A 63,551-nucleotide genomic window follows, 5' to 3' on the forward strand; every position below is an offset into this window, starting at 1 on the left:
GACCTAGGAAAGCAATGCTCCATCCCTATAACTGTGACCCAGGGCTTTGTCTCCCACCAATGCTGGCTCCTCATAAAGACTGCGGCTGTGCTGAGGGGGTGTGAAATACTAGTATAATACTTCAACAATAATTATATATGCACTTTGCATAGCTGAAGAGTCATGAGATGAAGTAGAAGGCAGGAGAGGAAAGCATCTGAAGATTTTCATTGCGAGCAAAAGGCAGAAGATACTCCAAGTGCTGCTTCAGCAAAGGCAGAGAGGCTTTGAAATGCCACTTGGCACAAGCCAGGGTCTAGTTCAGTGGTTCCCAATCTTTTTGTAGCTGAGCCTCTCTCAAGAGAACAATCACCACTTCGTACCTCACTGAATCTAACTGCTCACCTGCCTCAGGGCTGCAATCCCTCCCCTTGGCTCGGGGTGCTCCTGCTTGAGAGTCTGCAGCAGCCAAGGCCTCATGTCACACCCCTGTCCGTGTGAAACTGTGTCCTGCCGGGTGTGCTCAGTTCAATTACGCTTCCAGGTACTCTCCTTATTAGCATGCAGTCATCTCAAATGACATAGGTGGCACAAGTTCTGTGCTGTGGAAAGCTGACAGATATATTGGCGAAGAAGTTTTGCATAAGTCTCAGCCATTTCCCTCCCACTAATGTGTTAATAAGTCCCATGAAACTAGTTGTCTAATCTGTTCAGCTCCAAAGAAGCTGAAAGAGCATCAATGCAAAATGAGGGGAAACAGTAAGACAGCCTCAGCAAATGGAAGAGGAAAATGAAGATGCTCATACATTATTGCAAAAGAAGACAGTATTTGGGCTTGAAGAAAAGAGACAGTGAAACAGTAGGGAGTTGTGGCCTTTTCCCTTTTTCCTCCTCTTTAACACATTCCCTAAGCCCTTGTCTTGCAAACACAAATACAATTGCACCCCTGCAAGAGGCACACACCCTCCCTGAATAAATGTGATCATTTGGAAGTCACCTCAGTGAAAATCATGAACACTTAGGAATATATCAATGTCCCCAGCTATGTGTAACTGCAAGAACAGTGCTCCAGCCTGCATGCCCTGCTCAGCAGAATTGCTGCCGCAAGCAGCAGAAATGTGCTCACATAAGGAGCAAGCCCCGGGGTTTCCTCTCCTTTTAACATGGCTTACCTCTCTGCCAGCCAGAGCACTCCGTTTAGAGGTACAGACAAGCTGTTAGCATGTGGGCTGCTATAGCAAGAGATGCCGTGGATTTTCTGGATATGTACAAAAAGAGCAATGGCCACTTCAGGCCAGTTTTCCCCGATATTGAGCTGCCCTGATGTATACCCAGTGACTGTGCCACCAAGGAAGTGGCTGCAAAGTTTTCATTGCTTGCTGATGAGGTCCCTGACTGTTTTTACACCTTCTTCTCTAAATAAGGAAGCTGCCTGTCAGGCCTCCAACTGCCGACCCATTTGACTCCTTTGCTTTCAACAGCCAGTGAAACCTCACTCCTGCCTCTGCTCTTCGCTCTTCGGTGACAGCGTTCATCAGACCTCAGCCAGGCTGGGAGGATGGCAGGTTAGTGTTACAGCCCTGGCAGGCTTGCTTACCTTTGGCAAGCTGTTGATGTCAGAGTGATGATGTGGGGAGGGACAGCCTCTGCACTATAAAGATGGGTCAATCAAATATAACTGAGGCTGCCCACAGAAGAGCAGGTTCTACAAAACATGGTCCCCACCAGTCTGAGTCCTGCTGGCCTGTCTCTGCTTCCAACCCAACTGCTATCAGGCTTTAGTTTCATGTCAGCAATCTCTATTTGCTTTCCAAAAATAAGCCTCTGCCACCATGCTGAAGGGAGAAAAACAAGAAGGGCGGTATTTTTAGGGCCATTAATTCTGACCACGTGCCCAGGGGGTGAACCGGATGGCCACTGCACAAAGACTTCTCATCACTATGTCCTGCGAAGCCAGCATTCACTGGACGTTGCCTGCTTTCGTTCTCCTGGGTTTTCTAGCTGGGCTTGCTTCAACACATCCAGTTGTAAGCAGAACTAATGGCACATTGCTGGAAAGAGGATGGCAATCTCTGTTGTCCAGGTCCATTGCTGGGATGTCAGGGGAGAAGTCAGATGTGAACTGGGAAAGTGACTATTTGCTAGGAATCAAGAGGCAGCGGAGGCTTTACTGCAACGTGGGCATCGGGTTTCACCTTCAAATCCTCCCAGACGGAAGGATAAGCGGAGTTCACAATGAAAACCAATACAGTGAGTTGCATCCAGAAATGAAATAGAATAGATGTCACTTAATTGCTGTGAACTCGAGTAATTACCCTTCATAGAATGCAACTGTTATTACTTGATATTATTAATCTGTGCTACATCTGTTGCCTTTTAAAAGTCTCTGGGATCAATCAACATTGTAACCCTCCAGGCTGAAACATGTCACAAATGCTTAGACAAATTTAGATACAATTTATTTTTACTCTGCTTTACTGCATGGATGAGAAAAGACAAACCAGGTTGAAAACTGTCTCTCTGCTGTATTTGCTCACTCCTCACCTTCTCATTTGCCTTTTGAATGAGGGAGGTGGTCTCTGAGCTCAGAGTGCCAATGTATGATTTTTTAATCCTAGTGGACTAGTACTTTTGGGACACTCAGTCATGGAAGGGCTTGCTGTTCCTGGTTGGCTTGTTGTTATGGTTACTGTTCTGTTACCATAAGATAAAAAAAAAAAAAAAAAAAAAAGAAGTAGCCCTATGGATTCTATGGATTTGCATTTCCTGTAGTGGGCAGTTGCTAAAATCTTTTGCAACTAAGATATTGTGAGGGACTTCAAAATGCAAGCCACACTTCTTCACAGCTCAATAACAAACACTCTGTAACTCTAGCATATTAGATTAAAATACCTAATTAGATAGCCCAAGAGTTTGACAGATCAAAAGAATTTGATAGAGCAAAAGGATTATATAGCATGTGACTATGACTATGACTCCAGAATAATTATTTTGGAATCCTACAGCATGTAAGAAAAACCAAGATCTCTGTGTATTTCAATTTTGCTGGACTAGGGAGATAATTCTAATAAAGAAAACATGACAAGTTCAATAGGTTTTTAAAATAAATAAATTATATCTGAGTTGCCTTTGATTAGCTTTAAATTCTGTGATAACACATCTATTGTGTTTCTCATTTTTTTAGGTCTCTTTGAAATATCCACTGTAGAGAGAGGTGTCGTTAGCCTGTTCGGTGTGAAAAGTGCCCTCTTCATTGCAATGAATAACAAGAGGAAGTTGTATGGAACGGTGAGTACAAGTGTGAATAGTTTTTCAAGGCTTAAACAAAGGCGGCAAAGGTTTTGGGTTGAGGGTTTTCCCCCCCCCCCCTCCTGAAAATCTCTGATTACAAGCAGAGAAAATAGCTTTTCAATTACAGGGAGCCTGCCCAGCCTGGTGTCATCAGTGTTATTTAGTGCAACAAGCAGTGTGGCTGAGGTCTGTTATTTTAAAGCTTTCCAATAAGATTGTACAGGGAGAACCCTAGGCAAATGGATGCATTCTGTGAATACTGTGGGTTAATTAGATGGCTTCTTCTAAGGGCCTGGCACTGCAAACTTGTTTTACTAAGACTGAAACCAGTTGATTGCTTTTTGCATTGCATTGTACATAAAGAAAAAGGCTGTGCTCTGCAAAAAGCCTTAGAAGGTAAAGTGTGTGTGTGTATGTTCACAAGTGTGTGTGTGTGTGTATGTGATTGCATGTGTATGTGTGTGCGTACAGGTGTGTGTCAGAGAGGTGCAATTAGAGCTATTGACACTAGCCACCATTAGTAAAATGACTACATGTCTCTTCCTACCAAAACCAACTACACCATGAAGAATAAATAGGAAGTCTACTCTACAAAGTCAGCATATGCACCTGGGTTATTTTAATGACCAGTTTTGTGAGATCAGTACCAAAGGGTAAGAAAACAATAATAGCTATTAACAGTGGTATGCAAGTCACACTGAAACACCATCAGCATCATCCTTATCTAGAAAGTGCTATCTATGCCATCTAACTGCAATTTAATCTCTGAGGCATGAGCAAGGCATCTCTAGTCTCAACATTCAGCAAAAAAAGCTCTTGTTAGGAAGCGGCTTTGAAAGAGGCTGGCTCTGGGCAACAGGCAAAAGCAGTCCACCTCAAAGTAATTCATGGCACTGATTGCATTCATCTCTTTTGTCAAGAAACAACAAAGTAATTTTTGTGGAAACAGCTGTAATTTCTACAAAGCATTTCAGTTGCTTAATAAAACATCAAATGTTGTGAAGGACCTGTAGCCATTACTAATATGACTGATTTCTTCTCACACAGATAATGACAGTGGGACGTTTTAAAGTTTCACTCTAGATATTCTTTCAATTGCGTCTGATTTCAAGCACCTAAAAAGTGCTACAAGCCCAACTGCTTTGCTTGACGAGGTCTTTCTAAAGAAATGCAGGGTCTGGCTTCAGATGTCCCTTTGATTCTTTCCCTGCAGTTTCAATCCAGTCTTGTTTATTTTCAAAGACATTTTACAAATCTGTAAGAGATGTGCATCTTCCCTTGCACAATGCAATGCCCTAAACTGAACTCTTACAAGCTTTAAATGGCATTATTACAAAGATGTCCAAATAGAACAGCACCGGTGGTGTCTCATATGCCAGACATTTGATGTCAGGAAATTATTCTGCTTTGTCTTCTAATTTCATCGGTGCTCTGTTTGTCTCCTGCATGTCCTTGCACCTCCTCTCCCCGATAACTCCCCCTCCTTGGATTTACATGATGTGACATGAAAAAAACCAAAACTTTCCCTGGCTTAGAACCTGCTTCATCTCTCACTAGCAGTTAAATATAGTATCACTTATGATTTAACAAAAGAAAAGATTTAGTGCTAATATGAGGTCTTATTCAAAAGCCTTATGCAAGCAAATAGTTCTCCCTGGACATGGCTGTTTAACAGCCAGCATATCGTTCTTTTATAAATTACAGGGCTTCTTGCAGAGAGGAGTTGTGAAATAAATCTACGTCATTTGGGGAAAAGGGCATGATGCTGACAGAAATTATTTCTTGCAAATAAAATTAAGAAATCCATGATTTATGAAGAAATAACTTGATCTGTCACAGGAAGTACACAGTCCATTATCTGGACAGGTGGCATCTGAGTTCCTCTGACACCACATTAGCACTGGGGAGGGATATTTATTGTTGGATGCAGTCGCTGCGGCACCACCTGTTGCACTGCAACAAGTTCTTCTGTGAAAACACTAGTAAGAAAAATGACTAGAGCCTTCATGAAATATTTATTGTACATGCTTTGGTCTTCCCCCCTCCCATTTCTATTCTTCAGGCTGTTTTCCAAGATGAGTGCAAATTCAAAGAAACCTTGCTGCCCAATAACTACAATGCCTATGAATCAAATGCTTACTGTGGTGCTTACATAGCACTCAGCAAACATGGGAGAGTGAAGAGAGGAAACAAGGTTTCTCCTGCTATGACAGTGACCCACTTCTTACCAAGAATATGAACGTGAGCAAAGCAGAAGATTAAATCCCAGGAAAAACTATTTCATTTTGCACATGGGAATAATCTCCCAGGTAAAGTATTTATACTGTTCATTGAAAAAAAAATAATAATCTATATATGTATGTGTATATTTGGATAAAAATATTTGTACTAGATTCATCACATAATGTATGTAATGTGATGCTGCTTCTCTTCTACTCTGTACAAATTTTACATGGCTATGTGCCTCCTTTGGTGCTGAACAGAGAAAACTGTAAGCTGGAGTGCAAAGGAAGTATTTGGGAGATATAGAATGGCTGTGGGTAATCATCTAACCAATCATAGATTATTTACTAAATAGTATTAATTACCTCAGATAATAACCTTTCATAGTAAGCTGTTTACATATCATGGGCCAAATCATCAGATGACTTTGCTTCACCGAGCTTCAAGCAGTTAACTCCATCTGAATATCTACCTGCGTCTCTCCTCCTGCACACTGTGTCCTGTCTTGTAAAGTCCTCAATCTATTTTGATCGTTAAGGCGCCAATTCCACAAGCTACTTCTACACAAGCAAACTGTCTACCCCCAGAGACCCTCCATCTCTCAAGGAATTCTCCAGGGTCTCCTCACATGGACTTGTTGGCAAAATGAAGGCCTACAATTTCCCTTAAGAAGGACCTCAGGATAAATCACGGATGTGTCCCAAATGCAAAATATATTTGGAGCTAAGGATTTCCAATGGCATTTTGTGAGTTTAATTTAGACTCACCTCAAATATAGGTGTGTAGATCTTTAATATAAATACATGTATATATCTAGACATGGGATGTGTGAGTGTATATCTATGTGATTACATATTTTAATGAATCAACCATCCCAGTCTCTAGGTGCCCAGGTGCCTTTATATGCATGCACACATAGAAAGACATAAATATTTGAAGGCGTTGTATTTCATTTAGGCTGAAGCTTCTTAATCTCTAAGAACTAGAACAAGTCTGCAGGATACATTTTATAAAATGTATGATATTCATGAAAGCTTCCAGCAAAAGGTTATTTTAGAAAATTTCTGTTTTGAAATTTCTTCTATTTACTGCTTTAAGTATATTTGGTGCTTCTCTATCACACCTCACTGAGGTATGAAGGACAGAGGAAGAAGGAGGCTACATAAGCATGCCTTCCTGCGTTGGGACAGAGGAATTTGTGCCTTAATTCCAATTTCTGTCACTTCCAAAGCATCAGTCTCAAAAACAACAGGGCATGCTGTATGAAATACTCTCCAAAGCTCTCCTAGAAGCCACACAAATGGCGCACAACCTTGCCTGTTTTGACAACCTTTTTCCAGATCACCAATGACGCTACATTCTCCGTGCCTTTGAAAGAGTATTTTGAGAGTCCCTAAGTCAATAGTCACTATAAATGTCAGTTACCAGAAGCCTTGGGATTCCTGCATTGATGGCATGCTCCTAAATTTGACACTAGATTCAATGCAATGTCAGAGCATGAGCATTTTCAGCATAGATGGACCATGCTGCTGCAGAAGCGAACATCTGAGTGCAAGATAATCTCCCACGTCCAGCCAAAATGTGGCTATGTCCAGCCTTGACATGCCATTCTATTTGCAGGGAGTGTCTATTCATGATGAATTTGAGCCTTCTGACATGCATGAAAAACACTGTCAGGGTGAGATCCTCAGTTGGAGTAAACCAGCCTGGTAAGACTATTGGTTTATAGCTGCAGAAGATTTGGCCCAAAGAGCACACCTACAAGGATGTATCTACAGCCACGCTTTCTGAAAAATTGTCAAGACAATTGTTTTGTGAACAAGGTACAGTTTTCCAGCTCCTTTTGTGTGAGTTATACTTGAATTTATTTTGCTCAAATGTAAGTGGTGATCACAGTGTAAATGAAGAGAAAAAAGAATGGAATACTGCTTACAGCATGTGAATGGGACACTTTGGGTATGGCAAAGGAAAGGAGTTACTCTTCATTTTCTGGTCTTGCGGTATGTAGAGAGAAGCCAAGTTGGCACACTTTGTTCATCCACAATGTGTGCAACAGTTTTCTTTGGAAAAATGTGCATTTTAAGAGAGAAAGCAGGATTTTTTGAGTGGGGAGAGTGGGTCAGAGAAAAGTTTGGAGGATATTAGACAGTTACAGTGACCTAGAATCCCTAGAGGTACAGATAAGAAGACTACAGCTGTGCTGAAATACATTAGCTGGCAACCTGTATCCTTGTGTAATATTCCTAATTGTCTTTGAAATTAAGTTTGAAGAAGGATGGAAGAGTACATGGATGTACAAGAAATCATAGTTTGAATGCTGACACACAAGGGTGGGTTTTTTTATTACAGCTTAAACCAGTGTCCTTAGGATAGGATGAAGTCTGTTCCCTCTTAAACCAGTGCAGTCTAGAGTAATGTATTGTTGCCAGTACTGATAAATAATGGGATAGCTGGCATAAAAGGTGAGTATCAGACTCACTGACTCCATTTTGCACATACTGGTCAAGAGCAAGAACAAACAGTCGACTGGGTCACAAGAATTCTGGATGCAGCCTGCTGTTCAGAGTTTATTATTAAGAACTGCAGGCCCTTGCAGATGCAGTTTTGGTGGGCATTTGGAAAGCCTCACCAGTCACTCTGCTGAGTTCCTCTTTACACCATTTTTTTTTCTTATTACATATCAATGCCAGCCAGATCAACATTGAAGTCAACACTGAAATCACGAAAGGTCTTCCAGTGCCAGAATCCTGAGTAATATGAGAGTGAAACATCATTGTCAGGAGTGATAACTGTGGCAGGAAACCCCTCCAGCATAAACAGTGCAGTACTGAAGCATTGTGGGGTTATAGACTAGTTGGATATGATGCTTTGACAGAGGTGCTCCTTAAGCCAATGCGTGGCTGCTTTCAAGAGAGGAGTTAAGGCACGTGTTGACACATTGCTGTGCATGTGCAGTCTAGGGTGGCAGCTCGCAGCAGCAGTGAGCACTGTGGCAGTGTTCAAGGAGTTGTACAACTTGCCTAGGAAATGGCCTGATCCTGTTCTGCCCCATGCTTGAGTAGCTGAATTCCACTTCCTTCCTTACCACCTGCATGGGAGAAGGAGGATTTAGGAAGACCACCACGCATTTTACACAACTCAGGATAAATTTGTTAGGCTAGCATGGAGGGCAAAAAACCCAAACCTTCTGTAAGCTGCATGTTCGTGATACGGAGGCTATGGAGAGAATATGGGCATGTTCTGGCAAACGCTCAAGCAAAACTTTCTTTAGAAGAATAGTTCCGTGGATATGTGACTATGTAAAGAAAACTCATGAAAGTAAAGGAGTTTTGCAAATCAGGGCCGAATTATCAACCTATTATTGACAGTTCTTGCAGTGGTCCCTGTCAAACATGTCTCAACTCAGTGCTCATTAATGCCAAGTCATGGAATGGGCTACAAGCTTTGAAAGCATTGTGAATGCCCCACACCAGCCTGTCTCGCCCATATTTTGCACATGGGATTCTCCTTGAAGTTGATACCTATTTTCAAGGTTCCCTCTTCCATGGGCAAATACCATAATAATTTAAGACCTAATCTACCTCTGTTAGAAACCAGTCTTGACTGGCACTGAATCATGTTCTTAAATGATCTAATTTTCCCCAAACATGCAGAGATGCAGACACACACACAGTGGAAAAGCAGAGTAATTTTTGTATACCTCACTAACTATTTCAATTCCAAGATTTTATTTTGCACAGTAAAATGGTGCCAAAGTTCTCACATTATTTCTTTTTTTTTCACTAAAATATACCTCATATTCTGATGCAATGTGGACTCACAATTGAGAGTGTAAATTTGCAAGAAACACAAAACTGTCCAATAAGTTGTTTGTGAAATTGCTTCTATTTTTATATGTATGTGCTGCGCACAATAGTTTAATGTATTAATAAAATAAACTTTTATACATTTCTGGTAGTGTTTTGACTCCAAATCCCTCTTAACATTTGGTTTTTCCCTTGCTTCAGAGCTGCTCTATTAAATCACCCCCGCCTTCCCCTCACCCCCAGTTTCTAGTCACGACTAGAACCAGAGGATGCATTGGTACACTTAAAATTGTGGTAGACTTCTGTGTTCTTCAGACTTCTTGCCTGGCAAGCCATGAGAGCAGTGCCAGCTATAGAGAACCTGGGAGTTTCACAGAAAAGAAGGAAAATAAAAGTGCAATCTGATTCAAGATGAGCTGTCATAGCCACCTGTCTAAACTCCAGTGCTTTTTATGTGGGGAGGGTCTAGTGCTGCTCTCCTGTTGCTAGTGCTCTTCAGTGTTTAACTACCAGTGCATATCCCTTACTTCATTAAATATGAAAGGCTTTTTTTTTCTTTTCTTTTTTTCTTTCTTTTTTTTTTTTTTTAATGGTGTTTTCTTCTTGTCTGGGACTTGGGAGAGCAGCTTCCTGCAGTCATCTCTGAGGGATTCTGCCTCACTATGTCTCAGAGTTGGGTATTTGGGAAACACTGTTCCATTTCAGTGATTTGGTAAGTTTTGATCTCCCTTTCTCCCCTCCCAAGCTGACAATCAGTCCTTCAGTCAATTAAATGATCTCTCCTAGTTTGAGGACACAGACTAAGGTATTAGAAACAACTAGCTGGGAATATGCCACCTGCTTTTTGTTTAAGTGCGCTGTTTAATCCATACCAGCACGATATCGCAGAGCAGACAATTCTCCAAAGCTCTGATTGCTGGTGGCCCTTCTCAGGAGTGTAAGAACATCAGCCACCACCATGCTGGCTAAAAGCCATTCTCTGCATTTGTGTTTTGGCTGCCTGCATTTCCCTGTAATAACTCCCTTTGCAAGTAGTTATAAATTCTTGCGTGTCATTGCTCTGCATATGTGCCACGTTTCACCTGAGAAAGGACTTCATTTCACTGGTGGATTAAACAATGCTTCTGTCTACTGTAGAAGTGCCTTGTTTACAGCTCTAAAGGCCAGTCACTGTAGGCAGGAGTGGGAACGGGAGAAGAAGATACATAACCCACATGCACGAACCGGAAACAATGGGACAAACTGGCAGCTGATGTAAACCAACCTAGCCCCAGCAAAACAGAAACATAAATGATTTGGTATGAAGTCATCTGCAGAGGCTAGGAGAAGACTATACATGGTCAGATCAGACCTCAGACAACCTCAGACACAGTCTAGTTTCTTCTCCCTGTGCTGCAGCTTGCCCTTTGAAAGGTGATGCTGGCCAGACACACCTAAGCGAGTACCCAGGCGCCCTGGGAGACATAAGCAGTTACCATGCTCCCTTCCTACTCTGTGCTCTCAGCTCAGAGGATTAAAAATCTTCAGGGAATTTGGGGGATGAGATGGTGGCTGAGCTAAGCCCAACACCTCTATGAAGAGCAGGAAAAATTCTGGGTGAACTTTGCTTGGTATACATAATATTCTGCTTCCTTTCAGGTAATTTGAAACTTCATGATGTACCTGTTCCCACAGATACACCTATGACACGGTTACCTTATCCTTCTCACCACTTCAGCTTGGGTTTCTGTCTGAGCAACTCTGCTGCTCACCCTGGACAGGCTGTGGGATGCTTGTCAGGGAAGCTTTGGTATACAAGGGTAAATTCACTTGAAACAAAAAACTTGGTCGAATGGCTTAAAGAGGCACCTCTCCTAGCTCCCTGTACTAATCCTGTTCCTCTAGTCTCTTCTTTCCTCCCAAGTCCTTTTGTCTGACTTGTCACTGAAAATATAAATGCTCCTCTGGAAAGTCTTCCCCTGCACCCACAATGGAGCAGGAGTATCCCAGCATGTCCCTTCTCTCTCCCCTCCCCCAAGTCATGCTGCCCTCTGTGTCCCCTGGCCTGAAGCCATTGGCAGAGACCCATAATCTGTCCACTTACTCAGGCTCTAGCTTCTCTGATGACCCACATCAGCAGGTGCTGTTTTCATTAGCTTGATGAGCCTGAGTTGTCAATAGTTCCTAAAAGACATGCCAGCCCTGAGCTGGCTGGAGGTTACAGTGTGAGGAGCACAGGTGAAAGCAGGCAGCACTACACCTTCCTGCAGCCAGTAAAATCTGCTCAGCAATGGCAGCAAGATGAACTCAAAGATATTTAGATGGGAAAGAGCTGCTGGAGGGCTTGAATCCAAACTCTAGCTCAGTGCAGGACCAACCTCAAAGTTAGAGAAGGTTGTATCAGGAAGAATCCCCTCTATCTAGCCCCTCTAACGGCCCCTGTGATAGCCTCATGATTCATTAAGCTCTGGATGAAACTCTGGATATCATCTCAAAAGGGGTCAGTCACAGACAGATGTCTCAAATGGATCACCAGCACAGCTTGTGCTCTGCTGGAAGGCAGCCTAAAAGCTGATGGCATCTTCCTGTTGACACAAGCCACATCTGTCCTGCACACGGAGCAGAAAATGTCCTTCCTACTAGAATTCACCCACACCAGCACAAATAGCTGCAGAAATAATCTGAAGGATCCAGTCGCCCGAAGGGAAAGGACAAAAAGAAAGAAAGAGGGGGAAAAAAAAAAAAAAAAAAGGCAACTCATGGATACAAGGCTACTTCAGTTGTAGGTGCACAAGATCTGGGAGAAGACACAGGTGCATGAATTGTATGGCTTCAGGTGCAAGTCCAGACCACTTTCAGGGAAAAGGGCGGCAGCAGTGCTATTCGGAAATCTGGATGTCACCTAACGCCAACACCTACGGTGCAAGAGACAGGTAGAAAGAGTCTGACCTCCTGAGGCTGATTACTGCAATTTTTTATTGGCTGTTATTATTATTATTGCCCTCTGGTGGCTGTGTTGCTATTTAGCAGCGAGGTACAAGAGGCCAAGCATGAGTTCTGGGCCATGGGACTGGGCACAAGGGGGAAAGGAGGCTAACACCTCATGGCTGTGATTTGATACAGGCTTCCGGTCCCTCCCCGTGTTAGCATCTGTTGCATCCTTATGCAGGAAAGCCACAAAACACAATATTTGGGGTTTAATTTCTCATAATACTAGGCAGGTAAATTGATTATGAAAACTACTTTGCTTTTACTCTGAATTTTCCAGCCTGAAGATTTGCCAAGGTTTTTGCAAATATAAAACATGAGCCTAAACATCAAAGGCAGTGCCACACAGAACGCCTTAAAGGATGTAGACATGGAGCTGTTGGAGCAGGTCTGAAGGAGGACCACAAAAATGATCAAAGGGCTGGAACACTTCTTCTATGAGGAAAAGCTGAGAGAGCTGGGGTGATTTAGCCTAGAGAAAAGAAGGGTCTGGGAAGACCTTATTATGGCCTTTCAATACTGTGTATTTTGCTGGTTTATAAGAAATTTTTATTTCTTATAAGAAATATAGAAATAAGAAATACAAAAATTTGCGGGCTTATAAGAAAGATGAAGACAGACTTTTTAGTAGGGCCTGTTGCAACAGGACAAGGAATAATGGTTTTAAACTAAAAGAGGGTAGATTCAGACTAGATATAAGAAAGAATTTTTTTATGATGAAGGTGATGAAATACTGAAACAGGTTGCCCAGACAGGTGGTGGTAAATGTTCCATCCCTGGAAACATTCAAGATCAGGCTGGACGGGGCTCTGAGCAAGCTGATTTGGTAGAAGATATCCCTGCTCATTGCAGGGGGGTTGGACTAGATGGCCTTTAAAGGCCCCTTCCAACCTAAACTACTATATAGTTCTATGACATAAGATGACAAGGCTCATTGGATCTCCCTGCTGATGACATCTGTGGCAGGAAATGCGGTTTTGCAGCATGGAGCACCTTGAGTGCAAAAGCAGAAAGCAGCAGCCTTTTCCAAATTATACTGAAGAGAGTAATTTTAAAGCATATGTAAGAAATCCCTTTTTTTCCTGTTACCTCACTGAGTGCACTATTACAAATAGTGTTGTGGGACCATAAGTGATCACAAATGATACAGTCTCCAGTTCATCGACTACCAGAGACGCTCTTTGCAGGACCAGGAGCCTGGGGGAAGATGCTGGTTGTCTGACTGCCAGGGGGCAGTGTGCCACCTGCAGAAACGATAACTCCGGGGAAAAAGAAATACAGAAGGAAAAAAACCACAGAAAGGATCACTGACACTTAGAAACAGGCAGATTGTGAAGAAATCTACTGAACTGAGATTCACCTCACCAGCAAAATCTGGAGCATCATACAAATGCTATAGTCACTTCTTCATCAACTACTGAGCTAGCACAGTTTTTCTAGAAGAGTGGCAGGTACTATACCAGTTTCACGAAAAAATGTAGCCAGAGCTTTCCTCAAAGTGAAAAAATAGGCTTTCTAGTCAGTAAAAAACAAACTTTCAGATAAGTTGTTTACTTTCCTTAGGACATGCAAACAGGCACATCAGAAAAGTGGTAACTGAAAACCTTTTGATTTTCAGTAGTTTTCACCCATTTCTTTTTTGAGTCAAGAAAGCTTATGGCAGAAAACATCAAATTCTGTTTAACAGGTCCTTATTTTCTGTGTTGTAGAAAAATGAAAATATTCTCCTTAGTTTAAATGATAACTGTGTGAGACATTTTAGTGTTAATATATTTTTCTTTCTTTTAAAGGTGTATGTGGTGGGAAGTAACAGGCTGACACAGTCTGAGACCAAAGGGCCAGCCTGTACATTACGCATATCAATGTCACCTGAAATTTATGTTGCTATAAGGTAGGAAGCAGGTTCAGGCTTGCCCAGTGTACTCAGTCTAAGCCTCCAGTCCAGGCTGTATGATTTTCTGTGCAGGATCCCAACGCTGATCCTAGGAGTGGCAAAAGGGGCTGGGATGCAATGTTGAAATACCATGGAGACCTGAGGACCTAATTGCCTCCTGGTCCTTTTCTCCTTAGCGAAACTCGGTGTTGCACGGAGGAGACCGCAGTGTGGACATCACAGGATCTCCAGCAGCTCTGCAAAGCCTGTCTTTGAGGAAACGTGATGAGAAACCACAGCAAAGGTGGGAGCTGGGCCCAGTTTCTCACAGGTCAGGAAAAAGCCACACAAGCAGAGGGACTGCTGGACTCTAAGTCAGCTAAACTCAGCCTTGCAGAAGGCCAGGCCAGCAACCTGACCAAAGGTGCCTCCAGGGCCCAGTCTTATTTAAATCAGCCTGGGTTGGGACAGTGGACATGCTGGACATCATGTGCCATGACCCTCCCCGCTGAGCTGTGGGCCTGCCCGCCCCAGCCCCATGCCGAGGGAGGCTGGCCAGGCCAGGCCTCTGCCCCTGCCTGGCCGCGGCAGGAGGGCTGTGGTGTCCCCGGCCGGCCATGCTGCTCCCCAGGAGTGAGCTCAGCCCTTCCCAAGCACCCAAACAAGTGCCATCGAGCTGCTTGCTGACCACCTGGGGCCTCAGCCCTAGAAGCTCTCCCAAGGGACCGGCCATCTCCTGGGCTCTGGCATCCCCACAGCGCCAAGCCCTCAGCCAAACCTCATCTTCCCCCTTGGGCTCGCCCAGTCCCTGGGGCTGGTCAGGGCCAGCTCAGACCCCACCACCAGCCCTCAGCTCTAAGTCTGCCCTGTCATGTCCTCTTCCACTTTGCTATTTCTGGTCTGGCTCTGCACCCCTTAAAATCCTACTAGTGCCCCCCAGCAATGTAGTCCCTCAACAGCAAGTCCCTTCTGATCCCAGACCAGCACCTGGCTGGGCAGAGAAGCTGCTGCCAGAGCCCTGAGGGCACTAACGGGCCTTAATGGCCCCAACCAGCCTCACCTGGGACCGCCTGGATTGAGATACATTATCATAACTCTGGAGATGCACAACACGTTTGTCTGGAAATCGGCCATTATAGGGAGAGGTTAGCATGACTTTTCACAATTTTGATTCTGGAACCGGAGGAGAAAGACACCTCTGGGAAAAGGTTCACACTGGGGTTCTGTAACTAGGGACACAGCAGGGAAATGCTCACAGGGTGCCAGGCTAGCATGAGGAAGTCCCAGGCTGAGTTCTCAGCTCTCCCACAGGATTCCTACGTGTCTGTGGACAACGCACTGAAGCTCTCTGCACTGTCTCTCACACGCAGCAGACACTGCAAAACCGATGATGTGGAAAACTAAGTTAGCCATATGTGCTGAACTGGGACAATTCTGATAAATGGCGGGTGAACAAATACCTCAGCAATCTATTTTCCTCATCCTAATAAAATCACTTCCATCTTCTGTATATGGCCCTTCAAGTAGAGAACCTACAGCCAGATTTGCCCCCTTATCTTCTCCAGGCTGCACAAACCCTGCTCCAACAGCCTCTCCTTGTATATTATGTGTTCCAGTCTGCACACATCTTAGTGACACTCCTCTGGACTTGCTCCAGCTTGTTAACATCTCTCTTGCAATGTGGAGCTCAAAACCAGACAGTGTCAGATGTGGCCTCACAAAAGGGAAATAAACACTTCCTTCGATCTGTTGGCTATGTTTTTGCTAATACAGCCCAATATGCCATTGTTTTTTTAACAGTTGCGTTGATAGCCTTTCTTACACTAAGGAGTCTCAAAGGGCAAGGAGTGGCAAAGGCAGAGAGTCTATAACCCGGGGATTCCCCCTCCAGCCTCTCAAGGGAACTGCCAGACATTCATTTAAGACAGTTTTGTGTAAGAGCATGACAATGGGGTGAGGCTGTTGTCTGGATTTCATTAAGTGATTTGCAAACAAATTAAAATGTTGTGAAACAATCTGGTCCCTATGGAGCTTAGCAATGCTCAGTCCCATTCCCACTGTTGCTAAGGAAAGCAGAGGGTATTCAGCATCTTTGACAGACATTTGCAGGCCATGATCTAAAGGTGTCTCAGTGACTTCAGTGTGCTGGTCAGCATTGGCAGTGTAACTTAAGATATGCTCATAAAAGGAAAGAAACAGCCCCAAATCTCTTTTACATTCTGTTTCTGTTGGTTTTGCTTTTGGCATTTACTGAAGCCACCCTGCTCTGCATCAGTTTAAACAACGGAACACATAATTACATCCCAGGTATTTAACTACAGAAGACTTTTTGTTCCTTGGAAAAATGACCCAACTGCAAACTCTTGCACCTCACTTTTGGAGTTACAAATGACTCAGCAGAAGCCAAGAGGACATTTGGTTTCCTTGTCAGAACGCAAGAGTAAAGGAGGAAGTAAGAATCTCTTCCAGCTGTTGGGTAACTGAGGGGGAGACTGAGGCTAAGACAAACTGTGGGGAATCTCTAGGTTTAATATATATAATGCAAACTGGAATTACAGTTAACTGCAGTGACCAATCCCGGCTGATGAAATAGCTGTCACTGGAAAAAAATCCTAAAAACAAACAACCAAGTATGCAGCCACAAGCGGAGATTTCTTTTTCCTCTCCAGCCAAGCTCTGCATCCAGCTCAACCCAAAAGCATGTTTGTTTTGGAAGCCATAGTCTGCTGCAAAGTGTTTGGCTAAAATCCAAGGGGCCAATAAGTCCAGATGAGCTGAACAAGCTGTGTCCTTGGATCATGAGATGTGAACATGTTATTCAATCCTGGATTGCATGCATGCATATTATTGTTGGTTACTTTTTGTTACAGGGTGTGGATCAAAATGCCTTGATCGGGACTAAATTTCTACCCCCTAAGTTAACTGTTTACAATTCACAATTTTATTGTGTGCTTGTTATTTCATGGACCAGACCTCACAGCACTAGAATAGCTCCTCAAGGACAATGCGACCATACAGCTTAGGTCAAGTGAGCAATCATTAGCGATAATGTATAAACTCACAGAGTTGTTTGCAATTACATTTTTCAGAGCTGTCTGGAGAAAAGCATCTACTTTTTTCTTAAATATTTATGAGAATTAATCCATTCTGAGCCATTCCAGGTGATCAGAGCCTGGTGGTCTTCCTGGGGATGCTCTGTCTGTGACCTGGGCCCAGGACTCACCAGGCCAACACAAATCTTCCAGTTTATTGAAGAGGCAATAGACTTGCTGCAAAAACATAAGGAAGGTGATTATAACTAGTATAGGTGTCATTCAGTGAGACCATAATTTCTTTTCAATAACACTTTAACCACCTCAGTCATCCAGTGAGGGACAAGCCAGCTTACAGTTCCCACAGGGGCAAAACAGAAGCAATTATTACAAGGTAGTGGACCCATGACAAATCCTTGCCCTACCTTGACTCTTGGCAACACTTCCATGCAGCCAGGACTTCAGATCTCAAGCTAAGCTGATGGGAACAGCAAGTAGCACAAGCGACTTATTTGACTCTAACTTCATGATCTTGCCTGGTTACTGTCCCTTAGTGAAAATATGTTAAGTACTTTTTCACTTTAATATAACCATGTAGCCAACCCTATGCAAAAGCACTAAATCCCAGTGCTAGACTAACAACAATGTTTGGAAATAGGAAACTACATAAAATGAAGTGTTTTCCCGAAATAAAGCAGTCAGTCAGTGTACATTTAGCTGCCTTGCAGTGCACTACAAGAGGAGATGGGTGCATGAACTGATTTTCTTTTTGAGGCTGTGTATGTGTATCCTCAGTATTCATAAGGACCTAGAAGCAAGCACACCAGGAAAAAGAATACATTTTTTTTAGACAAGACACACTACCTGGGTAGACAAGTCAGCAGAAATGGGTATGCCAGTGATGGATAAACTGTAGCACAGGGCAGATTTCAGAATCTAGTCAGAGAAGCTGCAGCCCTTCCGTGCCAGCTCACTAAAACCCCAACATTTTGCAAAGGCAATGATTAGAGCAATAGAAAATGTGGGAAAGGGACATGTATGGGGCATGTATGGGTGCCACATCCTGTAAACCTTGAGCAAATCTGTCGACATTGTGTTGCAGATATTAAAGAGAAACTTGCCAGTTTCAGAAGACCTGGATAATCTCAAACAGAATTTATTTTCTACACCCCTGTAACAATCAACATACAGGTCTACAAGCCACTTGGGTGACTATGAAATTTCTTCTGTCTAAAATATCCTATGTGTGTGTTTTGCACCACCTCAGTTTATGCTAAGCTAGTTGTCAGCTGTCATGAAAATGTTAACTTGAATTCATTTCCATCCTTTCCCCAGAAGTGGGGATCGAGGAATGAATGAACCATGGAGCAATGGGTCTTGAAGTGACACCAGTGTCAGAGACATAGTCATGTTCAGACTAAGCAGGCAGGCTAGCCAGCTCCTGGTATGCAAGAAAGTCCATTAAGACTATGGAAAGCATAATAAAGAAGATTTTTGTTGTTATTATTATTTAGAAACAAAGTGTTAAGTTGCATTTCTAAGTTAAAAAAAAAAAAATCAGCCAAGAAATCTTTGTTTTTGGAAAACTGAGCGGTTTGGTGAGAATCCAAAACTTCAATAAAGATGACAAAAACCACCTGCATGTCTTCTGTGAAAGAGAATGCATTTCCCAGCCAGCCCTGGCATGACACCAGCTTGTGCCAGCTGTGAAAATGGCCAAAGATCAGTAGAGCCAAGGTGCAGGATCAGTGTCCCAGCAGCTGATGAACCTGTGCATCCAGGGTGCAACGTGTCACTCAAGTTCCTCCTTGCCAGCAGTGTGACTGTAACCAGGCAAGATCATGAAGTTAGAGTCAAGTAAGTCGCTTGTGCCACTTGCTGTTCCCATCAGCTTAGCCTGAGATCTGAAGTCCTGACTGCATGGAAGTGTTGCCAAGTGTCTGAGAAAGTAACATGAAGAACTATTGTCTCTGCGGTACACAAAGAAGTGTAGCTGCAAATCTACCTTAAAAGCCATTCTGTCATGGAAAACCTGAATCAGGGGCAGAGTTCAAGACATATCTTTGCCAGATTTCCACTCAACCTAATAAACCTTTGTCTATGTGCTCCAGGTGCCCCCATCACAGAAACACCTCAACAAACAGACGCCAGCTTCTGAGCAAAGCTGAGCTAACACAGTTTTAGGTAAAAAAATAACCTCACTGTTACTTATCTTGCCCTGCCCTTTACAAGGTTTGATCTCCGCGTTGCTTTAAAGGACTCCAGAATCTTGTATTAGTCTTGCAGTAGCTTAGGACTCTTTCTGCATGCTTTGCATTAGAGGTACAGGTACAAGAGCAATGCTTGATTCAGTCATGGACTTCTTCATTTACTCTTTAGGTTTTCATGTTGAAAAATGACTATTAAAACTTATAGAGCAAATTGGTTTTGAATTAAGTTTTAGTTTCAAAGAGATCCCACTAAAAAATAAGTCTCAGAGCTAAAGAGCAACACATGCAATTGTACTAAAGCAATTCTAACCATATCAGTCACATCCTGTTGTTACTGTCCCACAGCAAAAGGGCCCTTGGCTGCTGCTGAGGTTGTCTGCATAGTTTGTCTTTTGACAGTTTCAGTCTATTTCCCCCACCCTCTTTGCATTTTCCATTCTTCATTTCTTTAAGCCTTTTTATCCCTTTGTTCAGGAGACAGAAATGAATGCAAAAGTGAACCCAAGAGCCTGAACTAAGTTTAAAACTAGGTTAGAACAAAGTTTTTATCTATTCTCATCTTCTGTCTAACAAGGGGAAATTATCCTATTAGTTTATTGGAAACTGTCAATGAATGCAGTGTAATAAGTTACCATACCCAGTGTCATAGAATCAAAGAAAGATTTAGGTGGGAAGGGGTCCCTGGGGGTTTCCAGTCTGAGCTGTGATAACGGCAGCACTAACTCCCGAGCTAGCCCAGCTCACTCAGGACTTCGCCCACTCAAGTTCTGAATATGTCCAAGGCTGTGGGCTACAGCCCCTCTGGGCATCTGCTTGATGACTCTCAGGGGAATTTTAAAAATTCTCTTAAACCAAAATTTCCTTTGTTGCACCTGTGACCATAGAGTATTTTAGCCCAAATTACTGATACTTCCTTTCAATCTTAATGAATTTTAATGTACAGCTTTTGCACAGAAAGTGTACATTACAGAAGGCTGTTAGAGCAGACTGAAACAAAACACTACCCATGGAGATGGCTGTGAACCAATTCACTCACTTTTTTTCTTTCTTTTTTTCTGACTAAAGTAAGAAGTATGTTGCATGTTCTGCTCCTACTTTATTAGTTTTAATTCCACCTTTTTTCAGTGCTGTTCATTAACCTAATGTCACTGTTTGGTTTGCAAACACTACTCAGAAATACTTTATAGTTGCATTTCAAATCTGTTTGTCAGAATCTTTTGTAATATCAGTGTATCTTTTCAATCTTGCAAGGCTGTTGTTTGTTTCTTTACATCTGAAAACAAACTGATGCTAGAGAGGTCAATTTTAAAAATGCTATTTCTTCTTCAGAAAGAAACCCCCGAACTCACATAATAACTAAAACACAGGTACAAAGCTGTAGACATAGACTGGTGAGATTAGACTGCCTGGACATTATCTTCATTTCTGAATAGATCAAATAGCATCGCTGTAAAGTTGAAAACTTAAGGGTTGTGGATAGCGTACCAAATTTTTCCTATCCCAAACCAGATCTGGAAACATAAAATAAGGAAACTATCGTTTAAAAGTATTTTAAAACTTTTGCTTCTGCTTGTAAGGCTGCCATCTCCACCCCTCCTAGCCCCCTGTGTAAGGGCATGCATTTCCCAAGACTAAACTTGTATTGCTGCTGAGAAACCAAATGTGTTTCAAGGACTGCAAGTAGTTTGCCATGCTAGCAAACTACATTTTATAGCATCAGATTCCAACCTAAGTTCCACCAAGCCCTATAGGTTTTTACAAGAGACAAAATTTTCACACTTCTAAAAAATTATCTATAAAACTGAGTTCTCTACTTTGTGTGTGTTGATGTGCAGGAATAAAAAAAAATCCTTGACCAGTTTAATAGCAACATTATTCCAGTAGCATTTGGCTATGAGGGTTTAGATTCAATAGAGCAGCCAAAATCAAACATCAAACATGATAAAAGCACCAAGAAATTTAAGTTCCCTTCAACCCTGAGCACCTAAATGCTTCTATTTCAAGTCTGAAAAATGGCACAGGAAAAGGTTTCCCCAAGGGCACATTTCTATTTACACTGACTGTGTTTCCAGTACTAAAAAGAACTGAAGTGAAACACAACAGAGCTGCTGTGGGCAAAATGCTCCATGAACAGCTGAGTGCCAGTCTTTTAAACTGGAGTGTAACCAAGAAGAGTGTTTTAGAGGCTGCTTTTTATCTTTTTGCTCCCTTCCCCTGCAGATGAAAGGGAAGATATTACAGTTATCTTAGAGTTTGGGGGCTTTTTTTTAGAAAAAAAAGAAGGAATATTTTATTGATTCTTTGCATACCCAATGTTACTGCCTACCAAGACACTTCAGCTGCTGTTCAGCCCTGGGGACACCTGGCAGGGCTCTGCCAGCCATGGGTGTCCTCTTCCGCCTCTGCTGCCCTGGAAGCTGTGCTACAACCATGATACCCACCCACCCACCAAGCAAAAGCTGCCTCACACACGTCTATTGTCCTTCTCATCTCAGGTCCAACAGGTTGAAAAGCATTTGGTTATACCACATTAGGCAATATAGGAAACAATGGAGATGTATCCAGGAAAGAAAGAAAGGTCACGCAGTGCAACAAGGGATGGACAAGTGCTGCACATGTTGGGCATGTGGACTTTATTTTATAGAGGGTGGACTGAAGCGTATCAAGGTTTTCAGGCTGGGATCTGAGCAACAAGAGCAACCATCAAAGGATGCTCAGAGAAAGCATGCACAGATCTCCAAGTGGGAGCTCAGATTGAGTTGGGCTGTCTAGTTTTGAGGAGAAAAAACACCTAAGAGTTGATACAAGTATGTGTGTAGGAGCAGAATTAACTTGCAACTCTTTCACTCCTATGGTACCTTAGATGAAATTACGACTTGCACACCAAGAGATGAAATTATATGTTTTTAATATATAGATACGTATTTTAAGCCACAGATTACTAGGAGAACTTGATACCACAAGACACTGAGAAAGGGCATTTGGTTCAACCACTTGCATCGCTCAAGCAGATTACCTCAGAGTTTGGTCATGTACAAAGAGCAGCAGCTACCACAGCTAAATGTGAAGACGTCTGCCTTCATGCCCTCTTCCTTCACTTTCTTGGTCCACCCCCTCATACCTATACGTCCCACCTTGACCACTTGCCCCTCACTTACTCCTATGCTGCAACCGACCCTCAGATCCCCACCAACTTTTCTCATTTGTCTCATTCTGGGACAAGGACATCCTCTCATCTACCTACCACCAAGCATATTAGATGATCTATGGGGTTGGTTGTGTCCAGGTGCTGACCCAAGCTGCAGGAGAAGCAGGTCCCCATATGTGAAAGGGGCTTCCCATGCCCAGAGGAATGGGTGCCACAACCTGGAAGACTCCATTTCAAATAACCAGAAGCGTCTCTTTGGAAATAGAGGGTATCAGCAGCTCTCATTACAGACTGCAACCATTCTCTATTCCACAATACCTAAGAAAATTCAGACCCTTTAAAATGACAGAAACATTCTCTGTTCAGAAAACACAACCTTTTAGGGACTGGTTCTGCTTTGACTGGGAGCTCTGCCAAGGATTTCAGCTGGAGGAGGAATGAGGCCCTTCATTTCAGTTAGAGGAAAACAACACAAACAGCATCACAAATGCCCATCTGGGACATTTACAGGCAGGGAAGTCTGTTTTCTTATCTACCTCCTCAAAATAGTGAAATATTGAGGCAAGAAATATCAGGGGTTTCTCTGTCTGCCTGTCTTTGTTGCATTATATTTGGAAAGCTCAGAGTGTCTAAAGCCACTGGTAACAAGCTGCCCCCTTTTCGGACATGTGAACCAGACCTGAAAGCTTATGACAGACAGTCTTCTGCCTGACTGGAAAGAGAAGTGGCAAGAAGACAAGACAGGCACTTCTCAGGAAGACCATACATCCCCCATCCTGTAGAGACAGGCATCGAGGATTCTAATCTAGCAATATCACTGCCTGAGCTGCTTGTGCAGGTGACTTAGCACTTCTGAAACTGGAAATGGATTTCCAGAATGTCTACTATATGGAGAAAAGGTGAGGGGGAAAAAATAGAAGACTCAAAACAATATATTTGGCAAGCACATTGCAGAAGCTGCTAGTACATGCTGCGGTCCCAGACCCAGTGGGCTGTGCTTACCTCATTTGTTTCACGTAGGTGAACCTAGCCAGGATGTTTTCTTTAGTCGTGGGCAGTGTGACAAGAATGGGACATCCAAATAAGGTCACTCAGGATGTGTTTAACAACATCGGGTAAAGTCTGTGGCAAAGGCTTATGCACACACACACACACAGAGCATCCACTGTACATACCGTTGACTTAGTGCGTCATTATTCCTAGAATAACTTCTGGAGAGGCACTCCACCCTTGTATTTCCAACTCTGAAGATGTGATTGTCCCAGAGCCAGTTATTACAGTGATTTTAAGGATGGGGAGACGGAGGGAAGGGCCCCTGATTTCTCTGACCTCTTTGAAGGGGTGCAATGCAAGGAAAATTGTTAAAAGCAGAGGGTAATTTCAAATCTGTCAAGCCAAACTCCCTTGTGATCTTTGAAACAGCAGAGAGCAAAAGGCTTCCTGAGGCCATCCCGGATACCGAGATAGCACAGAATTCTGCAGAAGGACAAGCCACACACCTGTTTAAATATAAGTCAATGTGCTTTATTAAGCAACAGGTCCACAGGTGCTCCTGCATGATGAAAGGTAGTCCAGCACTGGGAGGGAACGTGCATTTTCACTCATAGGAGAATCCTGGAAAGCAAGCCCATTATACTGAGTAGAAAACTCCTGGGGTTTTTTTAACTTGCAAATTTTTGATGGTGCATAAAGCACTTTCAAGGAGCCTGCAAAAGGTAACTGAGAGCAAATCACTTGGAGTAACTTAAATTAAAAATCTTACCTTTCCCTTGCAAGCCCTCTGCAGCTGAGTGAAGTGATAAGCAATAAAAGAAAGGCATTACTTTGCTAGCAGCTGGGCAAGGGATGACATACAGTTACTGAGCTCAGGGTTTTACAGATCTGAAACAGTTTTGATCAAAAAATGACCTAAGGCTGAAACTCAAAACAGTCAAAATGGGGGAAAGTCAGATCTCAAGCTGCTCCCATGACCTTAACTCAGTTCCTCTTGTGTACAGGTTTGGGTATAATTGGGAGTTAAATGATCGTATTTCAATAAATTACAAAACTTCTCACTGGACATTTGCTTCATTCCACACAGAAAGTTATGATGTTCATTTACAGATGTTCGGTATTGTGTGGCCCATCTGCTGTGTGCCCTGGGCTACACACGGTACCAGTGAGGCACAAGCGTCACAGTTGTTCCAGTCGCGGCACCTGGCCCGCCGCGTGCCCAGCCCCAGTGCCCTAGCCAGACCCGGGCTGCCTCTGAAGCAAGAAGCAAGGAGGCAGCAGGAGCGGGCCTGGGGTGAAGGCACGGCTGAGGGAGGGAGGGGAATGAGACCCACTAAGGGGCAGAGCATCAGTGATTTTCTCAAATAAATTTCAGCCTGCAAGTTGGGGCCTGTCTTATCCATCCTTTTACTTTAAATCTTGCTCTGAAGTGAAAATTTCCTCACTTCACCTCAGTGGTTCCCAACATCCACCATGGGTGGTACCTCCGGGCTGGGTCCCAGCTGCCTTTGCAGGATGCTTCCAAGGAAAGTCCTGTGCCGCTGTGGCACTTGACACTGGCTGTGTAGCATCCCTGCAATGGGAAGTGGAAAATGTGGCAGTGTGGCCTTCCTGACCACACAAAAGTTCACGTTCAGTCCTGAGGTGTAGGTCAGACCTGCCCTTTCCCACCAGCATGTTTCAGGCTCCACACGTGCTCACACTGCTCTTCTCACAGCTCCCACTTTCCTTCCCGTCTCCTTAAAAGTATAAGCTCCTCATAGGAGGGACTAACCTATGTTCATGTTTGAACAAAACTTAGCGCTACCTGAACCATCCATTTGGACTAAGGTAGCAGTTAAAGAAAAGCAGCAGTTCTGAGTTTGCTGAAATGTTTTTGGTCTTCAAATTTAGTTCCATTTCTTTCTTTCCTTTGCAACAAGCAAAATCTATAAGACTCTGTAGCTAATTCTTTACTGAGAACTGAAAAAAGCCATCTCAATTCACCAAACATCTCAGAACAATATAGAGAACAAAAAAAGCAGTATCAACATATGTGGTAAAAGTTGCAGAAATATTGCTATTACTAATGCCACAGCATAAGGATACATGAGAAGGTCGTCATCACTTCTAATAGACTAACAGACACAGCTGAAAAAGTAAGCAAGCTTTCATACACCTGGTTACTTCATCAACAGCTGAATGGTTAGAAGGTAAGAAAGTTACATACCAACAGAAGGAATAAATGGATCAGCCTGAAATAAAAAGAAATGGACTGTTAAAAAAACCCACATGCAGTGGGAATTTGTAGGTTTGAAACAACAACAACAACAAGAGTCTATGGAAAGGCAAAAATTACATTATCATCCTCACAAGCAGAGACTTAAAAAAATTTGCTTTAGTCCAGCAGCCTAAAGAAAACTCAGCAAAGTCTGGAGTTTTGCTGACCCTATGGGAAAGTTTTCAAAATGCCAAACTATTTAAGCATGTGAAAGCAGTTTTTCAGTTTTTCCTTTTCTGACATATAAAACAGCGAAAGAGCTGCTCACAACTAGCATGTGCTAAAATAGAGCTCGAATAAATTTTTCAAACATCTGAGAACTGTTTTTCTGCAACTAAGACACCAGAGACCAGATCAATCCATAATGGCAAGTACAGAAAAATGTCGTGATAAATATGAAATATCAAACCAGAAAAACTGCATTGACAAAAGAATGACAAAAAATTCCAAGAGGACACACTATCCTGTAAGTGCCTTTTGCAGAAACTTTTGCTTCTGAGGTATACATATCCGCATTTCCATGGTAGTCTAATGAAAGGGAGCAAAAGAAAAACCAACCAACCAACAACAACACCCCCCCCCCCCCCCCAGCATTTGTTTTAATATCAAAGTGAAAAATATTAGTGGATAATTTCAACAATAGATACATCACTCTAAAAAAGAGAAATAAAAATAACACCCCTTTCCCTCCAAGCTATTTTTTAAATTAAAGCAAAGCATTTCAGATGTTATAACTGGTAAAATATTTGTAGCCTAGATGCCTCTCAGTGAAGACAGCTTTGTCAGTCTACTCAGTTTAAGATATGACCTTTATACACTTTGGCTAAAACATGCTGTCATTTACACAGGTGTATATACACTGACGCAAGTCTCTAGATTTACACAGGTGTGACAGAAGAATTTGGCAGAGTTTTGCTAATTTTAAACAATAAAAAAAATTTCAGATCAACATCTGCCGTTGGTTACAGTTGTATCAATCCATGATACGGTTGGTGCTGATGGGACTGCCCCACAGCTTGTTAACGAAACTAAGAATTTTTCATACTGTGTCCAACTAGAGACTGTAACTGAACCTAACATTGCTACAATTAAAATCCTTGAGCTTCTTTAAAAAAACTTATGAAATTGCTGTTTGGTACTCTTCAGTTTTGTATAAATTTTTGAAAGAAACCTTAACACAGTCCATTTTTATAACCTGTTATTTCTATTATTGTTTTACCCATACACACAGCATTTTCATATAATAAATGGTACCATATTTTTTTAAATCAGATTTGTTTGTAAAGACAAGGAACATTGGCAGGGCAACTGAAAAGCCAGTATTATATCTTGGAACATTTTTTAGCGTCACTGTCCATTTATTACTTTCCAGCTTGGTCATGTCCCTTTGTAGTTCTTCCAACCTTGTTTGTTGCACCTGAAGTAATAGAAAAGTACCAATAGGAGAGCTTTCAGGTTTGATTCAGATCCTGGATCTGAACGGGCCACACTAACCTCTATGACTCTCTAAAGGACTGCCAGCCCGATGTGCAATGCAGGAAAAACCACACAGGTTTAAAGTGTTCTACAGGTAATTTTCAGCTGTTTTGTCACCTTTATTCAGGTGACACAAAATGAAACGGGAGAAACAAAAGGGGCAGCTTATTTGAAGTGGGTTATGCTCACATCAAGTTTCTTTTGCTTAAATGGAGTGACACAAGTATCAGCCCAAAAGGTTCACTGCTAAACTTATACCATAATGAAGGGAGAATCAGGCACAGGACAACCTAATATCAGCTTTTGATATATTTGCAAAATATTGTAGCAGTATTTGATGTTTCCACTAAATCAGAATGTAGTTTGGAAACTGAGAGGGGAGGTGGGAATCTAAATAAACAGATAAGTCAGGTCTGAAGGGTCATTCCCTTCAGTGAAAGTTAAGTGCAGTGGATTGCTCTTCCTGGATCTAACAGTAGGGGCGTGGGAAGATTTCAGATGTCACAGGGTTGTAGATAACATTTGAACATATGATTAGCTTTCGTGAGCTGTCTTTAGAAACCTTACATTTTTCCCCCCCGCACCTTAGCCAGAGATCCTTCCCTTGAGGTTTCAGGACACTTAAAATGTTGCTTTGACAAAAATCAAGGATGTGGAGAAGTTTTTCCTGTGTGATGTCACTTTGCTGCCCTTTATAAGCCTCTGCAGAAAAGAAGGGAACCTATCTGAGGATTCACACTCCAGACACAGGCGACCAAGGGCAAGCAAGAAGCACAGAGACATATTGAGCTGCAGATACCAACCGAGGGTTAGGAACGGTGAGCCATGCCACAAAGCAGTGCCTGCAGCTGCCTGCGGTACATGCTACTGGTATTGTGTAGCCTGAAGGCTGCCCTCGCCTTTCCCAACTCCTCTCCACTGCTGCATCCCAGCTGGGGGAATGGAGATCACCTGATGCACCTCTACACAGATACAGAGAGGAACAGCTTCCATCTCCAAATCAACGCTGACGGTTACATTGATGGTGTTCCTCACCAAACCATCTACAGTAAGTAGCGTACTATGGACCCTCAGTCTTCATGGGAGCAGGGGAGGGAGAACAAACTTCTGCTTTCTCACTAGCTCTAGAAAATACTCCTCTCATTATGCAGGCAGACAGAGGAGTACAGCGATGGGATGGAAAATATACATAATTACAATCCTCCTTCTGTTTAACAAATAAACAAAATTCCTCCAGAGAAATCTAGTGGATGGGGAATTTTATTCCTTGCCTAAGAGAACTAAAGTTCTATAGTACCTGTAATAATCTGCTAGCAAATGTTACCTGAATTATCCTTCATTTCATGATTTTACCCACAACTTCTTGTGGAAGTTGCAATTAAAGGTTGGTGATGGCATCCCCCAAACAGCTGCTTCCCATTGCACTGAGAGTATTACCAAAGGCACTGCAATGAGGGAACTCATCACAGCAGTAATGGGAAACTGATAGTATCTATAAAATCTCTTTTTCGGGGTAGAGAGCTGACAGCTACTAAAACTAACTCTAATCTGCGTAGAACATGGGTGTGCCAAGGTCGATTAAAAAGGGGTAAACTATGAAAGTCCAGGCTGTCATAAAAGAAGTGTTAAGCCTTCGAGGTTCATGAGAAGTAGATATTCCCTACTGTAACTAAAAGGTTCTCAGATTGTCTCATCATAGTTTATTTTCATGGAAAATGAAGGTATTCTTCTTCCTTTGCTGAATGCCTGACCTAAACATTATAGTTAGCAGAAAAATGGCTTTTTTAAAGAGTTAAGGTTCTTTCATAGCATTTCAAAAGTAATTCTCTCTTAGCAATACTCGAATCACAAGTAGCTAGGCATCATAAAGTCATGTTAATTGCTATTGCTGCACAGCATTTTTATACACTCAATTAAAAATGTAAGCATATGTTATGATGTTTTTATATTAGTATATAAGGAGCAAAGAATGTTTTTAACAGTTAAAATTTAATCAAGGAGAAAAAATGAGCAAGTTCTGCTATTTTTTAAATATTTTTTCAAAGGAATTACTAATGAAAAGCAGGAATTATTGCACTGTCTTATTATTCTTCCTACATATTTAAAGGTTTTATAAAACCAATTTTAGGTTTGTTGGTCAAGAACCAGTGTGAAGTTTCAGAGAACAACAGACAACAGAATGTCGTGTTTTTCCCGTATCTGCCATGAAGCAAATACACCAGTATTTGGAATGGTGGAGCAGGAGAAGTGGAAATCAGACAATGCCAGGGGTCATGAAAGGGAGGGTGACTGAATCTCTGCCAGGTCACCATGGTACCACTGAGACACCAGATTAATGAGAAGTGCCAAGTTCTGCAATAACCCCCCGCAGCTGCACAGGCTAGATGCATACAGCCCTCCTGGGTAGGACCTCAGGGTCGCAAGCAGCAGGCACAGCGTCAAACATAAGCCAACAGCACACTCGCTTTGAGAGGAAGGCAAACCACCTACCGTGGCAGATCAAGGAAAGTTGTTAATTCCCACTCAGCACCAGTGAAACTGCTCTTTGAGCACTATAGCAACACCACTTCAAGATGGATGTGAAGAAACTGGAGCTGGTCTGGCAGAGGGTTTTCAGGATGGTCAGGGGCCTTGAGCACGGTGTATCAGGAGGGTTTGAGGGAGCTGGGCTTGTATACTAACAAGGGCATTAAGGATAACCTAATACCACAGGGTAGTCACAAAGATGAAGGAGACATCTTCTGGGTAGTTACAGAACTAAGGGCAATGTCCCCAGAGTGTGGTTTGGGACTTCACAGGGGATGTTAGGGAAAAAATGTTGTCTTTGGGAGGCTGATGCAGCACTGAAACAGGGCACCTGGACAGGTGGTGACATCTCCATCTCGGGAGCTTTTCAAAACTCAGACAGACAAAGCCACAGCTAACTTGATCTAGGGCGGGCAATAGTCCCAGGTCATGTGGGAGGTTGGTTCAGACCCCCAGGGGACACTTCCAGCCACAGCATCTGTGGATCTGTAAGGCAACGGTGCAGTGCTGAACTGGGTGCTGGATTTGATATCTTTGTTTTTCTTAACAGGTGCCCTAATGATGAAGTCCGAGGGTGCTGGCTCAGTAATAATCACAGGTGTGAAGAGTGGACGCTATCTATGTATGGACATGAATGGAAACATTTTTGGCTCGGTGAGTGACCTTTACTGAGACTCAAGGCTGAAAGGCACGTCCAGTCTGCTACTGTGGTACCTGTTTCCTCAGTCAGGGCAAATCTGTACAGCTACAGTAGGAGGATACAGATTTAAGTGAGCTGAGGAACTGCCGCTTAGGTAAAACTTTCCTCTTTTCTTTGATTGTATTGGGTTGCAGAGCTGACAGAAATCATCTGAGTTCCTGCTTGGGTAAATGAGGGCAGAATGAGATCCAGTGGTAGACCAATCTGAATTCCTGCTGTAGCATAGAGCCATGGGTTGGGAGCAGCTCAGACAATGCAGCCCTCAGAAAGAAAACAACGTTATCATTATAATACCTTTGCTGAAAACATGGGCATGCATCTCAGATCTACATTTGACTAAGCCTGAGTTGCCCGAGTTACAGAGCTGGCAGATCAGAAAAACACCTGCTGCAAGATCTCATCCCTCTTTCCATCTTTAATCAGTACTTGTCATTCACCAAATCCCTCTGCTCACAGGTGTCATCTTTTTTCCCCTAAGCATTTCTTCAGTCAAGAGGACTGTGTGTTCAACCACCAGACACTGGAAAATGGATATGATGTGTACCAGTCTCCCAAACACAACTTCCTGGTTAGCTTAGGCAGAGTTAAACAAGCTTTCTTCCCTGGTATGAATCCACCACCATATTCCCAGTTTTTGTCCAGGAGAAATGAAATCCCTTTGTTTCGATTCAACACACCTGAGCCTCACAGAAATACTAGAAGTGCAGATATCGATCCAATGGATCCTCACCAAATTTTGGTCCCACAAAGGAAGATCTCCGTGTTTGGATCTCAGCTGCAGCAGCAAGCAGACTTCTCCCACATGCCCAGAGAACCTGTGAGAATCAACCAGAACGACGTGGTCAACCCAGATGACCCACATGCTATGATGGATGCCAGGAGGTACGCAAGTCCTCGCTTTTATATTACGAGATAACTGTGGCCCCACCACTTGCAAACCGAAGACATGGGTGAATATAATAGGCAAAGGAAGTGGCTAGCACCCTCAGTCTGAATGTAAAAATGGCTATGAGAAACCTGAAAGACATTGGGGGAAAAATCCTTCATTTCCAATTTTGTTCTTACAGATGATAGTTTACTGAAAAAATCAGTTAGCCATGTTCCAGCTGGGGCTCTGTTTTACTGGAAAGAAGATACATGTTTGGAAAGAATAATACAAACCAAACGTTTTAGGATCTGAATCACTTTAAGCATTCAGCAGCAAAAAGAACAATTCACTGGAAGGAAATGAGAAACTGATGTTACGTTCCTGATATAACTGGAAAGACACCTGAAGCATCTGATATTCCAAGAGAGACAGGGAATCCTCTTACTAACACCATCCCTGGCTGTGCAAACACAGCAGACAAACTCAGTGATGGTGTGTTATTTTATAAAAATTACTATATATATTTTTAGCTGTTAAGTTGGAGCTTCAGTCTCTTTTCATGCCTTTTAAGAGTCAAAAAGTGAGCACTCTGCTGTCATAGGAGCAGAACACATGGAAAACTGAAGGAACTGACAGGAGAACAGGGCAGGATCAAATGGTCTTGTGTAGAAAGAGTAATTTCTGACACCTACTGAATCCAAGCTGAAGTCTGGGAAAAAGAAGAGTCTGTCTCTTACGTGCTTCTCTATCACACTTATATATACATTAAATTCTAGCATCACAATATGGAAATATTATGTGGAGACATTCATTAGTTTTGCATATTTCCAACCTAGAGAAAAGTAGCAGGTTACTAATAATAGTGTGTTAAACAGGATGGTTTGTTTTGCACACTGCTGAGCTATACAAGGAAAAAAAAAATCAAAAAAATTATGTCTTATAGGCATCAAACTATTAATAGTTCATGAAGACTCCCATCTAATGAGTGAAAATTAGGTTTATATTTAAAAAAGAAGAATCTAAGTTTAGCATTCATGTTTCTATTTAGTTCTGAGCAGGTATCAGATGCTTTATACTTTTAAGACTGAAATTAATATTAATCTGGAGGTCTCTAATGTTGACAAAACTTTTTTACTGCATTGGTATATGCTATGGGTAAGTTTACTTATCAGAATCCAACCTCTATATATACAGCTGAAGTTTAAAAATCTGTAGTTAAGATGCAGTATCTGCAGAGCACAGCTTTTTATTGTAATTTAGGTGTCAAATTGTTAGCTGGTAGAATTCAGTATAGCTTGATTGGTTTTAATGGAGCTATATTCATTTCCACAAGGACTCAGTCAATTGTGTACACACTTAGCTATTTTTCTCCCTTATATCTTTTCATTTTGATTCAGTCTTCCTGTAATCTTAAAGGTGTGTGGATTTGAAAAAGTTATTCTTGATATACTCTGCAGAAATCAATAGCAAAGGTACCAATGAGCTGCACAAAAATCCAGTGTGGTAGATATTTGAAAAGATCTTTTAATTTTGGTGTGTGTCCATTTTCTGCATGTCAGGATGCAGATTCCTCTGTTTTGTTCATTTAGGATATTCAACAGCCTGACAACAGTCTGAAAATGGTGCATTTGTTTCAAGCATGCTCATAGGAATAATGCAAACATTAGGCTAGACTCTGGTCCTGCTCTTTTTTCTGTCTCTTGAAGTAATTCACTGAAGCCACTGGAGTTACAGCAGTGTAACAAAATCAAAATAAGTCCCCCCCGTGTTTCTTACTTTCATTGAAATTGTTCTAGATTTAGCACAGAGTCTGTCCTGCTGACAGCATTTAAAATAATCTCTTTTTTTTCCCTACATATGTATATATGTACACGATACCACTTTACCTACAACATCCAAATTGTTATGTTAGAGAAGTCACAGGGCTTGATTCTGCTGTTAGAATAATTTTCCTATGTGGAGTGATTCCTAATTCATACAACTCCTTAGGAGTACAGGACAAGCCAAATGATTAGGATTAGACCAAGAGTTCTGTCTCATAATTTGTTGGTTTTCATCCTCTAAACTCATCATGTTTTTGATTAGTTTCAAAAGGAAAGGAGTGATTCTAATAGATTTAGGAGAATTGCAGGGTGGATGGATATTTGTGTATTTTCAGGCTTATTCAAACTAGAGCAATACATTTTACCTTGCTGTCTATACAGTGGAGAGGTGTGATTATATGTTTAGTTTAATAATTTTACTTGATTCCTATACCATTTTTCTTGGCTTTTGCTCCTTGAGAAGTCTGGACTGTGATTACATGAGCAAAGTTTCCATTTTGCATTAATTGTTGTAAGCTCCACAGAGCTCTCTAGGATCCAAGTCAATGGACGTACAACTTGAATCATGGGAAGTTCTGTCTTGATCCATATAAAACTTTGATGAGAAATGTCAGTGGGGTTAAATCTCTATGCCATCTCTATATTCATACATCGGAACAAAGTAAGAAGGGTTGCTCATTCCATCAGCAGCCAGGGGATTTAATCCCTGAGAGTGAATGCACAGTGGATTTTGCATCAAAAAACCCCATTTGTAATCATAGATAACTGTATTAAAAATGTCAAAAGAATTAATTCTTCAAAGGATGTGCTGGCAATCACTGGCTAGTAAGAAAGCATTACTTATTTATATTGCAATATTTATTTATTTATTGGAGTGGGTGTGAAGTCCCACAGAATATTTATAAATATTTATATCAATGTATTATAGAGACTATTTCCTTTTATAAAAGTACCAATAAACTTTTCTTTCTCACCAAATGGTGGATTCTGCATCATCTGTTCAAGCTCCCCATTCCAGAAGGACTTGAATAAACAAATAGCACCAGCTGTGTCCAAAAATTTTTGTGTCGCACTATCCCCTGTGATTTCCAGCCTCGTAGGTTGCAGCTTCCTGGCTGTTTCACATACCACAACCATGAAAGTTCTGTGCAAGATAATAAGAAAAACAAAGTCTTAGCAGGACTAGACTGACCAGGAAGGGATTGTCACCTCTACTGGGAAACTTCTTCTTCAACCCAAAAGCAATGGAAAACCACTGGTCTAGCAGTTCAGTCCTGCTGGTAAATATTTGTGATCCTGGCCCCAAGATCTTAGGGTAAAAGATACACAGTAAATTACCGTTACTGCTCATACAAAATATTCTAAGTCCATTCCTAGGGCTATGCCACGGCTCTGTTTTGCAGCAGACAGGTCACAGACTGGTTAAGTTGCAGATACCATTGTCGCAGCTCTTTCCCGCAATGGTCCCCAGGCCCACCAAGGCCCAGCAGAGAGCTGCAAAACGGCAAGCGCCCATGGGTCTGACAGATCCCCTCGCAGTGCTCCCCCTCACCACAGATACTCTGTGGAGCTCTGTCATGGTCAGTAGCATCATTTGCATCTGCTATGGCACCAGCATCAAGAGAAGCATGATATCACCACCAGGTACCACAGTACTGTTGCACTTTGTGGGCGAGAGGACAGTGGTCTTCAGTGGCAGGGTGATCAGGTAGGTGGGGAACTCTCTTCTGCAAGATCCCTTTCTCCTCCCGTTGCTAAAGTTTAGGTTCGTGGACTTCAAAGGGGGAAGAAGCACAGCAGGAACGTGCAAAAGAATTGAAGCATATGAGAAACTTAATAGATGCCAAGGCATCATAAAAATATCAGCTGGTATCTTTTAGTCTCCCACACACTCAGTACTACTTTGAGACTGTTCAAACTCATTTAGAGTAAGCTACGCACAGTGAAATAAGAAGAAAGCATGCTGTGGAGCCACCACGGCCCCAGCGACCTCTCTCTGCCACCTCTCTTTCCAAGAACAGGGCAAACACAAAGGTTTGTTCAGTTGTCTCTCCTTGCCCAGGAAACTCGCTCTGTTGTGATCTGAAGCTGCAACTGGATCTTAAAACAAGGAAAAGTGCTGAAAAAGAGGAACAATGCAGATACAGCTGTTTTATGGATCATGTGGTATGATTAGAAATAATTTCTGAGACCATTTTCTCCATGCATTAACTGAAATAAAACCACCAAACATCTGCAAGGTACCTTAGCACAGCACTGGAGGCGACAGCATGGATGACAACGGTAAAGGACAATCAGAGAAATCCAGACTGCCTGTTCCTAGTGTCTGTCTAAAAGCAGACACCTCCTAAAAAAAGGACTTGATCCCCATGTCTAGGTTAAATTCTGGGAAATGCAACCAAAAAGTGAAGTGACTCTTTTTCTAGGAGCGTTTGTAAATAGTGACATTAAAGAACAGCAGTTGAATAGGAGGGTGACTGGACACTCTTCAAGGACATCTCAAAAGGTTGAATTCATCCTTGTTTATTTATTCACCAAACACAGAAAGCTTTATCACTTAACTCTTTTAGCCCACATTGCTACAAAAGACGAGCAGAGAGATGGACTGCATGTAAACTGGTCCATGTATGTACACAGCTGAACATTTTTTTGTCAATTCATTTTTCAGTTTTCATTTCTAGGGTAGACCAAAAAAAAGAAAGTGAAATATCCCCTACTCGTTCTCCCAGAACCAACCACTCAATTAACACCAACTCCTGGATCTATTGGTAAGAGGAAATCTTTTACAAAATGCTGTTGGTGTTTATCTTAATAACTCAAGGGGTTTGTTTGATTTAACCCAGGTCATTGCTTCCCCTTTTCAAGGTGGAGTTACATTTTTCAGCTCCTCCTCGAAAGCAGCCAGAATTACACATAGCGTTGCAGGTGAGATCTCATCAGTGCTTGTACAACGGCGTTCATGACTCCTTGCCTTGGCCAGAGACACCTTTCAGGATCAGGCTTGTCTTTCTAAACGCAACAACACCAACTACCCATAATTAAAATAATTTTAATATATTTTTTAATTTAATCTACATATTTATAAAATATGTTTTGTCATAAATAAAATATAAAATAGGTTATTAATATTATATATAATTTTACTGTGTGATAAAATATTATATATAATAAAATGAATATTAAACATTAAAAAGGTTAATATTATCCCAGGTTATTCTCCTCCTTTATGGTTTTCAAGAATTATCTTCCAGCTTGTAGAGGACATTCATGTCGTTGGTATCAAGGTGCCTAAGCATGCAGTCCATGGTAGGTAGTTTCATGCCACATCTTTCGCTCCTCAAATTCATCATTTCTTTCTCTGTGCGATATTCTGACCCACATAGTTATTGCTGATGCTTCCTCGCTAACATTTTCACATTCCAATATTTTTATTCAGTCATTACAAAAAAGTTGTCCCATGAGGAACTTAAATACTAACTTTACTCCAGCTCAGTGCTTGACCTTGGACGGTACTACCTACTTATATGCCCATAAATTGCTTGTGTACCTATGTGTACCTACTTCACCTTTTTTTTTTTTTTTCCCTAGTAAATTTGATCTTTTCCAGTTGAGCTGACGGTTTCCATTATGGCAGTGTCAAGTGTTCAATTAAAATTCACCTAGATCATACTCCACTATATTTCCCTTGCCTAGACATCGGTTATTTCATTAAAGAACTATCAGTTTAATCTAGTGTGAACTACTTACGGTAAAACTTCATCTAATTATATCCCAGGTTGCATTTACTTCTCTTATCTGTAATTACTTCTCCTTCAGAATTTGTTCTAAAGCTGTGAATATTATTAAGGTCAAACTATCAGTTCTGTAAGATTGCTTTTTCCTCTGTTCTCAAACAAAAAATCTTTTATTTCCTATTCTCTAGTCATACGGTTCCACACCCAACTTGACAAATCTATTTAAAATACTTGCTTACGGATATGTAATTTTAGATGTGCTTTTGGAATTCTGGGATAAAGATTAGTCATTTCCCCTGACAGAGGCATATTAAATTCTTTAATTCTTGGCTTTAAATGTGGTATTTTCCCTGTCCTCATTCCCATTATCCATCCTCTTTTACCCTTGTGTTCAATACTGCTGTAAATGAAGTAATTCATTTCGGGGATGTAATTTAAGACTACCTAATTTCTGTTCCATCCACACAATGCAACATTTCTGACACTCCTTTCCTTGTTCTGTATTTTGCCACACATGTATCTCAGGATGTTTTTGCTACTTATTTTGCAAATTCTCATCATTTCATACCTAAGATGCAATGTTATATAGGATATAACTTAATTTCTACTCCTTATAGGCCCTTTTCCCAGAATCAGAAACTCACTGTGAGATGATTATTTATCTAGTCAGGCCTAGAGGCTCCCCCCTGTAATTTTTGCCTGTTTGGGATGTAACTTCTAAATAATTTTTACATCTCTGATTTAAACAAGCAAAGCTTTCCCCCCTTTCTTCCATATTAAGTCCATTTAAGGCTCTCAAGCACAGCTGACCTTATTAACTAATTTTGTGAATCTTAAGTATAGCTGACCTTATTAAACTAATTCTGTGACTCTTAAGTATAGCTGACCTTATTAAACTGATCTTGTGATTCTTGCCCTTCTGAAATAAAACCTTCTTTATTACCTCAACTTTTAGCTTAAGCACATTCACTTTTCAATAGCTAGCTCTTCCAAAATATATTCATGACTTATCACAGATGAGTCTAGCACATCACCACTCCTCACAGTTCAGCTAGGGCTTGATCAACCAACTGGGCGCCAGAGGGAAAAAGCATCACATCCAGTTACGCCCCAAAAGGGGTTCTGCCTGGACCTCGGGCGCATTCCTGTGGGGACCAGTAATCGCCTAGGCATGGTTTGTGCTTTTACCCTGGTATCCTCCTGTGCCGATATTCTCAGGGCCCCCGTTGTCGTTCTCTGATTGTGCTTTCAGGGGCCCCACCGCCAGCTTCTGGCAGTCAGGTAGGGCATCTGCAGGCTCACACAGGGCTCCCTGCGGGCCAGCAAACCCCAGAGAGGTTTGCAAGTGACACTAGAGCTATCTCAGCAGAAAGACCTGCCCGAACAGCCTTGGATTTACCACGCACAAACAGATCATCCACACAGCGGGTTTGCCATATCCATGGATGTCAGGGAAACAGCTCACGTACTGTGCGCTGATTCGTGCTCATGCAGCTGCCATTTGCCTGGATTACATATCCAAAAACCTCAGGCTCATGGCCAAAGCCCTCAAAAGAGGGACACATCTGGGGAAAATCTGACATATTTCAGGTCCAGGCATGTGGGCTGTGTGTGGATCTGAGGCAGACTCATGAAATACCAAAAGCTTGGACAGAGAACGCATCTGATCTAAATTCTGTACTTAAAAGTGGGGGCCGGGGGGAGGAAAAAAAACAAACCCAAAACTCCTCCTATTGTGAAGACAGGGCTATGTCTGGAAAACATAAACCCAGCTGAGAACTGTGGGAATACAGCAAATATCCTGAAAAAGGGCTGATACATTAGAGGAAGGAAACTGTGATGCTATCAGAGCACTCTGCCAAAGTGCATGTCTGATGCCTGCTAGACATTTAGCAGACCTGCCAGGAGATGATGGCGGTGGGGCCAAAACTGAGGAACAAGTGTGCTACCATGCAGGGAACTGAACTCCTCTTTGTCTCTCCTGACACCTTTTCCAAATCAAGGCTGGCCTGGTAAAGCACTGCTTAAACATGAACAACTTCATCAAAGGATGGTACAACTCCCCTACCTTTCGAAGCATCACTTTTAGGGGAGCAGGATTCCACCGGACTAGTCAGCAAAAGATGACGCTAGCATAGAAAGGAGGGGACTGAGTTTCCTCTTGATCTTGGTAATCCCCAAAGTCACCTTTTCTTCTCCTACGCAGCTGAGAAAGTCTGTCAAGTCAGCTTTTATTTTAACTTTCACCATTTTAAAGATAATTTTAAAGTACACATTGGTTCTCTCAGATCTGACTACGGGCCATTATGTGGGCAAGCTGAGACGTTTCTAACATTTATTTCAGCACTATTTTCCTACAAGGGTATTCAAAAGGAATGTACCAGTTTCTTATCATTTGGAATTCTTATCATCTTGGTAATGTGTTTAACAGCTCGATCTGCTTTCACAGCCTCTCTTACATCTTGGCAGCTACTGCTGAAAATCCACCCTGTAGTTAAGGCCCTGTCTCCTGCTGCTAATTAGAGATTGGCATTTCACAAGGACAAAACATTTCATTGCCCACTACTGAGTAATCCCTCAAATATTTATGTTCTGTTACTATTCCTAACAGAACCATCTATAACTGCAGCTCTCCTTCCCCATGATCCCAATAAACTGGTACGGAATTACTGTACAAATGTACAAGAGAGACTTTATTAAAGGAGAAAGAAGAAAGATTTCATTTCAGTGTCGATTTAAAGACTTAAAAAGACCAGTACTACACATAGACCTAAAGAAAAAAGGCTTTACAATTAACTTCAGAAGCTTCCAAAATTACAGATTTACTTTTTAACACATAGAGAAGCTTACATCAGATATAACAAAGGTGAAATGAAAAGTTTAACCGTATCAGGGCAGGCTATAAGATCACCTAGGCCAGTATCTTGTTTCCAGCAATGTCAAGTGCAGAGACACAAGGAAAGAATACAACAGGGCAACTGCAGAACACGCTTAACGCTGCTACTGCCCCAGCCACTGGCAGAAGCGTTTGCACCAATTTAGCGTTACCTTACAAAGCCTTCATCAGGAGATTCTGGCTTATAAATTTTTGATTGAAAAATGTTACTTCGTTAACATTGGAGCTGTTTAGGAAGCTTGAACAGTTTGACCCTTTGGTGTTTTTCACAGGTAAGACACTATTGTACCATCAGTTTGCCCTACGTAAGAGTTAACTTAAGATGAAAGAATCTGTTAACACTAACTTAAAGAAAACCATCATAAAGACAGGTTTCTTAGGATGGGTCTAAATTTTCCACCTACAAATACATCAAAGGTGGTAAAGGACATTACAGAGGGAGAGTCAAAAATCCTTATGGGAAGAGTATTACCCAAGAAGTGGCAAAGCATTTACCAAATAAGTAGATGTTCCCATAAGATATTTACCTCATCAGCAAGAACACAATGTTAATTAACCTGCTTGAGGGCAGGCGAGAAAGCAAAAAGGTTTTTAAACTAAGGATACAAATCCCTAGCGTCTTGAAATATTTGAAAAAAGTTACTGACTTACAGAGGAAAACACATTAGGTGTCCACTCATTTTCTAGCTGATGAAGGATGCGCATTTTCAACTTGGTCACTCTGGATGGAATGACCGGCAAAATTCAGGACATGGCAATTGCAGAGAAGTTCAAGCTATTTAAGGCACCAACAGGGTAGTCTCCTGCTATGTAACTGGCCTTCCTGAAATAAACAGGCGCTACCCAGGCACAAGCAAATTAAGAACAAGCTCCCATCCTACCCTCTGCCATTAACCCTGTTAGTAGTCACAATTAAAAACACTTTTCTACCTTCTTTGGCTGTGATCACCAATTTAGTACTCAGGAGCCCTCCAGGAAGACACATTTCGTAAGAAGCTTGAGGAGCCTGTGCAAAAGCCCACACTCTCATTTCTCCTCCTATGTACAAAACTTCATTCCTTTAGCGTATTAAAGAAGGAATTACTTGTGAAAAAGAGCTATGGACACTTCTAAACAAGTCTTGAGCACTTCCTCCAGCTACCACTGTCATCTCTGTTCTTGTGATTTGAAACAGGCCCTTTTTAATTTCACAAATACAAACTGACTATTTGGGTGGTATTCGCGCATAATGTCAGTAACTGTTGGCTACCGAGGATTTCCCCAGTTGGCTGGTTTTCTCAAAAAAAATTTTACTAATTTTCTAAACATTTTATTGTGACTGTTTGAATTCAGAATTTTTTTCTTCTGAATAGCACTGGAAAACTTTGCTTAAGAATACCTTTGTTTAGAGCAAAGGCTGCTTACATAAAATTAAACTTGAAATAAAGCCATTTTGACTGAAGCTTGGTTTTATGTTCCTGAGAAATCTTAAGTTTCCCAAGATTCTGTATTATGAGGATTTTGTGCTTGCTGGAAAACCCCTAGTCATAAAACTTCACCCAGATACAGCTGTACATTTACTAACTGTTTCATACAGGGAAAGAGAAGCCATAACGAAGTAGCTTTCCTTTGTATCTGTAAAGAAAGGAAGCCAGCTGATCAGCAAGTAACGAGTTTAGCCTACTGATGCCCAAGTTCAGTATAAAACTCCAATTTAAATTCATAAGAGTGTCCAGTCCTTCACATTACATATGTGTTAGAGGCTGAAAGACTAATCCTCGCTGACACCAGTTACTAGTATCCATTTTTTAAACATCAGGTAAGATGCTTTCCTCTCTATGGGCTACTAGTAGTTTAAAGTACACAGGACAGCATGTGTTTTAAACATTACAAAAAATTAAACCTTCGGTCAAAGAGTTCATTTTGTACAGTTGCAAGCAATTCAAGTATGTCCTTAACATTTTAACATCACTAAGGGGTTCTTTCAGGTAAAAGTCAGGATAGCCCTGGTCCACCAAACCAAAAAAGGCCTCTTTTTCATAGTAAAAGATCAGTCTGGTTTTTTTCAGGAAACAAATGAAAGTTACATGATCTGAGCAAAACTTCATAGAGTAATATTAACGAAGATTTTTACCTCAAAAGAAATACAGACAAAATGAGAGTTCTATTCAGGAGCCTTTAATTTTTATTATTTCTTTTAACAGGCTTAAAATATGCAAATGAACAAAAAGTATGTGGCTATTATAAATAAGAAACCAGATAAGCTTACACAGTAACACTACAAACACCCCAGTGGGGAAAGAATGCAGTATTAACAGCAACTATAAGCCATCATCAAGCAATCAAACTTGCCTACTCTAGGCAAAACCATCCATCCATCAAATGTACGACTGCCATTGACAGAAGGATTCTAGTCTGGTACAACTCACCCTACTGATAAGGTTCCTCTTCAGAAGAGACACCTTTATTTCAACTGTGCGTGCACAAGGCTCCTCACCCTGCTTACAGTTAAAAATAAATACTTTATTTGTGTACAGTGCTCTTCAACAGAGGTCTCAACGTCACTAACCATTTCTTACAACACACTCCTGCGAGGTAGGTATATCATCATCACCATTTTACAAATGGAAAAGAGATTTGCCCAGAGTCTCACAGCTATTTAGTACCAGAGCCAGGAACACACCCCCTGCTCTGTACCAAATGTTTTCCACTAGGCAATGCTCATTCTTAGGTTATACTATTGCATTCAAAAAAAGTTATTTTAAGACAACATGTATGTTTAATATTACAATATAGCATTTTTTTTTAAAAAAAGAATACAGTACAGCTCATCTTTGAGGTACCATTCCTCTCGTCTCCCCAACTTTTTTACCTGGAGATAACCAAAATAATTATGACTAATGAAAAGAAGTTTTTAAAAATATGCACTATAGAGGCAGATATGCAAGTGACTGGAAGCATTCTGTTTCTGTTCATAAAGAACATTTGTGTTATTTCTCTAGTGCCAACTTATACTGGGTACAAGGCCCATGCAAATCATGTTATTTTAAGATGATAAGCAGCTGCATGTCTTCATCTTTTGTGGTTTAGTGTCAGTAACTCCAGTCAATCCCAGTAATTACCACAGATACCTTTCCCAAGCTTAGCATAACAGTGATTTTAAACCCACTGCCCTTACAAAGACTCTTAAAACATTTTTTGAGCTACACATTCAGCTCCTACATCCACTAAGTGAGAGTCTTGATTAAGACAAACACATGTGACTTCAGGTTTTAACAAATTTCCATTTTCAAGTTTTATAACAAAGTGACTAACTCCTGTGTTGGGACTGACAGAAGACAACTGAGACTTTGTTAAATTTGTTGGTAAAGTACAGTTGAGATCCGAAACAAAATAACCAAGCCAGTTCCTCATGTAGGCTCCATGACTCACCACTAATATATTGGCATCTAATATTTTAGAGGCTCCACCGTTATCAGAGCTATGTTCTGCTTCACTGCAGTGGTCTGTCCAAGGGAAAACTAACTGTTCTTCAGATGTTCCTGAGCTTCTGCTGGCAGCACCATGCGTGTCTTGCTCCTTCTGTTCCAATTCAACCACTAGCTGACACAGAAATTCAAAAAAATCCCTTGCACGTTCTCTTACCTAAAGAGAAGGGGCAGAAGAGTACATTGTGAAGAATGCAAGAGACTTCAGCTTTTAGAAGTCTGAGATACAATTACTTCAGTTAAACGACAAATGCTTATCACAGGCACGTCTCAGAAATCAATGGTAAGTTACTGAATGCTGTAAAAACTTCTCTGCCCTCCAAAGCCAAGGTTGAGAGCAACTGCCTTGTCCTTCTGCAAATGACAGCTTCATGAGGAGTCAATCTCAAAAACAGGATTTTAATTCTAAAGAGATTCCCCACTTGGCAGCCACTATAATCAGGTCAAGTAGTGTTTTTAGCTTGGAAAACAACTACCTTCAGTTGAGCTAAGCTGCCAGTAAGATGTTCCTAAGTACACAACAGCTGTATCTGCACTGATAAAATGGCCTAGAAAGTAGGGCACAAATAAATAAATACCATACTTCATCCAGTGTTTCTCCTCCAGAAGGCGTGAATGAAGGACACTGCTCTCCAGCAGCCTTTGCCATAGCCTTGAGGTCAGTCAAAGGCCTTCCTTCTGCAACACCGTATTTCTGTGAGAGGCAAGTCATGAAGAGCATGTTTAGCAAGACGTATCAAGTCTCCAGTACCACTTCCAACGTGAGCATCTCCTAACAGCTTTGTTTTCTTGGATTCTCATGTATAATGCGCAGGCTTAACTACCTTTTAAATTTTATCCCAATACTGGGGGAGAAGGTATCTTTGTATCTGCTATTTAAGTTTAACGTATATATATGAAGTGTATATATATATCTGCTGGGTAGAGAAACGCATTAAAAGCTACATCTCATTAAAGTACCAACATTTAAAACACTACCTTCAGCCGCATCTTAGCTTTGAGATTTTTTTCCCCTCTACATTTTTGACACTCATTCTTAGCACACAAAATTAAAGTGTGTTTTTAAATGAGGTTACATTCCAAACACCTCTATATGTAGCTGTTCACACGAGGATAAACTCCATTTACTTTGCATTTGCAGAAAGACTACAGGGAATTAATTGTTGCAAGTAAGAAACAAGCATTTTCTCTACAGACCTTTGAAATCTCCATAGCAAAGGAGTCCATTTTAAAATCAGAATTTTTTAAAAAGACAAAAGAAAAACAAAAAAACCCAAAGGATGAAACACCACAAGTACCCTAACTATTAAAAATAAACAATAAGGCCACCTCCCACCTTTTCAGGACATACATTACTGCTGTGGACAGTGTTTTCAGAAAACAAGAACGGCAAAAAAGATCTTACAAACATATGCTAATGGACTCAGAGAACAGGCAATTAACTTTCTTCAATGACACACTTATTCATACACAAGAAGGAGTAGTAAGAATCCATATATACCAGCTAGTTAGTCTGGATAATTAGAAGTCACATTATAAAACACAGTATTTATCATCTGTAATGTACATCCATCTTGTAAATTACTTGGATGTGCATTGTAATTTTTGATCTGGAAGATCTTTCCAAGGCAACTCTCCAACAATGGGAAAAGAGATTAATACTTCTCCCTCTAGAGATTAATACTTTACTACTGCTAACAGATGAAAAATATATTCAAGTGGAAAGCTTTAGTCTTCCTTGGAACATCCGAAGACAGTGAAAACGCTGCGGTTATGATGAGTATTTTGAGAAAGTATGAGCTGATACAATACTGTCAAACACTTGGTTACACACATTCCAGAAACCCAGATGTTGATGACTAGGATATAGACACATACTCATTACTGAAGCTTTCTGACTTCTATGTCACTATCCACTTGCTGTGGATATGCAATTAGATGCCATAATCATTATTATGGTTTTCAGAATGCACCGAAACACATTTACTTCAGCTTCTCAATCCCCTTCTCTAAAGCAAAATACTGACAGTTTTGGAATACTAAGAAAGAAATGAAGAAATAAGTGCTCTGAAGCTGCTGAAAATTAAATTCTAATCTTAAAGATTTTTCCAGACAGATTCTCTCATGAAAGGCATGAGAGAATAAAACTTGCTGAATAGGGTCAATGATATAAGTTCTTTTAAAGGACATTACTACTTTTCATGCAATTCAAACTTAATTCCAGTTATCCAGAGCAGTTTACAACCTGTGGCCTGCAGACGCTGTATTGGCATTTCTATACTTCCATACAAACACCATGAAAGGCGGCGGGGGGGAAGTGTAACAGAGTGCTAAGATTATTCTTTCTAAAATTCTGTATCATGAACCGTAGCATTTTTCAAAAACATCAGATGGTAAAGCAATTGAAGAACTGGGAGGCATTTGACTTGCTGGTTTCAGGGTAAGAATTGGAATTTGACAGAGAAAGAAGATCCAGACAGGAAATGCTACAATCATGTTCTGCTCCATAAACAGTTATTTGCCTGCTGGCCATATGCCATCTGACTTGGGGTTTTGTAGCATTTCCTTAGTTAAAATTCAGCTGACACTCTAAGTACAACACCTGAAGGGTGATTCGTATTAGCAGAAACAGCCAGCATCTGAGGTTTTTTTCTGATCAAGACATACTTAAAACAAGATGTACAATTATGCCTGTTACCAGGCAGAGAGGCTAATCAGGAAAGCAGATTGTATCATGCACAGCAGAAAGCTTTCCAGTATCTTTGTGCAAATTAAAAGGTATAAACAGCTAAAAAGCCAACATCACGTTGTGCCATCAGGCTAGAGAAGGAGTATCTTTAACTCTTGATATATGGGGTTAGAAAACAGAGCTAAGCTTTTTATTACATTTAAGATAATTCCTTTTATACGTAAATATTACTTAAAGCACTAAAGCATCACAGTTACAGCACTAATCACTAAATTCTGGCTTTGCTTCACAATTGTGTGAACAATTTATAGTACCTGACGTGAAGAGTTCAGTTTTCCGTGATTAAAACCACATCAAACAGTGCTCTCCATTGTTAAATTCACCACTCAACAGGCCGTGATATCCACGAGCAGTAAGTTACATTTTCAATTTTTCAATATCAAAACAAACTCTTCTGGCACTTACTCTTTCTCGAAGTCTTGCATCATACTTGATTTCCAAATCTCTGCAAAACTTATTTTTTCCTAGAATTGTGGCAGCAGTCTAAAAAGTAAATATACAGTTGCATCAATGACCTGTTTTCTCGTGGGATAGCTAGACCATCCTACACCACCACAGCCAATGATTAGTAGTACCCAACAACCCAAAGGAAAAATATAAAAAGTTGTTCAGCTAGTAGTCTCTGTCAGAACTGGATATGTGGCCTGTGTCAGGCCACAAAAGATGCAATCCTCTGATAGTTCTTTCACAACTCAAAGTCCATTACAGCTGAAAACATTTAGCACCCACAAAAGGTGGGCAGCAAGACACGGCAGCAGCAGGATTTACCAGGATAAAACCCACATCTTCTCTTGAGTATACTGCCACTCACAAAGCAATCATGCTGACACATTCTTTACATGCAGTACATGAGTCAGACTCACAAGCAGTATGTTCCTAAAACCTGATCAGTTAATCTGATTGCAAAAAACATAGTATCTAACAAATGAAATTACCTTCTAGCAAGTGGCTACTTAATGCACCTCAGAAATCAAATACTCAAAGCAGTTAAAAGCCAGGAGGCTGGCAACATACTGAAGTGTCAGCCTTGACGTTACAAGGGAAAAATGCACTGGATGACACACTTGGGGGAAAAAAAATCATCTAACTTACTGTATTCACCTGCCTTTTGGTAGGATGACCGAGAGAGAGAAAACCCAAAGGGCTTAGTTCACTTTTAACAATAGTCTGGATGTCTGGAGTTGTGTGCTATTTATCTTTTTTTCTTCCAAGGAAACGTGATTTTGGTGGTGCAGGGTAGAGAAGACAACTATCAAGAGGAAATTCTGGTATCACTTTAGAAAACGTATTGCCTTATAGAGGCTCTAGCATGTTGGCTATTATACACCTGTCTGGCTGCCACGGCCAGTAATGGGAACTAAAGGACAGCTAACCTGCAGCTGTTCTGATATGCACCAAAGCACAAAGACTGTACTGGATTCACAGACAGCTTTGACTAGTAATACCTGCTGGAAGTCTTGTGCAAATGTCCACATCAAATTGAACGGACATTCACAGAATTAATTTTGAAAAGGCTCATTGGATTCTGGCATACAATAAGCTGCCTTGTTGTATTAACAAGATTTTATGACCTATTTAATGTATTGCTTAGGAAAGGCTTTATGTTGCAACTTTAAATTTCTGCCACAGGGTAACGTCAAAATTCAGATAAAGTTGAATCAAATTCCTTGTATATACCAATAGCACAGTTAATTATATGATTATATCCTAAAATTACTCCAGGACTGGGATCTCGCTCACTACATGAAATAGACAACATTCACCTACTGAGCACTAGTTCATATTCTGAAGTGTAAATATTAAACGTGAAGTCTCATTTACCATGCTGAAACCAAAATACACTCTGAGGTTAACTTCCTCACACCTCTCCTACACCATCTGTTACTAGAATATCAATATGCTTCAGAAACATCACTGAATCTTCACAATACCACAGTGAGAGCAGGGATATTAGCCCCATTTTATACATGGAAAAGAGACTCAAAAAGATTTTTCCTCCTCAGGGCCCAGCCTGTCCCAGTCCTGAACCTACCTTCACTACTGCAGAGCTCTTACCCCAACAGCATGAGCACCTCACAGTAGGCCTCACGTTCCCCTGCAGACTTTGGTGTTAGGCTTTGTTAACATTACAAGCCTTAGGGCATTGTGCTCTGTTCACACCGCATCCTGGTCTGCCCAACTAGTCTTTTTGTATTTTCACATTGCAGGTCTGCCTGCTCTCTTCTACGCTGCTACTTTCTGAAGCAAGTCTTGGACTCTCCCTCTCCTAGGCTTATTCTCTCAAACAGACTTCCCTGCAAAGCCTCTCTCCGCATTTCCTATACCTGCTCACTTTGCATCTCCTGTAGCTCTCTGAATTCCTCCCCAGCCAGTACAACTCTCTTTGCACACATCCCTGTTTTCTCGTTTCCTGCTCAGGCTTGAACACTGGAGCTGTCAGCCACGGGCAGTAGCCAGAGGACCACATACCACTCTCCTGGTTCCACTAACCAGTACACACCCTGCCTATAGCCGATGCAGGAGACCTTGCAAGGAAAACTAAACTTTACCACTAACAGCTTCTTTAAAAAACATTTTTTACTCTTTTGCAAGGGAACTTGTACATTCCTTTCATAGCTGAGCTATGAAGTGACAGCATAGTAAAGGACACTTCTTCATAGATTTGCAGCTGCCAGAAAAGGGAGTTCCAAGCAAATGGAAACCGCAGCTTTACACATCTTTGGAAAAGCTTCCACAAAGCTGGATAGCCTGTCAAACAAATGGCAAAACACATTTCCTTTATGCAAAGACCAAAATCGGGTCTGTCTTCTACATTATGAGTGCAAATGCTTCTCATGGAAAAAGCTGTCTTTAATACAAGGAAAAAAATTATCACCTTCTCTCTCAAGTGGCTGAGCATTCAAAAACAATTCCCCTAAGGCAGGCACATAGCACAGTCTTACGAACATTATAAAGCACTATTAATGTTTTAAAATATAATCACTGCCACTTAAAGGCAGTTATTATGCATTTTACAAATATCCAATGACTGCACTCCTCCTTCTCCGTCTCTCTGGTTTGTTTTCTAAGTTGTGCTGCTACAGTTTATGGGACCGTGCTGCAAAACTAATGGGCAATGTGATGATGAATATTTTAAGAAAAAAAAAAAAAAGGGGGCGGGGTTTATGTTAGATTTTGTTGATCTGGTTTACAGCAAGGCTTCACAGACTTTTGTAGCAGGACAACAGAGCAAAAAGCAAGCAACCAGCAGGGCTATCACAAATCATTTAGTAGTTTCAATCACCTGAAGCCTACAGATCTCCTGAAATCACTGCATCAGTAACAGAAGAGAACTAAGGACAGGGCTCCCACAGGAGACACCACCTTCCTAGAATAGCTGATCTATGCCTCTACCTTTATAAGTCCTGTTTCCTTGATTTTTTTTTTAGTATTTTGTAATCTTGCACATGAAATCACATGTAATCCCACTCAGCAATTAACATTTTTTCCTCTTTAATTAACCCGTTAAAATAGTGCCTCAAGGAGTGCTATTATGTTCCTGCCAAAAAATCAGCCTCTCTGTACATTTAATAACCCTTATACTGGCTTTACAGCAGAACTTGATCTTGCCTATATTGGTCTGCATTCCTCAGAAAAATACAGCATACAGTCACAATGCATAAGACAGTACAGTAACGCGGCAGCCAGTTTGGTTTGTTTCTTCAAAGAAAAACGGACTTCAGTCTGTGTTACTTCTAAGTCCTGATTACTCCTTTAGCAAGAACGTACCCACACACCGAGTAACACCAAATACAGAAGAACACACTGCATGGCATCCTGCGAAGCAAGCTGGCCTTCACTGATTCCTAACTGAGCTGTTCGTACTAAAACATCCTTATTCATAGAGGCCTTGCTGAATTCTACACAACTCAAACTTCAGTTCTAAAGTCTATCAAAATAGCCTTTGGCTCTCCATCACTGTATTATTTTTGCATCATCAACAGCAAATAAATGGCAAATTCTGAAGCTTGTATTTACATTCAGTTGCCTCTAGAAGAACTTGCCTGCTTTGCTCGGAGGAGGTCACTTGAAAAGACATGAGTAAACTTCACGTTACTGAGAAATAAACCAGCAGCATCTGCTTGTCTGAAGCCAGTTGCAGAGAGCGGCTCATCTACTCCTTGACCTACAAAATAAAAACCCCCATCAACATTAAGACATGCAAATTTTAGATCATTTAGCAACTAGACAAGCATAACAGCAATAAAGAATCTGCTCAGTCACAATAAAATGCTTCTCCTTCAGTAACACCATCCATTAGTAAAAGTAATCTTCCCTAAATTCAGTCACACAAATTGTATGAAAAAAGGAAGTACAGGCTAGGAAGACAGAAGGACCATTACTAATGATATTTGTATTAATGTATGCATGTGACAAATATAAACATAAAACAAGAGACCTACATTTTCTAAACATGAGTAGTCATTTCAAATCACTTGTCCTTTTTAGAACGGTCACTGGTAGGCTTCCTGCAAGAGGTATCTCACAACTGAAACTCTATAAACAGATTTGCTGATTGTAAGGAAAAGGACAATACAATTGAGATAGTGTTGTTGATACTAAAATATGTATACCGGGGAAAAAAACGCACATCAGGAGACTCAAGTCCTGACAACTATGAAATGCCTGCTCCTCCCCATTCCCTAACATTGACAATGCCTTGAAGAAATGAGGCAACAAGAAGGGATTTTGCGTAATACGGAAAGCAGCACACACTCTTTGCCAAAGTCAGTTTCACAAGAATTTTACAGTTGATGCAAACACAATCTGTTGTGGTCTCTTTCCGCCCCATACTCCACCTTGCACACCAACACCAATGATCTTGCAGCTGCACAGCGTGCATGTTGATGGAATAAACCTAGCTGAAAAGCAGCAACCCTTCCAAAAATTGTTTTCAGCCAAAGGAGCCTGTGAAACTAGCTGGACACAGAGCTCTAGGACCAGCACTTTGGGAATCCAGCTTGCATGAAATGGGTGTCTCCCTGTCACAGCTCAATCTCCATGAGAACCAAGAACTGTGGCAGAGGAACAAACCTGTAACAAATTGCTATATCCACAATTGTATCACCTATTTTACTTTTGTAGGGAGTCAAAGCAGAGCGCGTGCAATTCTCATCAGACCCAGAACAACAACAAAAAGAATTTTCACCAACCAAATGCACAATCATTTATACACTTCCAGTAGCAAAAGACAGGTCAGCAGAGGTCCAGAACATGAGTTCTGAGCACCTCGTAATTCAGCCATGCGAGACCTCAGACCCCACCACGCTGCTACACCTCTCAAAACACAAGGCAGTGTTCACTTTCTACACTGGAGGGGGGAGAGGAGCCTATTGCATGCCATTTGACCCAGAGAGCTAGGAATTTCAAAGACATCATTGGGATTTTTAAGAACATAAAGCAGGGGAAGTTGCAAGAACTGTAAATTGCAACATCAAAAAATGTGTCTCCCTTACAGCACGCAGCATTGTATAAAGTTTACTTGATCAGAGTACAACCCCACTAGGTTCCTTGTAGCAGTGAGCCTCTGTTTTTCTACAACAGACATCCAAGCAGCTCAGTGCTTTAAGTTCTGGGTGCACAAGTCAATAGTCATTAAGAAGTCTGGTTCAAAAAGTTGTGTCTAAAGACTACCTTCCTAGAAAGAGCTGGGATTCAACAATTCGAGCATTTAAAAAGAACGTTACTCTTCATTCTTTCTTGCTTTACTGTAGACTTTTTTTGCAAGTGACAGATTACCTTAAGGCAACATCTTCCTTTACACATGATCTTGACCTGCTTCTGTGGCTCCTTACCAACTCCCATTGTACAAACGTGCACCTGGCTGGTTCTTCACCACAGCTGCAACTCTCACTTCTCATCTGAGCCCCAGAAGCCCTTTGTCCAGGCTTCATACTACTGAGATTTACTACAGTGCTAGGGGACACTTAGTAACAGGCACTGTGGTGCTGCTATCACTTTATTTGATTACAGGTGTGTCCTGGTTTCAGCTGAGATGGAGTTAATTATCCTCTTAGGAGCTAGTATGGTGCTGTGTTTTGGCTTTGATGTGAGACTTTTCAGTTCCTCAGGCCTTGTTAGCAAAAACACTGGAGGAGCACAAGGAATTGGGAAGGGACGCAGCCAGGTCTGCTGACCCGAACTAGCCAAAGAGGTATTCCATACCATGGGATGCCATGCCTGGTATATATAGCTGGGTATCGGTCGGTGGGTGGTGAGCAGTTGTGTTGTGCACCACGTGTTCCTGTCTTCCTTTCCCTCTGGATGTTATTCTTTCCCTCTTCATTATAACTGTTGCTGTCATCATTGTTATTATTGTTCTTTCACTTTTATTTTATTCTATTCTATTCTTATCTCAACCCTCAAGTTTTACATTCCTTTCCAACTCTCATCCCTATCCCTCTGGGTGAGGGGGGAGTGAGCAAGCGGCTGCGTGGTACTTAATTACCAGCCAGGGTTAAATCACAACAAGGTAGCTTCCCCCCCATTTCAAAGAAGGAACTATTCTAATACTCCTGTTGATACCAGAAATGCATCACTGTTTGTTGATATTCTGTGGAGACCAACTCAGATAGTTCTGTAAAGCTATCAAGATAATGTCCTGGCTTACAAATAAAGTCTCTTATGGTTTACAATATTATTCTGCAACACTATTTAACAGTTCAGCAGTTGGTTACAGGATTTTACATTTTGCAGGGAAGAATAATTTTCCATCTCTAACAAGCTAGCAGAATAACTGATACTGACCTTGCAGTATCTTGTCTTTGTTGTATCTTGTTTCTCCACTGAAAAAGAATATAAATTAAAAAAAAAATTAACTTAAAACGATTTTACTGAACATTCAAAAACATTATTAATACCAACAGGAAACAGCTGACTGAATATGAAAAATGAGATAACAGCACAGCCTCTTTTCAAAAAAAAAAAAAGTATCTAAAGACTTTACAACAAAAAACTCAAAAAATTTTCAAGTAGCCAACCCCAACCATGCTGTCAATATTCACCACGACAAACCTGCCTGGAATAAAAGGATGGGAAGTAATTTCTTAAATTTATCATAAATGCAGCATAATTTATCTATTACAATTACATCTCCATGCTGGAGAGGGTGAAGCTGCAGGAAGACTCTGGAGCCCTCTTAGGAAAAGCGTATGCTAGCCAACTGGACCTCTGTACTTTAAAGGGAAGCCAATTCAAGAGATTATCAAAGACAGCAGCAGAGCAGGCTGCACACCTTAAAGAAACAGAGCACAGAGCTGTAGAAAAAGTGGTAGAATGGCCTTTAGGAACTAAAATATTCTACCTTGAAAACCATAACTGATGGCATGTATTTCAAGAGAAGAGCAACTAAAATCATATGCAGATTTACTTTGGAGGGAAAGATCTAACAACTAAACTTGACATGTACAAAGTTAAGCGTGCTGACTTTACTGAGACTCCTCACCTGACTGAAGTATCATGTGCTTAAGTTTTTGCAGCAATAAGGCCAAGTGTGCTGCTTCCTTATTATACAGAGGGCTATTAACACTGGTGTGCTGAAGCCCTCAAAATGAGCCCCTGATAGGTAACTGATGACAGAAGTCCAGTACTTTTAAGACAAACCACTGCATTTTAGTATGCTTTCAACTCTTTCCTGCACAGGGGGCAGCAATTTAATTCTTCAGGCTCACCACATGTCATGACAGCTACTTCCAGCCTCAAAAGGAAAATGCAGCAGGACGGATGGAGTCCACCCTGCTCGCCACGAGTTGGAGGTGAGGAAAGAGCAGTTTCCCAAGTTGCACTAAGATAGCACAGTGGATGCAAGCACAGTCTGACTGATGAACTCCTGTCCATTTCCTGATGAATGAACTGGGATCCTTCTGAAGTGTCTGCAAGAGTCCCACCTGAAGACTTCAACAAATTGTTTCTGGCTCCCATGTTTCTTAGCTGATGTGAAAGTTAGGCTGCAACTGCAGCACCAAGTCAGCAGATCCAGGTCTTTAAGGGAAGTCAATAGTAACTCTTTAACAGGAAGAAAATCAGACAGAACAGGGGGAAAAAACCCCACCAAAATAACCGTTCCCTGATACTTGATCAGTGCAACTGGAGCAAAGTGTTTTATGCTAAAGGAGAAAAAAAGTTTCTCTTTCATGAAAATTAAACAGTTAACTACTGTCAGCTGCAGGAGGCTGGAGCTACTTAGCCTAATTAACTACAAATCTTTGCCAATATCCCCTGCAGCTGGAAAAAAACCCTCACCCTAAGTCACAAATGCCAATTCTGTAATGTTTCACGGTAGAAATGTCAGACAACCATTCCTAAACGAGCTCTCTGCCACACCAGAGAGCTTTTGGCAGAAAAACGGTCCTAGGAGCGAGCTCCCAAACAGCGCTTGCTGACGTTACGGATAACCCCACGCCACACCAGGGCCAAACCGTGCCGCTGTGGTTTGCGTTACCCGGTTAGCCGAAGCACACCGGGCTCACAGGCCTAGCAACACCCGAAGCACTAACCACACGGCCCCCGCGGGCCAAGCGTCCGGGCCCCGCCGCGGCCACCCCGCCGCCCCCGGGGCCGGGCCTGGAGCCTCGCGCCCCTCACGGCGCCCCGCCCGCCACCCCTGAGGGCGCCGCGCCGCGCCGCACGGACCGCCCGGGGGGGCGGAACTGCTGGCGTCACAGCACCGGAGCGGGGGGGGGGGGAGGGGGGGGGGACGGCAGCGGGGAGGCCGGGAAAAAGCGCAAGGCCCGGCAGCGGCGGGCGCCGCGGTACTCACTGCCGGACGACGGTCAGCCCGAAGCGAACCATGGCGCGGCCTCACCGCCGCCGCCCGCCTCCTGCCCGCACTGCGGCGCTCGGCCGCCCCGCGCCCGCCGGTGACGTCATGGCCCCGCCCCGGCACGGAGGGGAGGGGGCGGGAGGGGGAGCGCCGCGGGCCCGCGCCGGCGGCAGCGCGTCCGTCCCGGGGCGGCCCCCGCGCCGCCCCAAGACGCGGTTTGTGGCCGCAACCCCCCAACACGCAGCTTGTGGCCGCAAACCCGCGTTCTGCGGGAGCGCCCCAGAAACCTCCCGGCGCTCAGCGCCGCGCAGGGGCCGCGCATCGCTTCCCTACGGGGCTGGGGGCGCAGGCCTGGGGGTAAGGGGCTGCAGCTCTCTGTGGCTGCAGGTGCGGGCAGGGCGCCCGCCCGGCCTAGAAACTTGGGTATTTGTCACATTCTGTTTAAAAATTAAAGGCATGGTGTGTGCGGTGGCGCATTTTCTAAGGTCTGGCGGCGACGCTGAGGGCAGGTCCTGTGGGGAGCAGCCGAAGGGGCCGGGGCTGTCGGGCCTGGAGCGGAGCTGAGGGGGGGCCTTGTGCCCCTTACCTAATGGGGGGATGCAGGCGGGGGGATGTCGTCTCTTCCTCCACATAACAAGTGACAGGGCATGAGGAGATGGCCTCAAGTTGCGCCAGGGGAGGTTTAGGTTGGATATCAGGAGATACTTTTTCACTGAAAGGGTGGTCAAGCACTGGACAGGCTGCCCAGGGAGGGGGTTGAGTCACCATCCCTGGAGGTGTCGATACGTGGCCCCTGGGTACATGGTTTAGTGAGACTGGGCAGCGTTAGGCTAACGGTTGGGCTTGATTTTACACGTCTTTTCAAGCCTAAATGATTCTGTGTTCTTCCTTTACCATTGTGATCTGATGGCTTTCACCTTAAAACTCCAGTTTTCTCATCATCTCATGATTCTGGGAGCACAGAGTTGAGTAAGTTTACCACATCGCAGAAGACGTAATATTTGAGGATGTTCAGTCTTGTTATGTCAACTAAATTCAGAACATGCATTCCTAACAGGACTTTGTTCAGAGTAGTATCATTAGTTGGATCAATTACACTAATTACAAGTCAATTAAAAGTCTTGGAAGCCAAATCCCTCGAGTAATCGTTGGCAAAGATGGGAGCCCTTCCAAAGCAACCATTTCAGACCAGCAGTTTACAGGCAAAGCACGCAGTGCACGAGGCATCCGCAACGCCGGCATCCACAGCCCGCTGGGGCCATGCTGGTCATGTGCTGCAGAAGTCCAGAGCCTCCATGTATTTTCTGAAAAATGGGACAGATTGTCATCATCTTCAGGTCCTATTTACCAAAATCATTTCAGCTCCTGGGGTCTAAATGGGAGATTGGTGGAATACAATTTTGGGATCCATATGGGTGAGCTTTGTATTAAGGCTGTTGCAGATTGATTTGTTGGGCAGAGGCTACTTCTGCTCCACAGCCACCATCATACTTGGGGAAATTGAGGAATTAGGGAAGTTGGGGGGCAAGAGAAAAGCAAACCTACTACCTGCAGACTCTCTGTATCACAGTGATGTTTTCAAACTCAGGAGTAAAGCTGACATCTTGGCTAGATACAGTAAGTCGGCTCTCCTCTTTTGCCTGGCAGTGTTCTTTGTGGACCAGCTGACAGCATCTGTGGGAAGATACAAGACATCTGCATTTACTAGTTGACAGTCTTGTTGCCTATGCATTATTTGCTGGGTGAGTAAGGGGATTCTTCCTTCAGTTGCCAGGATTTGACATTCAGACTCTCACTTTCCCTAGTAAGAGTGAAAAGGCAAAGAAAAAAAAAAAAAGTCTTACAAAAGTAGAAATTTACTTGGCTGTTCCTTCCACACTTCCTGTTTTTGAAGACTCATGAAAAAGCACGTGTACATTTCAGCTAACTGCAAGGATACAGCATAGAAGATGTTTTCCTGAACGCAAAAATAATACAACGTTCACCTCAGGGAAGGTCCTGCTGGCCAGAAATACTACGGATTCAAAATGGTTGATATTTTAGGAAATTAACCATAAATATTTGGTCAAATCATCACTGTGTTATTGATGTAGAAAACTATAAGTAATACATATTTTGTGGTTGCAAAAAGCAAGGAAAGAAATGGGAACGTTACTTAGGGGTGAACAAAAACACCCAAGGAGCTGTAATAGCACACAGAAACTGAGAAAGTAGCATTTAAAATTAAAAATTTAATTGTTTTGCTAATGGTGATTTCTAATAGACAATGAGAGCAATGACCCAATTGCAATTATTAAATAATAGCTTTGTGAAAGTACTGCTGGTAAAATGGACAAAGTAACAGAAGAAGTGACTGCAAATCATCCTTTTGCCCTCAAAAAGCTGAAGTTTTATGGCTTACAGACAATCTGCTTAACCAAAATATTAGTTGGTCCGATAGCTGAATGTATTTCCTTTAGGATTTAACAACCGTGTGGAATAAATGCTATCTAAAAATTAGAGAAATTCTGGGTTGCCCAGAGATCTGGTTAGGCTGCAACTTAGACCTAACTTTGAAACTGATTTGTGCTTTAACACCAAACATATTCTAAATGAAGACTAAAACAGAATTTGTTTCATTAGATAGCAGTTTAAAACAGATGCAAAATTAGATATTTAATGCCACAGTGGGCCTGATTAATTCCCTTTTTATCTTCCTTTGGCAGTGTGGCATAACCTGCAGTGCCTCTCCACAGATTTCAGAACTGACATTTTCAAAGGGTGAGACTAGTGACATGTCTAGCCTCTAAACGGGCCAGTGCCAAATGACTCAGCTCTGACCTATTTCTATTGTATCACCATTAAAAACAACTATGTTTTTCTATGATGATAAAGACCCCAGCTGTGTTTCAAGCATGTTTTAGAAAGACAAGAAACAAATATGAGCCAACACTGTTAGCATCTATATTCCAATAAGTGCCTGTTTTGATACAGGTCCCTTTGCAAAACTGGTAACCCTTCAGGAAAAGTTTTAAAGAGACTTTGAAATTTGGGTTTGTGAGGAAAATGGCTCAAAAGGCTTGCAGCTTCTGACTTGTGGTTTGCCTACTAGATCATGTTTCCTTTTTCCATTGTTTAGGCCTCTTATCTTTGCTCCTGTCTTCATCTTCATAGCATGTGCACAGTTTTTTCCTGAGCATTAACATTCTTATTTTTCATTTATTCCTCCTCAGTAATTTCCCTGATCTGCTGTAGCACATTATGCCAGTCGGTGTTCATGAGCCTGTTTTGTAAATTGACCTGCTGAAACCAAGTGTTTATAAAGCTGAACTACTCACATGAGCACAGAAGCTCATCAGATGAGGAATAATATTTTGAGGAAGTCATCTTAGGAAGAAAAGCTTTTGTCGAGCTGGAAATTAAACATTTCTGAATGAGAAAATTCTAATACAAATTTTAAATTTGAATGATGTTGACTATCTAGTAAAGTCATTATCATATGGATCGCGTATCACTAACATCAGACAGTATCACCAATCCAGGGCAAGTTATCTAGTCTCCATGAAACTTCCAAGTTGGCAATTAGGAACACAAGACTGAAACTATCAGCTGGGCTGTGTTCCCTGCAGCCCCGCTTGTCATTTGGGATCCGATCTTGGTTCCTGCTCTGACAAGTATGCTAGCCCAGCAGAAACCTAGGCTGAATTTCTTCGGTTTTTTCCTCACCCAGTCCTCTCCCTGTGTAATATGCCTCTAAAGAACATGCTGGCATGAAGAAATTCATAACTTGGTCAAAACTTAGCACAGATATTGTGCTGTGGACAGTTCTCGAATTGGACGGGCTGCAGAACCAGTTGTGCGATACCTTTGTGGCACCTACATCAACTGGAAAAGTAACTTTGGGAAAATGTTTCATTATTTTTAAGATGGCTTTCAGCATGATACACCAGCCGCAAACGGGGAGCAGAGCCAGCCCCTTGTGACGGTCCAGCTGAACAGAAAACCTTCCACGCTCCTGCGACAGCGCTGCAGACCCATTGCCCAAACCCCCAAGTGTAAAAGTTCAGGTGATGGCTGCAGGCTTTCTGGTTGATGAAGGCGTTCAGGTGAGCTGTCAGAGAAGCGAGAAGGTTCAGTTAAACATCTTACTTTTCAGAAGGTTTAGGAAAGCCCGGGCAGCTCCTGGAGGGGCTCCGGGAATAGCTGCCGCTGTAGGAGTTACGTTACCGTCATCTAGCGGCCCTCCTGCAGCCTGCACCCTCGGGTTTTACACTCCGCTTCTAGTTCCCATTCAACAAGCTTTGCATTTCTCTTCGATTACATATGTAAGTCTTTTGCTCTGGTGCTGCTAGCCATCAAGGAGAATCACATCCAAATTTTATTTCATTTCTGTTGCAAAGTTCTATAACGTTAGGCCAGGCTTTAATAGCTAAACTTGGGAAACTAAGTAATACCACTCCAGAAACATCAATACTTTGTCGTCTGTAAGAAGCAAATCCAAAGAAATTGAAACAAAAAACTTCTTGGAGAAGTAAAGACGTTTAACTTGAGGAAGCTGGGAAAAGTTGAGAGAAAGTTTTGTTTGGGTGTGCTGGGTAACAATCTTGAATTCGTTCCTCATCCTCCGGCTGGTTATGTCCCACTCACGGTTTTGTTAAAGTTCTGAAAACCCTAGTCATCAGAAAGGTCAGTCTATTGCTCTTCAGGGATGCTTGCTAGTCTCCTGCCAGACAAACCAGGGTTTTTGCTCTAAGAAGCATTACCAAGTAATCTGAGCAGCCACAATCCCAAACGTGGCCAGTCTGCTGACCTTTCTCTCTCTCCTTCACCGCTCTGCCCTAATTCTTCTTGTAGTTTCTGCACGTTACATTTTGGAAGAGCTCAAATAACATCCCAGTTTATTTTTAGAGAAAACTCAATACCAAGACAGAGCTATCACTGCATCATTTTCACAGGACAGACATTTAAGGAGACAGAGATTCCACCCCCCCACCCCAACCCTTTTTTTCCCCTCTTTGCCTCAGCTCCTTTCTCTCTCTTCAGCAGGTTGCAGCAACACTCAGAGCAGACCCTCATACCAGGCATATTGCATACAGACCTCATACCTAAGTGTAAATACCTCAGCTTTACTCACCTTAATTTGTAAGCCTGATAGGTCTTGATTTAGTGTATGTGCTGCGCATGGATGCCCTTCCCCACAGTGCACCTGAAGCCCAGCTGAGCCCTGGCCTGAAGTTCTTCCTGACAAGTGTCTGTACTAAGACCCCCACAATTTTCACTGTTCTCTCCTGGCAGCATCAGCGGTAACATCAGCTGCCACGTGCTCTTTTTGGTTTAAAAGTATTGTGGTACCTGTGCCCCTGTGGCTGCACACAGTTGAAATGCAAATCACCTTTGAGAACCCTGTTAAAGATACCATTTTATTAAGAAAAATGAAAGTGTGGGGGTTTTTTTTGTTAATATTTCAAGGAGGTACAAAGTAAATGTGGTACAGCTAGCTTTCTCCAAAGATCTAAAGGGATCCCCAAAGTCTTTTTAAAATAAACTTTCCCTTAATTGGGAGAAACGATTCAGTGTGCTGTGGGGGGCAAAGAAGTAGAGCATAGCCTGTTTCCCTTCGTGCCAGCTGGCTGGTTTCGATTTGCAAACAGCACAGAGAAGGCTCTAAAACAATCCTCTAAAAACTGAATGCAACTACTCTTACGGTTATGCCTGCAAGGGACTGCAGAAGGGTGCAAAAGTGCATCAGCAACGGTTGCCTACATGAACAAAGCCATATGCTTTCCTGGCCTGTTTCTTCCCCGTGAAACATAAGGTTAAAATACACCTTTTCTACCTTATTATCTACATTGCCGTTAAGCAGTCCATGTACTTGACAGTGCATGCTTTGTCTCTCCCACTGTTTACCCATGGGACATTGGAGTTACGGTATGTTTGAAAATGCTCGTCATTCATGCATCCTTCTGTGCATCTTTCTGTGCACCCTTCTAGGAGTATGGGTGACTGATGGGCTGTGACTAGAGACAGTGAGCTTCAACGACCCAAGTCCTGCGTGCCCATTTTAATAGGATGAAAGACCGATGTAATTAATGCTCAAGGGTTAACACCATATTGAGAAAGATGGACTCCACATCTCTCATACCTTTTGCAGCTAAATTCTGATTTGCCTGCTGAAGAAAGGGAAATGACTTGGTGTAGAGGAATTATAGAGGACTGTATGAAAAGTTTATTTGTAAAAAGGTTGTGGTGATTGTTAAAAACATAAGGTATGAAATGTTAAAAAGGAAAAGAAAAATGAAAAAAGAAAAAAAGGGGGGAATTGTAGAGGAATTATAGAGGACTGTATGAAAAGTTTATTTGTTAAAAGGTTAGGAAGAAGCAGAGAGAAGAGAGAGAGCGCATGCCCTGGATGAGGAGAGACGAGGAGAAGGCAGCAGAGGGACTGGCATGAAGAATATGTTGGTATGTGACGGTAAAAGATGTTGCAGCCGGCTAGATGGAGAGTGCTGTGACAACTTGGCCAGACTTAGCAGAAATTCTACCTGCCTTTACATCAGCTTTACAGTTACTGATGTGACTAGTAATTTACAGTATATGGCAAGAATGAACTGGAGTTGGTGGGAAAATTATTAAACCTATTAAAAGTCAGCAGTGGAGCTCCCACTGTCTTCAGCAGGGATAGAATTTAATTCTGCTTGTGCTGGTTGCATGAGATTTGTAGGGTATTTTGCTTTTTTAGAACAGCACAGAATGAAGTGTGGCTACCTAGTTCATGGACTAATTAAAAAATATAGCAGTTGCAATAGAAGTGTTTGAAAAGGCTCCTGAAACAAGCATTGAGGATCCCTTCTTTGAAACAAAGGAAGATTCCCTGCTTCAAAAGATAAACTGCATTTTTAGCCCCTACAAAAAGATTTGGGGAAATATAATCTAACTCATACACAGAGACTGGAAACACCGAGCAATTGTGTGGCTGCATTTTTTTGCTTGAATCTCAGTGCTAAAGCTTTCTTTCTTTTGCCTCAGAAATTTCCTTAAACACAAAAGTCAGTCCACCATGCAGCTGTTTTAAAGCATTATTTTGCTGTGTCGTCCCTCCTTAAAATCCTTGGGCTGGCCTTATGTAAAGTATAGGATCATGATGGGCAGAAATTGTTTGCAGATGGTAAGAAGACAACAATACAAAACAATTTCACAGGCCACATAATAATGGAACTTAACCCTATTGTGTGTGGCTTCTCCGCATTCACCCAGCTTTCTTTGAAAGAAGGGAACAGGCTGTTGTCCAATTAATTTCAATTTTAGCGTCTGCGCCCTATATCCACCAATTCTGAAAACACACACTTACTTAAAATGACAACAGAAAATCTCTTTTTTGTTAAATCTAGATTTAGTAAAAGCTCTTAAAACACAATGCTGCAGAGCACATCCCTGCAGTTCCAGGAGGACTACTGGTGATATTATAGTCAGAAAGGAATTCATCCCCCAAAACGTGAGATTAGGCCGGAGAGCACCCCTTTGAGCTTTAAACCACAAATGGAAGAACAACCCTCACAAGTTCCAGTTCTTCATAGGCTCACAGGCTCTTACGTTACACCAACAGAATGCTGCAGCTTGCTGGTCATGTTGCTAAATGGTGGCCAGAGGAACACGAGTACTCACTATGCTTTAAAATCTCTGCCTTTGGTGCAGACAACCTGTGAAGTATGAGGCTCACGGGTCACTGCAAAGACGTCTTAAGATTTGCCTAAAGCCACAGGTCCCTAGCCACAGGCTAGAAAGATCTGTACCACCTGACTCACAACCCCACGATGTAGTTCACATTCCCTATCCCATTCACGACTTTTTTCCTATTTGTTCGTATCTATTTATTTTTGCTTGTATGTTTCCTCATTATAGCAACATGTTTTACCTTTTGAGTATTCTTCCTTCTCCCTGCTCATTACACCTTGGGGTTTCTTTTTTCTTCTTCTAATTTCTCTTGTTTTGGCTGTATTATTCCCTTCATGATGGTGTTACCTTTTCCTCCATGTCTCTGCCCAAATACCTCTTCTTCATTCCTCGGTGCCTCTTTGCTCTCCCCAGGGGTGCCCCAAGGACTGAAATCTAGGACTGCTACTGGATGGCAGTGAAGGAAAGGCACCGAGATCGGGCCAAGCACATTACACTGCTCACTCCACAGCAAGCACCCCCAAGATATGGGAGAGGGAGAGGGCGAGCATCCTGCCTTCTGGCTGCAGGCTGAGAAAGGAGACTGGCACGTGGAGGCTCATCTCTTCCCCCGGCTTCACCACAAAGCCATCTCCTTTCACTTACAGTTTGCCCAAAGCTCATAGAAGAAAAATAACATAATTTTTTGCAGTAGCATTTAAACGTAACAAATAACTGAGTGCAGATTTAAATAATATTTCAATTAGTTGCAAAAATGTGCATTCCCGTGTACTTATGAGCACTTTTCCACTAGTTACATTTAATTTACACAAAATTATTTGATCCAGCAACTTACTGTTTTTAGGACTGTTCTCCTTAAATCTCACAGGATTGTTTCACTGAAGAAACATGTCAAAATTTGCCTGTCCAGCAGGCAACAAGCTACGCTTTAGAGGAAAACTTGTTCTGTGCCTGCAACATTTGATTGTTCACGTTTTATATGCCTGCTAACACCACCTGTCTAGATCAGAGGCTGCTTTGGCACCATCTTCACACTGAATGAATAAAACCAAGACAGGCAAATTTAGGTCAAGGTGAGTT

At 42.0% G+C, this 63,551-nt stretch overlaps 4 protein-coding genes and 1 long non-coding RNA gene across 7 annotated transcripts in view; 2 read left to right on the forward strand and 3 right to left on the reverse strand.

Moving 5' to 3' along the window:
- Positions 1-1,889: 1,889 nt before the first annotated feature.
- Positions 1,890-5,509, forward strand: FGF6 (fibroblast growth factor 6). Its single transcript, XM_005446029.1, has 3 exons — positions 1,890-2,229; positions 3,164-3,267; positions 5,333-5,509. Exons 1-3 carry the CDS (start codon positions 1,890-1,892, stop codon positions 5,507-5,509), a joined length of 621 nt encoding a protein of 206 aa, XP_005446086.1.
- A 20,961-nt stretch (positions 5,510-26,470) lies between these two features.
- FGF23 (fibroblast growth factor 23) lies at positions 26,471-34,135 on the forward strand. Its single transcript, XM_005446028.3, has 3 exons — positions 26,471-28,306; positions 30,335-30,438; positions 30,963-34,135. The coding sequence occupies exons 1-3, from the start codon at positions 28,084-28,086 to the stop codon at positions 31,398-31,400; spliced, it is 765 nt and encodes a 254-aa protein (XP_005446085.1). The 5' UTR covers positions 26,471-28,083; the 3' UTR covers positions 31,401-34,135.
- Positions 34,136-41,946: 7,811 nt separating this feature from the next.
- Positions 41,947-54,935, reverse strand: TIGAR (TP53 induced glycolysis regulatory phosphatase). Of its 2 annotated transcripts, XM_055712320.1 has the most exons (6): positions 54,819-54,935; positions 52,808-52,845; positions 50,065-50,186; positions 46,427-46,504; positions 43,856-43,966; positions 41,947-43,429 (listed from the first exon to the last, which is right to left on the reverse strand). In XM_055712320.1, exons 1-6 carry the CDS (start codon positions 54,848-54,850, stop codon positions 42,971-42,973), a joined length of 840 nt encoding a protein of 279 aa, XP_055568295.1. In that variant the 5' UTR covers positions 54,851-54,935; the 3' UTR covers positions 41,947-42,970. The 2 variants fall into 2 exon arrangements, with proteins under 2 accessions (XP_055568295.1, XP_055568296.1); XM_055712321.1 differs by lacking the exon at positions 46,427-46,504.
- Positions 54,936-55,836: 901 nt separating this feature from the next.
- Positions 55,837-60,046, reverse strand: LOC129736106 (uncharacterized). The gene is made up of 3 exons (XR_008732273.1): positions 59,935-60,046; positions 56,367-56,495; positions 55,837-56,125 (listed from the first exon to the last, which is right to left on the reverse strand). It is a non-coding gene; the product is annotated as an uncharacterized LOC129736106 (long non-coding RNA).
- A 3,487-nt stretch (positions 60,047-63,533) lies between these two features.
- Positions 63,534-63,551, reverse strand: part of CCND2 (cyclin D2) — a 40,280-nt gene continuing 40,262 nt past the window's right edge. For both annotated transcript variants that reach the window (XR_008732456.1, XM_055711950.1), the window contains one exon: positions 63,534-63,551. This exon is cut by the window's right edge. The gene's annotated coding sequence lies outside the window, so the exon portion shown is untranslated.

The sequence above is a fragment of the Falco cherrug genome, chromosome 5 (genome assembly GCF_023634085.1).
Source record: "Falco cherrug isolate bFalChe1 chromosome 5, bFalChe1.pri, whole genome shotgun sequence".
Taxonomy (NCBI): domain Eukaryota; kingdom Metazoa; phylum Chordata; class Aves; order Falconiformes; family Falconidae; genus Falco; species Falco cherrug.

Coding starts and splice junctions, on each gene's coding strand:
- FGF6 (XM_005446029.1), top strand. CDS start 1,890: ATGGCCACTGCACAAAGACTTCTCATCACTATGTCCTGCGAAGCCAGC. Junction 2,230..3,163: donor TCACAATGAAAACCAATACA/GTGAGTTGCATC, acceptor TCATTTTTTTAG/GTCTCTTTGAAATATCCACT. Junction 3,268..5,332: donor AGAGGAAGTTGTATGGAACG/GTGAGTACAAGT, acceptor TCTATTCTTCAG/GCTGTTTTCCAAGATGAGTG.
- FGF23 (XM_005446028.3), top strand. CDS start 28,084: ATGCCACAAAGCAGTGCCTGCAGCTGCCTGCGGTACATGCTACTGGTA. Junction 28,307..30,334: donor TCCTCACCAAACCATCTACA/GTAAGTAGCGTA, acceptor TTTTCTTAACAG/GTGCCCTAATGATGAAGTCC. Junction 30,439..30,962: donor ATGGAAACATTTTTGGCTCG/GTGAGTGACCTT, acceptor TTTTCCCCTAAG/CATTTCTTCAGTCAAGAGGA.
- TIGAR (XM_055712320.1), bottom strand. CDS start 54,850: ATGGTTCGCTTCGGGCTGACCGTCGTCCGGCA. Junction 52,846..54,818: donor GGGCTGACCGTCGTCCGGCA/GTGAGTACCGCG, acceptor ATTCTTTTTCAG/TGGAGAAACAAGATACAACA. Junction 50,187..52,807: donor CAAAGACAAGATACTGCAAG/GTCAGTATCAGT, acceptor TTTATTTTGTAG/GTCAAGGAGTAGATGAGCCG.